Source organism: Notechis scutatus, chromosome 1 (assembly GCF_049901735.1).
Source record: "Notechis scutatus isolate UNSWTSFEM ecotype Mainland chromosome 1, rNotScu1.2, whole genome shotgun sequence".
Taxonomy (NCBI): Eukaryota; Metazoa; Chordata; class Lepidosauria; order Squamata; family Elapidae; genus Notechis; species Notechis scutatus.
This window is the reverse complement of record NC_142009.1, coordinates 198,190,643-198,262,731: the sequence shown is the minus strand read 5'-3', so window position 1 is coordinate 198,262,731 and position 72,089 is coordinate 198,190,643. Positions and strand designations below refer to the sequence as shown.

At 38.0% G+C, this 72,089-nt stretch overlaps 1 protein-coding gene across 6 annotated transcripts; it reads right to left on the bottom strand.

The window, feature by feature from the left end:
- Positions 1-21,062: 21,062 nt before the first annotated feature.
- ACVR1C (activin A receptor type 1C) lies at positions 21,063-71,337 on the bottom strand. 6 transcript variants are annotated; one of them, XM_087949947.1, is made up of 10 exons: positions 71,062-71,309; positions 57,284-57,514; positions 43,963-44,143; positions 43,121-43,366; positions 37,562-37,792; positions 32,945-33,112; positions 31,115-31,271; positions 30,096-30,220; positions 28,299-28,429; positions 21,063-25,233 (listed from the first exon to the last, which is right to left on the bottom strand). In XM_087949947.1, the coding sequence occupies exons 3-10, from the start codon at positions 44,003-44,005 to the stop codon at positions 25,111-25,113; spliced, it is 1,224 nt and encodes a 407-aa protein (XP_087806073.1). In that variant the 5' UTR covers positions 44,006-44,143; positions 57,284-57,514; positions 71,062-71,309; the 3' UTR covers positions 21,063-25,110. The 6 variants fall into 6 exon arrangements, with proteins under 6 accessions (XP_087806073.1, XP_087806076.1, XP_087806074.1 ...); XM_087949950.1 differs by having other exon boundaries at positions 57,284-57,383; XM_087949948.1 differs by lacking the exon at positions 71,062-71,309 and adding an exon at positions 70,358-70,455.
- Positions 71,338-72,089: the final 752 nt, after the last annotated feature.

Genomic DNA, 72,089 nt, shown 5'->3' with positions numbered 1-72,089 from the left:
AGCCCTTCCCGGGCAGACGGGCTCAAGAGATAAGAACCCCTTGGATTTCTGGGAAGGTCGTCACTTCTAGGAGGGCAACATACGAATCTTGAAAGCCTGCTCAACTCATTTCTGCAGAACTTGGTCACGTCTGATGTAAGAAAACATCTCTTTCAGGAGCTTTCTCCCCTCCTGTAGATTAAGGCAGGGGTGGGCTGCTGGGGGTTCACAGGGGCTCGGGAGAACCCCTAGATAAGATTCTGCATAGTTCAGAGAACCCCCAAATCCCACTCCTGGCTGGCTCCGCCCACCATGGCCATGCCCACCCAGCAACCAGGCAGAGACCCCCTTGCTAAAAATTTTGAAGCCCACCCCTGGATTAAGGTACCTCTCTTGCTATGTCCTTATTTCTTCTACTATGTTCCCAGGACTTGCTGGACATTCTGCAATCCATCATAGCAGGAAAGCATATCAAACATGGTCTCTAATCCCAAAAGTGTAAGCTGAGGCTCTTGACGTCCATGCACGTCCTTTCAATAGGATTATGGAAGGATTGCCTGCTGGCAGTTAGCAAGTCACGCAGCAAAGTCTTCTGTCATCCATTATCTTGGAAGGAAGTTGGTTGGCTTCAGGGACTTAACACAGAAGTAGAAGTGGGATGGTGATTAGCAATGGGGATCACAAGGCTGCTGCTGTTTTGTCTGGACTCAAGAATGAATGGAAAGAACATTTCAGTTCAGCTGTGGGCAGCTGTGGTTCACATTCTAACACTTTTAAAGGATGTTGTAATCCTTACAACAATGCTTCTTTTATTACATAATTTTCTTTAGGTATAATAATAATAGTGATAGTACATAAGTCAGTAATATCATAATGTTCTCTTGTCATCCCTTTGTCACTCAACATCTGTATTGAGCTATGTTGGCTGCCAGTTGATCCCAGGTGCAATTCAAGATACAGGTTTAATGTTGTTTTCTTTATTTCCCCGCCTGTTTTTCAAAGTATATGGGCAGCTGTTCAACGTATGACTCAGGTCTGTGCAAAATTAAAAGCAATAAACATCAATCAACAAAATATATTAAAACATGCTTTGTTGGAAATGATTTGGAACAATCAAACCATGTTCACATAATTCTGCCTTGAATAGTCCTGATAGTAGCCTTTTGGATAATCTTCACACTCAGGAATTTTTCTTAAATAAGGCACCTGATAACAAACCACAGACACAATTACAGTGTCATATTAGCAATATTGGATCAGTGCAAGTAGGGAAACCATTCTTTTGTGTGTGCATGGTTTTTATGGGCTAAATATATGCCTAAAAGTTCTTAAATAGCCTTTTCTGGAATGTGTGTGATTGCAGTACATGAAATATTTATCTTTTCATTTTGTAATTAGATAGATATTTTAAAACATATTAAACCACTGCTTTCATTAGAAGCCTTGATGAGTGCTATGAATCATAATCAAACAACCTTTTATTTGGTAAGGATGTCATTTTGCTACTTCCAAATACCTGATGTGGTTGCTGCCCACATTCAAACCTTTATGTTCCCACATTTAACAAGTTAGGGTAAATTTCAAAGGCTCCTTCCATCATGGATTAGGCTAGGAATAACAATTCTCAGTAATATAAAAATGTGTGATACCACCAGGGAAAGAAGTATTAGAAGTGTGACATCAACAAGATATCTTCTTTCTTTTTAAAAAAAGTTTTAAAAACAATTTTAATTACAAATTTAAAAACACACAATTCCAAAAATACAGAAACAATAATAACACATAGTTTTTTACATTTGTTGTTGAAGTTAGTGAGTCCTAAAAATCATTACTGGCTAGTACTAGTCACATATTCACACCTTATCACATCCTAAGCGCTAAATAATTCACAATATTTATTTTCATGTTGAATTATAACTACTCTTCTATTACTAATACATTCATGTTTTTAATTAATAAACACAAAAATATTATAAATAGCTAATACTGATAATAGTAGTAACAAAGAAAAGAAAGTTTAAAACCTTTAATTGTTTTTATGTACTTAATATATTATGAATCGCTGGATATAATTTGTAGCTTAGGTTCATTTACATGTTTCCCCTTTTATTGTCTACCCACTTATGCCATTTGTCCCATATCCGGTAATAATCTGTATTCTCCTTCCCGTTAATTTTAAGTGTAAGCCTCTCCAGTTGGGCACACAAATATGTTTTCTGAATAACAACCTGTATTGGTGGTGCATTTGGTTTTTCCAATATTATCTCAGGACAAGTCCACCATGAATGAAAGAATGTACCAAATTTCCCTTTACATTTCCAACAGCAAGGATTGGCTGTCGGAAATATTTTGGCCAATCTGGAGGGCACCAGATGCCATCTGTACATCATTTTGTATAAATTCTCCTTGTGCGCTACTGATTTGGTTAGTGTCAAATTTTTCTGCCAGATTTCTTCCCAGTCATCCAGATCAATACTATAACCAAAGTTTTTTTCCCAAGCCAACATGGGACCTTTCACAATTTTCTCGGCCATTTCATATTCGAATAAATAATTATATAATTTGGAAATTGAACTTTTCTCAGGATTTAGAAGTATTTTATCCAAATATGTATCTTTTACCTCAATTCCATATTCTTTTACGTCTTTGTTGTATCTCAATTTTATTTGAAAATATGACCAATTATCAATAGCTATCTCTTGTAATTCTAGTTCTTGTTTCATTTTAATTCTTCCCTCGCTATCTAATATCTGGTAGTATTTAAGTTTTTTACTGATGTCCATCGTGTTTAAATGAAACATTGCCTCCATTGTTGAGAACCACCTCGGGATTTTAGTATAATGATTCTTTCTTATTTCAATCCAAACTTTAATTAAAGACTTCCGGAACCATATCTGGTAAAATATAAATTGTTTTTACTATTTGGTATCCATAAAAATACATGCCAGTCTAGCTGTAAATCATGTCCCTCCAATTGTAAAATCCTGTTATTCCTTAAGTCAATCCAATCTTTTATCCACACTAATGCCGCTGCTCTATAGTATGCCTCCCAGACAGGTAGTCCGAATCCACCCCTGCTTTTATTATCTTGTAAATAATTTTTTTTAATCCTTGTTTTCTTCTTTGCCCAGATAAATTTCATTACAATTTTGTCTAAATCTTTAAAGAATTTTTTGTCCAGTAATATCGGAATTGTTTAAAATAAATATAATATTTTAGGTAGAACATTCATTTTGATTGTTGCTATTCTACCTAATAATGAAATTTGCATCTTATTCCAATTTTCTAAGTCCTTTTCAATCTGTTTCAGTAATTTAATATAATTATCCTCTCACAGATTTAATGTTCTAGCTCTTAACCAGATTCCTAAATATTTAATTTTATTTACAATTTGTAATCCCGTCTTTTCTTCCAATTTTTTTTTGTTAGCTATTTGTTATGTTTTTAACTAACATTTTGGTTTTTTCCTTATTAATTTTTAATCCTGCTAATTTACCGAATTTATCTATTTTATTTAGTAGAGCTGGTCCTGAGCCTATTAGATCTTCTATGACGAAGACCATATCATCTGCGAAGGCTTGTAATTTATACTCTTGTTTTTTAATTTTAATTCTGCTGTAATTCTTCTCCACTGAAGAATAATTCTTCTCCGCTGTAAAATATTCTCCGCGGTATATTCTGTGACTGGAAATACAAAACTTTCTTCATCAATAGTCATTCTTCTTTCCTTTCCTTTCCATTCCTTTTTTTAAAAACAATTTTCCACTTTATCCGGAGCTGTGGGTAAACAGCTCAGTCTTGCCACCACTTTCCACTTTCCCCCTTCCGCTCCGGCACTTCACAGACGTATCAGTTACCTTTCTGATTTATTTGTTAGTTATAATCCAACACCAATTCCTTTCAACTTCTTTCCCGGACTCTAAATTCGATCTCGTCTCTCCGCTTCCTTCTCAAAGTTGTTTCGTCGTTTCTTCGGGCCAGCCTAGCTGGCTCGCTTCTTTTGCCCTGTGCTTCGGGCTCCCTTCTTCACCTCCGGGATTGCACTTCCCATTCAGCTCCAGGAGTTCTTCCTCACTCGAGTGGATCACCAGGATCTAACTTCGCCTCGAATGGCTGCCCACGAGCAAAAACCCCGCTGTAGGAGAGCAGATCAAGGTTCTCCTACCTCGCTATGCCACAATGTCACCGGAAATCCAGGTACCTTCTTTCATTCTTGGTGGTCATGCCCTGAAGCAAAGAAATATTGGAAAGTGATTCATATGTGAGTTAATTGAAAATAAAATTGATTTCATCCCGGAACTATTCCTCTTAGGAATAATTAAAAGAAACTATAACAGGAAGATAAAATATCTTATATTACATGTAGTACAGTGGTGGGATTCAAAAATTTCTACTACTGGTTCTGTGGGCGTGGCTTGGTGGGCATGGCAGGGGAAGGATACTGCAAAATCCCCATTCCCCCCACCCCACTAACCTGCTTTCCAGCTCCGTTCTCCTGTGCAGGGCAACAAAAGAAGAGCCAGCCAATCAGCTGGGACTTGGGAGGCGGAGAATAGATGGGGGCGGGGCCAGTCAGAGGTGGAATTTGCCAGTTCTCTGAACTACTCAAAATTTGTGCTACCGGTTCTCCAGAACTGCTTAGAACCTGCTGAATACCACCTCTGATGTAGTAACAGCAGCTAGAATTTTCTACACATAGTACTGGAAGAAAAACACCATGCCTCCTGAAGGTTTAATAATCAAAAAAATCTTTGAGTGCATGGAAATGGACAAATTAACTATGGAACTAAAAGGGAAAGCTGACATGGAATACAATGCAATATGGGAAATATGGTATATCTGGATTGACAATAGACATAAGAATAGAAAATGTAAATAATGTGTATAATAGTTATGAGGGCATGGAAGTAGTATGTATTGAAAGATGGGATATGATGCATAAATGTATATATATTGTCACAGTATTGTTCAATTTGTAATGGTATTATGTATAAACGTCCAATAAAGTTTTGGGGGGGAAAAGAAGAAGTATTAGAAGTGCATTTTCCCCCTCTTGGGATCTACTTCATTAACTACTAAACTGGGCCTGCAGCAGTTCACCCATTATTAGAATTCACGTTTCAAACCACCTACCAAACAACCTTTGGTACAAAGGGGGACTGCACTGATACCCATAGTAGCTATTTCCATGGTTGCAGCAACACAGTGGACACAATGAATATGTTTGTGGGTTGCACTCTAAACAGAGTTACTTCCTCTCTCCTCCACACAACCATTTCTAGATGAGGAACATAGAAACCCTTAGCAACCCAATTTGTAATTTTAGAGAAAAATATTTTGTTTTGCCTTTAATTTGGAAAGGGCTTTTGTAAATGGGAATCTTGGTTTGGAACTCAAGACAGACGAAAGACTTATGCAGTGTTGAGCCTAATCAGACAAAATGACCTGGCCGATTAAAAGGCAGTGCTGTGTCCTCAGATACAAATGGACCTCAGAACTTTCTGAATGCCAAGAATTGAAACTCCATGGGTATGTGGGTTTTTTTTTCTCTCTTGATGAATTTACAAAAATGCAATCCAGGAATACCATTTTTTTAAAAAACAACTTTTATTCAGTTTTTCACATTAAAAAATAATAATCTCTTTTTAGTGGACAACATATTTCTGGGTCATCACCTTGACATACAAATATGACAGCAATTATACATTCATATATGCATACTTAATTCTATTATTACCTTTTCCATTCCAAATTTTCAGTAAGGAGAGAAACAAACACATTAATTCTGGCCTCTTTCATTAATCTCAATCGAAACATCTTTTTGTTTCATTTCAATTATTTCAAATATAATCCTTTAATATTTATTTTAAAAATAAAGATAAACAATATGTGTTTGCCTAATAATAATAATAATTAATAATAATGATAATAATAAAAAAGTTACCAATGTCTCTCCTTGCTTTTAATAGTCTATATTAACTTATTAATTTAGTTGGTTCTTTAGTCTGTCATATTCCCTTTCCATTACATTCTTTTTATAAATTCTAGATTAATACAAATTTTAACACTAAAAAAAAAAAAAAACAAGTATAGGTTTCCCTCCTTTTACTGTTGTGAGTGTGACACCTCAATGATTAAAATATACATTTATTCCCTCATCTTGATTCCCAATAAACCATTATTTTTAAGAAGTTACAATAATAATCATTACATCTTTTCATTTGGATTCTGCAGCATATTTCCCCCCCTTGATTTTTAATAAGAGTTATCAGTATCTATATTACCCTATTTTTAAAATATTTTTAATTCAAGAAATATTTTTATTACCCCTTGTCACCCTGCAGAATCCCCTTTTTAATTCATCAACCATTATCTCTGAAAAAACCATTTCTTTTCAACATTTTACTATTTCCGTATTTCTTTATTTCATGCACCTGTTTCTTACTGCTTCTCCTCCCCCTCTTTTCCCCATATCTTTTTTCATTCCAGTTTATATCCCTCTCTTTCTTTTCTTTTCTTTTTGAAAATTTTATTGGTTTTTAAAGACAAACATAAACAAACAAAACATAAAACATAAAAACATAAAACATCTTTTTTGAAAGCAGCATGATCCCGGGTTACATCTCTTCGTACAGACACAAATTCAAATCCATGCTCATTTTTATATTCCATTCCATATCTTATTACTATTTTACATTTTCTGTATAGCTTCTCCCCTCTCTTAACTTTCTTAATTTTATTTTATTTATTTCATCTCAATTCAAATCATTGTACTTATATTCTTTGTCTGTCCTGTTTCCACTGTCTACTATCTTTTCTCATTAAACAAAATTTCTCCTGTAATCACTGATTGGAGTATGACGCCTTTATATCTTTCCCTTAAAATTATAACACTTAATATAATACATAACTTCCGTTCGGATTCTGCTTGGTACATTCTAGAACTACACACTGTATTTTGAAAGAAGAAAAAATTATGAATATATAATATAATTAAAACAACAATCCATACGAATTCAATTCTATCATTAATATTAATATTCATTTAAATCTTAACATTACTTTTCAAATAAGTATCATACTTCTATGGGAACACTTATAAACTTTCCATAGTTAATTCCCCACCACTTCACTTATTTTTTATAAAACATTGAGTAATTAAAATGTTCCCGTTCCTTCCTAATTCAATTCTCTCATTTATTTTATTTCATTTATTTTGTTCACAAAAGTTTCACTAAATTACACTAAGTATTTTATCCCACTTTTTAATCATATGTTGTTTCCAATTTTCTAACATTATTTCTATTACAAATATAACAATACAATCTTATGTACCTTTACAGAATCCCTTTTTCAATTAAATTTTCACCCATTATCTCTGAATAAGTCCTGTTTCTTTACATCTTGCTCCAAACCTTTGCAACTTCTCTTCCCTTCCTTCTTAGCTTTCTTCTTCTCTCTCCCCTTTTTACCCCCCTGTCTCTCCACCTCCATTTCCCTCTTCTATATTCCCCTCTTCTGTTGCTTTCCAACATTATATCCACTTTTCACATTATTTTTCCCTTTTTTGGTTGTTTTTTTAAGTCTTAAATTCTCCATTCTCTTTCCCCCTCTTTCCCCTTTCTTCCCCAGATAGAGTTACTTGTTCATTAAAGATGGTTTCTTTTTTATCCCAATCCTCTTGTTGTGCAGTCTTTTCTTGTTGTTTCTTGTAGACGCAAATCGCCATTTCTAAGAATTGAAAAACGGAGCCAAAGGAGCCCTTCCCTTCTTGTGCCTCTTCTTTATATTTTTTAAATTCCATTTTCAGTTCATCAAAAAGTAATGCCATTGTAGAATTTTTAAAACAACCACCCGATTGTTTTTAGTCCTTGAAATATAATTTCCAAAAATCCCAAAGTCACCAAGCAATCCAAATACAAACTTTACACTTTCTTCTTTTTTCACTTTCTCTTCCTCGGGTTACTATTTAGTTACAAAGTCCTGGTTAAAATGTATCCTTTAGAAGTCTTATTGAGATTTAACTTTAAATTCTTTTAAATTCCAGGCAGTCTCCTCCTTCCAAATCCTGCCCTTATTCTTTTCCTCTCCCTTCCTGCTTATAACAAAAAAAGAATCTTTTAGTGTCCAGAAAGCTTTGTTGTTCCTTTGGTAAATTTTATTTTCAGCTTAATTACCTATTGGTGCCAAAGCAGATTTTCCAATTTCTTATTCAGCTCAGTTCGTTGTCAATGCGAGGAAGGAGAGTGAAGAAAAAAACTTTCCCTTTTCACTTTCTTTCGCTGCTTCCGACTCTTCTTTGGGAGCGATATTATCTTTTGTAAAATTTAAGTTCCAGGGTACCTTAGTTGTTGCTTTTTATCCTGGTCAGCCAAAACTTTCACTTCTTATCTTCCTCCTGCACTTTCTTTTCCGGTTGAGTGCTTCTTTAAGGTGGCCATTTCTGACCACCGCTCTTACCGCCTTCGGGAAAGGGAGTTTGGCCAGCTGAGGAGGAAAGATGCAGCTTTCCTTGACCCTGCTGGTGGTCTCCCCTCTCTTCACCACCTCTATGGGGTGGCTTAGCCCCGAAGCCAGCTGGCTCGGGGCGCTCCAGCGGCGAGCCCAGGCAGAAACCGCGCACAATCACGGATTCCTGCCTGCCGCCGAAGCCCTGCAAACTGGAACTCCTGCCTCTCTTTCTTAATATCTTCCTTTCCCCTTTTCTGCTGGGTTTTTCTGCCTTTCCTGACTTCACAGGTATTCCCCCTTTTGATTGCCTTCTTAAATCTCAACCTTTTAACCTTCCTTCTCTCCCCACTTCTTTGTAGTGTTCTTTGTGTTAATTGTCTATTTAAAATGTCTTCTCCTTGAATTGACTCCTCCTCCTCTGAAGCTCTTTCTTCTTGTTCTTCAATCGCCATTTCCATTTTTACTAACACAGAACAAAGTGATTCACCTCTTTCCTGTAGTAATTCTCTCATATTTTTAAGTTCCATTTTTAATTCCCAAAGAGATATCATCATTACACACTCTTATATTTTATAATCGTTAAAGTCCACAAGAAAACCACTTTTACTTTCCTTCTTTCTTCTTTCAATTTTCTAAAGTTCTCAGTTATTCCAGCCCAGGGTCTATACCAAAAACATCAATCAATCCCACAGTCAGACTTTCCTTGCTTTTTTCTTTATTCTGGTTCTGCTTTGACTTTCTAAGATTCTTACTTTTTTTCAATATTTCTTTTATATTATATCCACACAAGTTCATTCAGAAACAGGATGCTTTCCCTTTTGTTTGAGCTCAAGTTTTTGTCAAAAGGTGGCACTCTCCATTATACAAAGTCTTCACCTTTTCCCCCTATTTTTTTATTTAGGGTTTTTCGAACCTCAATATTCCAGCACAGTCCAGTCTCCAATTTGTAAACTTTATTATTATTATTATTTGACAATCTTAAGTCCAGCTTTATTTTATGCCTGTTTATTCCCAAAATATTTTAGTCCAATTTAGTTAAATCTTTAGTTCCAGCTTCTTCCTTTCCCGGTTCGAAGCCCCGCTTAGCTGTCAAAAAAAATTTTTTTTTCCTGTCCCTTTGTAATTTTGCCGCTCACTTTTCTTTTCTTAAAGATTCCATGTTACCCTTAATCCCGGGGTACTTTTGTTTAGTTGTATTGCCCAGTTGTCGCGGTTCAAATGTTATCCACCTCTTTCTTCCCTCCTGCACAAATCTTAATCCAGGTGAGTCCTAATCTTTGGGGTGGCCATTTTAAACCACCACTGCAGTCGTCTTCAGGGGGAAAAAGACCAAGCCCAGGGGGGGAGATGCGGCTCCCCTTAACCTGGCTTGCGGCTTCCCCTTACTCCTCCGCCCCTCCAAGGCAGCTTCAGCCCCTAATCGTAATGATCGGGGCTCTCCAACGAAAGAGCACAGACCATAGCTGCAGAGAGTCGTGATCTACAGTCCGTCAGCGAGGAGGCTCTGCCTTCTTCCAATCCAGGAATACCTTAATCCTGGCCCAGCTACTATGGAAACCTGAGAGTTATGTGTGGGTTTCTATAGAATGAAAATGTTTTATATATGATTATTTTTGGAGTAACTGTTGTCCAAATGCAAGAATATAAATATCACAAAATATAGCAAAAATATCAGTAGTATATTGTATTGTAGCTTTGATGCTGATATCATGCTTATCGTACAATATCAGCAACAAGCATGGCACAGAATAAGATACTTGTTCTGAAACTACCACTGTATTTGTGGTAATTTTATGACGCACAGCAGAGCCAGAGGGAGCAGTTGGATAGTAATCTTCAGTAGTACGACTGTTTTTAGGTGGGTCTCAAGCAGAGGTGGTATTCAGCAGGTTTTGACCAGTTCTGGAGAACCGGTAGCAGGAATTTTGAGTAGCTCAGAGAACCGGCAAATCCCACCTCTGACTGGAGATTTTACAGTATCCTTCCCCTGCCACACCCACCAAGCCACGCCCACGGAACCGGAAGTAAAAAAAATTGAATCCCACCCCTCTCAAGAGACATGCCTTCTCCTCTGTGGTGCCTGCTTTATGAAACAAGCTTCCTCCTGGAAGCAGATTAGCTCCGCCCCTTTTGACAATCTTGAAGGCACCCAAAAGCCTAGTTTATGTTATTGGGTTTTGGGTTCCCAGGGAACTGGAGACGTACTTAAATGGCTCCATTGCTAAGCCGGTTATTCTTATTCTTCCTCTTCGCCTAGGTTTTATATCTCTGTTTTTTAAAATAATATTTAATTTTGAAAATGACTTTGATGCATTTGACGTTGTTATTTTTACATGCGGTTTTAATCAGTTTGTTGTGACTTTTAGCCAGAGTCGCCTTCGTGAGATAGGTGGCTATATGAAATTGATAAATAAGTCACGTGTACCTCGTATTTCCTCTATTTCAATTTCCTGACTTTCAAAAGACTGCAGAGAAAGCCAGAACGGATAGAAATGGCATCTCTGGAGATTCCTGGAGATTTCTAGGAATACAAATCTGTAGATGTCAGTGTCTCCAGAGGTCATCAGCCTCAGTCACATTTTCTTATGGTCAAGTATTTCTGTTCAAGCATCAGGAATACCGGATGGCTCATGAGAGGAACTTTGAAGAACACATTGGCATTTCCCACATGAAATGATGCATCGACAGCCATCGTGGGGAAAGGCCCACAAAATATTGAAAAATTGGGCTTCACTCTTTTAGCTTAATATCTTCTTTCTTCTGAATAATTTTTTTAATCAGCAGTGGCATTTTCTAAAATTTCCTGTTCCCCAAAGTGCTTTGATTTCCTGTATCTCTACCTTTGTGCATGAAAAACGTGCTTCGTTAGCATTCTGGTTTCCTGTAATGCATACGCCTGGGCTGAATGCGGTTAGACAGCTTTCAAAACACCCTTCTGCCTTAACTGCACAAGCCATCTTTAGGCAAATTTCTTTTAGGCCCTACATGATATTCAATAGAGGCTTAGGATTTCCCACTAAGTTTCAACTATGCACAGATAAGAGTTGCTCAAAGTTCCACCTTTTCAGAAAGTTGTAGGTCGGAGGATAGAGCTGGTCTTGACTAAGATGCCCTCCACAACTTCCGACCCCAACTGAGCCCAAAATCTATGTTGCTAAGTGAGAAATTTTTTAAAAGTGAGTTTTGCCCCATTTTACGAATTTTCTTGCCGCATTTGTTACATGAACCACTGATGTTGTTAAGTTAGTAACATGGTTGTTAAATGAATCTGGCTACCACATTGACTTTGTTCATCAGAAAGTTGTAAAAAGGTGAAGACATGACCCTGGGATACTGCAATTGTCATAAATGCGAGTCAGTTGTTCGAGCAAGCATCCGAATGTAAATCACATGACTATGGGGATACTGCAATGGTCGTAAGTGTGAAAAATGGTAATGAGTCACTTTTTTTGGTGCTGTTGTAACTTCGAACATCACTAAATGAACAGTTGAAAGTCAAAGTTTACCCGCATTTCTATTTCTTTTCCATTATTCCATTTACTTTCTTGCCAAGGGCAAGATCCAAAAATTCTTGCCTTTGATTCACCAGGGGCTAGAAACAAACCAAAACAATTGAATATTCGGTCTGCAATCAAAAACGTCCCCTCTTTACTCAGGGGTGGGATTCAAATTTTTTAACAACCAGTTCTGTGGGCGTGGCTTAGTTAGTGGGCGTGGCTTGATGGTCATGTTATTGGCTGGGTGTGGCTAACTCAATATCACTCACATCGAGGCATGCATCTCCTCGCCTGGCCTCTCATGACTGTGGGGATGCTTCAACAGTCATAAGTGTGAAAAATGGTCATAAGTCACTTTTTTCAGTGCCATTGTAACTTTGAATGGTCACTCCACACCAGCAAAGTACCAGCAAAGGAGGGGGGAAAAACTCCGGAGAAGTTCCTGAGACAGGAAGTCTAGTCCTGCCAAGAATGTAATAAGGGTTAACGGAGAGGCAGTTTCTGTAAGCAACACCAGAATGTTTCCTTCCTGCCTTCCTTACAGGATTAGGCCAGTAATTTCTTCTAACAACTGGTTCTCCAAACTGCTTAGAATGTTAACAACCAGTTCTAGCGAATAGGTGCGAACTGGTAGAATCCCACCCCTGCCTTTACTGGTTTTATTTTATTTATTTATTTTATTCATTTATTTTGTCAAAAGCTTACAATATAATAGAAATACGAATAAACATAAGTTTAAATATAAGAAATAGTAACTAATAATTGGGGACAATAGGACAGGGATGGTAAGCACGATTGTGCACTTATGCACACCCCTTTCAGACCTCTTAGGAATGGGGTGAGGTCAATAGAGGTTAGTTTGAGGGGAAAGGAGTGGGAGTTTGAGCAGGTGACAACAGAATCAGGTAGTGAGTTCCAGACATTGACCACTCTGTTGCTGAAATCGTATTTCCTGCAATCAAGCTTTTTCCGTCCTTATAGATTGCTGCCTACTACCATGCTTGGAACATGGGATTAGTACTGCATAAGGCAGGAATAAAAAAGCTGAAATTGCTGAGATCAGAGAATTTCCCAGTCAGCATGACCAATATGAAGAATCTTGAGAGTTGTAGTCCAAAACATCTGGAGGCCATCAGATTTCCTAGCCCTGGGATATGAACTACGAAACCCTATCAAGCACCAACGACCATACACATGTTATTATTATTATTATTTAATTATTTATTCTGTAAGAAAGCTTTTGGAGAAGCATTTTAAAAAGATGGGATCATGTTTTTCTCATAAGGAAGATGGTTATGGCTTTCTAAATGTGGTGGGACCTTCCCCACTTATTAGACACAAGAAGCAAAGATCATTTGAGAAACTCAGGAACAAATTTCCCAACCTCCTGGGAGAATTTTCAAATTTTCAGTGCCTATAAAATATGGATTTTTAAAATTCATATTAAGCTGTTTGTCATCCTGGAGGACTCAGAGTACATTGATTCAGGCAGAACTTGGTTTTTCATCCCAATCCTCCTTCTCCCTCTTCTTCTCCCCCTTTTAAGTACCTCTTGGGCCCCTGTTTAATTGTCACCAGAAACACGGATTTTAAAATTACTTTTGATGTCAGTTTGGACCTTTGGGGATTGTAGCATGCCTTGAAAGTCTAGGCCTCTGCACATGGCCAACCACTGCAGCCTAGGCTGCTGCTGTGTCACTTAAATAGCAGAAAGAGGAAAGCGGTTTTCCTATTTTTAGCTTTGCTCCTATCATGGAACCAAAGAAGGAAGGAAAAACCAAATAGCAGTTGAAGGCGATATATGCAGTGATGGGATTTAGCCGGTTCACACTGGTTCACACGAACCGGTTTTTAAATTGCCCACCCCCCACTATCAAAGTGGGCGCTGCACTGCAATGGAGAAATAGGCAATGGAGTAGCTGGCATGAGGGAAGGAGAAGGCCGCTTTGCCTCTTTCTTTTCCCTACTCCTCTTCCTTCCCTTGTGCCGGCTGTTACGTTGCCCATTTCTCCATTGCAGTGCAATGCAGTGCCCAGGATCCACTTTGATAATGGTGTGTACATGTGTGGGGTGGTAATAATTTGCCTGGCCAAACTAATCCCACAGTTTCCCCTACATTGGGCCCAGCCTTGATCGTGCTACCAACTTAATTCCTTGCCCCTCTCATTTTTTCCTGCAGATTGACCAACACCCCCTGCACGCAACTCCATGGGTAGAGGGGGGAATCCCTCCCCCCCAATTCTTCACCTTCCTGTGTGAGCTCTTTGGAGCATCAACTCCTTGTCTCTATGGTAACCCCCCCCCCCTCATTTCTTGGAAACTTCACCTTTTAAAGGAGCCGCATCCAGAAGGCTGGAACACCCACAAAACCAAATGTTCAGACAAGCAGCCTCGGAAACAGCCTTTTGGCAAAGGGTGAAAATTTAACAACCAGTTCACCCAGGGTCAGGTTAGCTGTCGCAGGAGGCTCATCTTTCGTGTGCTCCTGGTTAGGTGGAGTAGGCTGAATAGCAAAGACAACCATAGAGGCTGTAGTGGTTTTTTTTTTTTACAAAGTTATGGTGTTCAGCTTTGTATTTACCAGTTGCCTTTGATATCCTGATGTTTCAATTGTTGGACTTATTTATGTTATGATGGTTTGTCATACAATGATCCAGCTGCTCAGACTGTATTTGGCATTTTTGTCAAGGGGTAGGCAGGTGTGGATGTTTGATGGTGTTACACATATCACAAGATATAAATAAGCTGTTATTAGTAAAGCTTTTGCAATTAGCTACTCAGTTCAATGAATTAGTGAATTCGATGAATGCCAATGGTGGTGAATTTGTCAGTGCCAATGATGTTCAAGTGATGCTCCAGTTATTTTGGAATTGCACCCAAGGTGCCTATTGCTATTGGCATTACCTTTGCTTTCTTTGTTGTTATTATTCAGCACCAGTGTCTACCCCAGCTTTGACCTAACAGAGCAGGCAAACCCTGTGCCCTGGGTGTATCTATTTCCCTTATCACCCCCATCATCTGCCTACTCTCCATCCATTTCTCTCTTCTGTTCCATTTTCTTCCCTTTCCTCCCCTTGTGCGATTCCATTCCCTTTTACTTTCCTTTCATCCTGTGATTTTATTTATAGCTCAGGCTAAAGACCTGTCTTGCATCCCGGCAGATCAATCCTTGTTATAGTCAGCCCCGCTGCCAGCCCTAACAAAGCAAAAATCAGGGGACGGAGAGAACAGGCAGAAAGCAAGCTATCCTTTGGCAACCAGTCTGCATTTGGAAGCAGATTCTGGGCAATGCAGACATTGTGGAGAAGCTTCACGGGGGGAAAGGCAGAGATAAGAGACAGAATAGCAGAGTTGGAAGGGACCCTGGAGGTCTTCTAGTCCAACCCCTTACTCAAGCAGGAGATCCTATACCATTTCAGAGAAATGGATGTCCAATCTCTTCTTAAAAACCCACAGCTTCTGGAGACAAGCCATTCCACTGATAAATATGGGTTGCACGAATCCAATCCAATCCAGTTTCACCATACAGGCATCTTTTGAGACAAAAGAAAATCCAGCTCAAAGCAAACCCTAATATTTTGAATAGGTTGGTCAGATGGTCTGTGAGCCAAAGATTCCCATCCAGTTCTTAAATTATGATTGCTTTTTGCTGTTTTGGGGGGGGAGGGCTAGAATTCAAAATGTGAGGAGAAAAACCACAGCTGGTTTTCTCGGTTAAAACTAAATCACCTTCCTCCTGGCTTCTTTTTTTTTTTTTCAAAATATAAACTGGATAGTTCCTCCAGGGAGAATATCATCACTTCTCTTGCTTGAGTGACTAATGTATTGACACCCACTGATTTAAATTTGCTTCCTCTTCTTCTTGGTCCTTCCTCCTCTTCTTTTTGCATTGTTTTGTTGTCTATTGCAGAAAGCAACCAGTGCCCATTTCTGCCCATTAAATGTCAAACTCAATTTCATTGAGGGCCACATCAGGGTTGTGTTTGACCTCGGGGGGCTGGGATGGGCTGGCCAGCTTGAGAGCACTCATGTCAGGGGCGCCTGTGGTGGCCTGAGCCCTCGGCCAGTGAAAACGGGCTCCTGAGCTCTGTTTTTGGCTGCCGTGGCCTCCTGCAACCCTCTGCCACTGAAAACGGAGCTCGGGAGGGCTGCCCTCCCGAGCTCCTTTTCATTGGCAGAGAGTTCTGGAGTTGCTTCTAATGCAGTGTGTGGTTCTCTGCTAACTTGTGATGCATAAACTAATTAAAATGAATTGTGTCACGAGGTAGACCAAATACTAGCAGATTTATGAGGTCCTTGGTGCTCTCCAAGTTTGATTGTTTTCTTGCAGATGTTACCCAATTAGGTAATATCATCAGTACCCTAGTTGGGTAATGAAACGTCTGCAAGAAAGCAATCTAGTTCAGAGAGGACCAAGGAATCCACAGTTCAACCTTGAGCTGCAAACTCTAAATATTGTTATTGTTATATTTATGTTCTAAATATTCTCTTTCATTGGTGCTAGAAGTGCTCGCTGGTTTCCAGTGCGTTTCCAGTGTGTTTCCAGGTGCTAGTAATCACCTTTAAAGTCCTTCATGTCTTAGGGCGGGATTATTTATGGGATTATCTCTCCCCAGATATTTCTACCCATCCTAAGCAATTCAATAGAAGGGGCATGCTACAAGTATCATTGGCTAAGAAAAAATGTTGGCTGGCATCATTTATTTGAGATGGGCAGTCATAATAAGTCAAACAAACAAATAAATAAAATTCCTTCCTGAATTCTAACTTTGAGGAACAATAATTCCGGAAGCCTTTCTTTGTTCATATCCCAAACTGATCCACAAGCCAACTTTGGAAATTCCAAAACAGATTTCAGTGAGTTGGCAATCAGCCAAGCTCGTGCTTATACAGAGGAAGGGTAAACTCCCCTGGCTGGCTGTTTTGTGGACCACTCTAATGCCTGCCTTTTTCTTGTAGGGACTGGTTCCTCCACACTAGTCCCAGTGACTTTCCAGTGCCTTCTGATATCTGCACACCTGGATGCCTTCACTCCCCTTCCCAACCCATCTCTTTTGACATAAATGCAGACCCTTCCTTCCTTCCTTCCTTCCTTCCTTCCTTCCTTCCTTCCTTCCTTCCTTCCTTCCTTCCTTCCTTCCTTCCTTCCTTCCTTCCTTCCTTCCTTCCTTCCTTCCTTCCTTCCCTCCCTCCTTCCCAAAGCAAGAAGGAACCGGTCTTTCAATCCTACTTTCATCTGTTATCTCTGTGGAAACTTTGAGGCTGGGACTAATTGATCTTGCAGCTTCACAGAAACAAAATAGTAAAGTCGTTACATTGCAACTTAAAGATGTCTTTTAAAAAAATAAAAGAAAGGAAGCGGAAGTTTGACGGTACTGTGGGAGAATTTTTTTGTTGCTCACAAACTAACCTGCAGGAACAAGGGATTACTGTGGTGGTCTCAGTCAAGATACCCACAGAGGCTAATGAATAAAATCCAGAATTCACAAGCCCCCCCCACCCCCGCACCAACCATTCCAAACAACTGAACAGCAAAATAGCTAGCATGCTTAGACATACACTGTGTTAACACCAGAGTTACTACTTTTCACCCCTTAAGTATAACATGTAATATCAATATATTACATTATTGTTTGGGGACAGGCTGTGGAATGTCTTCTTCCTTCTGAGAAACGAACAAATGCTTTAGAAAATGACTTCTAACCAAATGTCTCAATCAGGAGAAATCTTCCCTCTTGTCTAAAAACTTACCATGGAATCAATTTCTATTCAAAGCAACATCTTGCATCAGCTTGGTGCCATGGGGTTACTTCAACTTGGTCTTTGAAAAACAAAACTTGTGACTCAACGCCTGCAACCGTTTCTCAATACTTGGGCTCTTTTCTCGTGAAAGTCTGCAGATAAGCAACAGTAAGCTGACGTACATCTGGAACCATCCTGACTCAGCGCCAGAGTGACAAGGCAGTGCAAGTTCAATGCAGGATAAGGTCTTGGAGGGGGAGGGAGGAGGCCATGAAGAAAAAGAGCAGGAATGGATCAACAGTAGCGTGAGTGATTAGTGATGTGGGGGGGGGAGTATGATAAGCGCACCAACATGCCTACCGTCCCTGTCCTATTGTTTCTTTTATATATTTTTTATTTTTCTTATAGTATCCATGTATTCATAACTATGTTTTTACTTATACCTATTATCTTGTAAGCAATTGACAAATAAAAAAAATAATAATAATCCAAAGAACATTGGGGGGAAAAAGCTATTCCTTCAGCCAATTCATCTAGATTTGCTTATCCATGGAGGAATATCATATCTTGTTTAATAAAGCTTATGATCCATTAATCAGAACCTTCATGGACCATAAGTGTCTTCCATTAGCTTAGCTGTCAGTCATTCGAACAAGAATATGATGTGAAAATCTATCACATTTTCGTTTGAGGAAGGGGCTACAACTCTGCTTGTACATGCAGGAGGCAAGTCTGGTTGTGATCATATACCTGGCCTGGCCAATTAAAAAGGCAATCCCTGGACATAGAAGAAACCATTTCAGACTAAAGGCAGCATTGGTTCCACTCAATATGTGGCCTTGGAAGGCCAGTTTCTTCTTTAGCGTATTGTGATTTGATCAACCAATATTTAGCCAGAGTCTAAGGTAGTCTGAACATTTTCAAAGAAGAATACCGTGAAGTCTCCATTCTTTGAAAAGTCGACAGGGGCAGAGGGTTCTGCTCAAAGTGGAAGAACATCATCCAATTCTTCTGCCTTCTTTATCCCCAAAAGCAGCAGCCTTTGGATGGCTCTTCAGCAGAAGGGTTTCCATGTTGCTACCACAGAATTCAGATCAGAGTCAATGTACATTTTTTTCCAGAAAAATATCCATGTCAGTCTGTTCTAGCAAAACCAGAAACACTTCAGTCAACAAACCACAAAATATGATTTGTTAACATGTTATCTGGACTCTTTTTTTGTTGTTTAAAAGCTGAGCTTATGGTTTTGCATATCCCATAAATCCAGTCAGCAAACAGTAAACAAACTGTAATTTATTGAGCCATGTGAACCACATTAGAGTCTGGTGGCAGACACTTTAAAAAAATGATATATATATTCTACAAAGCTTTCTGGACCAATGCAAGGGTATTATCCTTTAAAAGCTTACTTTGAAGGGGAAGGGCTTTATATTGAAGGAGAAAGCTTCATAATCTACTGGGTAAAAGATGCAACTTATTCCAAGTATTGTGGTACTTAGCATGCACTTCCTAATATACACTTCCTATATATATTTTTGAATTATTTGTAATTAATGGAATGGAATTAATAGCTTATTGAGAGGGATGTTACTAATGCTTTACTTGAATAATATGCTATTGGGTTTTTCAGGATCATAATGGCTGTGCATACTTGCAAAATCTTTTGGAAATGGTGCTTGGGATTTCATGGGAAACGCAGCACTTCTGCTATTTCATTCAATCCCACCCCACGCCCAGCTTCCTGTTCTTATTCTCAAGGTTTCACAATTTTCACTCTTATTAACGATTGGCTCCCAAGAAGTGTTTGTCATTCTTTTTAAAAATGTTCCATTATATAAGGAGTTCAACCTGCTTATCTGCCAAGGCAAAGGTTTTTGATGATGGATGCTCTTTCTTCTGCAGTCTTGTTTTTATTTATATTTTAAAAATTTTTAACAGCTATTTTATTGTTTTAAGAGTTGGTCTACATCCCCATATTCCTTTAGCGAAACATAATATTCCATTCTTGGATTCAGGGGATGAGGAAAGGTTTTTTTTTCCCTCCCCACCACCATGTAATTCATTCATATAATTCATAGAAAGCAGCCATACAGTATGCAAGATCAAACAGGGAATCAGGCTTATCCCAACAGATGAACATCTGAAAGGACCGTGCAATTTTGTGTGTATCTTAGATTCATAGAAGGACATTATACACAGTGGTCTTTGGCTTGGTTTGAGAGTATTTTGTGGGAGTTTCTCTATATGGGTGCACACACATTTCTGTCCCCCCAAAAACTCTTCTCACCCCTATGGGTGGTGTATATCTTCTTCGCTCCGATCATTGTCCTCTTCTGGACAGAGAACTCTGATGTTGTTCTTGGCTTAGGAGCCTAGGAGTCACAGCCCAGAGTGCTCCTATCATCACTGGTTTTACTTTGAGACAAAACCCCAAGAACAGATAAACAAATAAATATTTTGCTTTCTCCCAGTTTTTAAGGTTGAGTTTTCCCATAAAGTCAGTTTCAAAAGTCAGACTCAAAAATGGTGATATGGAAAAACTGAGGGGAAGCAGGTATATTAACTTTGGACCAACTGTTAGATGATGGCATTCAATTTTCAACATATTCTGCATTAAGAGTTAGATATCATCTATAAGAGGGAACTCAGTGGTAATATTAACAGTTATAACATTTGTTAAGAGCACTGAACCAACAGCATTTTCAGTTTCTGAGACCCCTGAGGTGTTAAAACAACTGGTGAATCCTTTAAAATTAAAAATTAAAAACCTAGTCATAGTTTTTAGATATTTGTTATCAGTAAAACTATTTGATATGCAGATGTTAAGAAATGAGTGAAATAAAGAATTAGAGGTTCCTATATTGCCTAGACAATATCTTAACTTCTATAGCAAGCCTGTCAAAGTACTTCAAATTACGACTTAGACAACAAAAACTATTTCGAATTCACTGGATTTCTTTATTTGTATAGAAAAGGACTGTCAAAACCAGCATTTTGTTGGAAATGTAACAAGGACAATGCTTCTTTAAAAAGTTTCTACAATGTGCTATACTTAGCAATTTTTGGGAGAAAGTAATGGATTATATAAATATGATTGTGCAGCAAAAGCTAAGATATTCAGAGGATAATGTTCTTTCGAACTAGTATGTGGAATTTGACAACTTGACAACTTAAATAGATTCTTTGTGTCCTTACTATAATTAAAAGACAGATCTTGTAGCATTGGAAATATAAATGGATATGTCATTATTTTTGTGTTTGTGTTTATTAATTAAAAAGTGATAAAAATATGACTTTTGTTTTATTGGGGAAAAATGTCTGAATTCTTGGCTGGAATGACTCCTTATGTTTTAATTATTTGTATTTGGATGTGTCAGCAACAAACCAGATACATTTCTCAGACTTTCATTTTTTATTGTTTATAAGAAATTGTGCTTCACAAAAACAGCAAAGAAAAATTAAAATTGTAAAATTGACACTTTAAAAATATGCTTTGAGAGGCAAAAATAGTATACAAAAATACAACAGACATATTATTTACATCTAGAGGCAGTAGCAGCAATAGTAAAAGCTATTTGTTTGAAAAATAAATATTTCTTGTGATAGTATACACTAGGTTAAAGCAAATTATAGTATGAAAGCTTATTTCATTATTCAGTTCCATAATTTTACTTAAAGTTTTAAGAGCAATCTCTTCTTAACACATACTCTTTATAGGCATTTGCAATTAAAAATTTACATCTTCCCCTTCTAGAATGGAGTTCTACTCCATCATCAACCGTCATTGAACTTATTTCTTCCTATATAAATTTACACATATTTTCTTCAGATTTAATGTATTGCACTTTCATCACATTTCTGAGTACTATTTTATGCATTTAATACTTATTTTCTGCCTAAGCCATAAAATTGTGGTGCCTGTAAGGAATGGGAAGTGCTCCATTCTTTTGGATTACTTCATACAAGTAAGAAAAGCACAAGCTTATCCATAACAAAATATTTTAAAACACAAACTTCCTGTTTGTGGCAGCATTCTGTTAACTATAAAGCAACCATGGTAATTATATGTGAGAATTGCACACTTTATAGATTTCAGCCTTTATCAGCAGTCCCTAAAGAACAAAGAATTTGAGCAACGATTGTCACATGCAAGTCATTTCTCACTCTTGTTATTTTCACATAACAATATCAATTTCAGCAACAGAATGTTATTCTAGTTTTAAAATGTAAGCATAATGGCAAAATGACAAATAGAAGGGTGACACTACAGAAAATCTAGAAATACTACTTCTACATCTCAGAAAGTCGTCATTGGTGACTCAGGATCAGTTCACACTTTTGCTTGTTTATTACTTTTGAAATGTAGCATCAAATGATTCTTGTGTATATAAATGGACCATTTAGAGGTAATCAATCACAGGGTATTTAGATGACTATTCAAATTAAAACACAAGGAACATCATCAATCACTGTGCATGAATATGTGGCACACATTTCTTAGATATATTCAATCGTTTTAATATCAGCATAAATATCATTAATGGCTAACTTAATTAATTAAAGGTCCTTGAATAGAGTGGCGAGTGACTATATCCATACTGTTTTCTTAGGATTGTTACAGTATTAGTTTGTCACTGCTTTCCCTTGGGACGGATGTATTATGATTTTGTACACCCTGGGATTGGCTCCAGTTCAAATGTTAACCAGGGCTGCTCTTGCTTAGCTATGGAATTCAGCCCAAATTGGCTAGGATTATGCTAAAAGCTAGTTTAAGCTGAAAGAATGATTGTCATGCTGGTGAAGATAACAATAGACAACTTATAAATTTCCGTTGTATTGGCACAGGTTACATTTACATCACAAGAGTCAGCATCAATGAAAATCCTATTTTCATGGTTGACTATACTGTTGAAATTTTGGCTTAGGGATGGATAGATTTTAGGGGAAAAATTAAAGATAGAAGTCAACATACTTATTTGCATTTTAAGACTCCAAAATTAATATGAACATCCCTGAGATGGCTGGTTTGATTCCTGTTATAAAAGACAGAGAAATAATAAAATAAGTGACACCATTTTTCACCTCAGAGTAACGTTTTGTTCCCTGATAAACAAAACTCTTTCTAGCCCCACCTTAGAATCTGGGGCTTCTTCCATACAAAGTATATGCTATACCTTTTAAGCTACAGCTTTTTCCCCTAGAAATTTGGTGACTCAATATTTGGGCTGAATATATCATAGGTGTCTGACTGGGAACAGTTCACCCTCTCTCTCATGCACAGAGATAGTTACAACCAGAAATACCAGCAACAGTTTGGTCTTATTTGCTCTATTCAAATAGTTTATGAAGTGGAATAATTGAGGCCATTCACTTGCAAACCATAACCATCCAAGAGCTGCCTTAAATTTGGCAATCCTGTGCCACATTGGATTCATGTGAACCACGGGTACATATGAGAATTATGATTCCCATGTTATATTCCTACATGGTCGGCTTTGGTCACATGGGAAACATTGAAGCATGAGAAGATCTTAACACAATTAGCTTTTTTAAAAAGGCGTATCTATCCAGCTCTGGTTGTAGAATAAATATCAAAGCTGCATTTTCACAACTGAATGACATATTAAAATATATATGCATCCATTTTTTTTCAAAGTTACAGAAGTTTAATACTGATACATGCAATTATTTGACATTCTTTTAGACTTCAGGTTTTTTAGTGATTTCCCCCCCCCCAAAATTATGGATCAATACAGAGTTGTGTAAAATAGTATTTCTTTTTAGCCAAACACTCTCACACTTTGTGAAAAGTCAGGTAAGCCTTTCATGTATTTTAAATTAGGACCTTATGTTTTTGTTCTAAATTTTGGCACCACAAAACAGACATTCCAGATTTATTCTGTCGCTTTACACTGCTTTAGATTTAGAACATTTAGTTCATAGACCAAAATTTGAAGATAAAAGACATGTAACATATAGAATTTCCAACATTTAACTACAGTATAATCTGGTGGTTAAAGCTTTAAATAAATGATCATCTATAATGTGACTAATACTATAAGAACAACTTTCACAGTAAGCATGTTCTATTTAATTACTCTTATTTGATTAATAAGAATCAATGTGCATGTGTGCATATATATATACACAAATACACATTACACATATATACATATGTGTGCATGCATGCACGCACGCACATACATATTGCACCACTAATTCTACAAAGTTCTGTGAAAAATGCCTTGATAATTTGGTCTCATTTTCTCACTTGCTTACTTCCTTAGGAATGCAGAAAAGCCAAAACTTTGGCTCACTCAGCCCAATCACATCAGCTCTGACTGCCAGCATCTCCTTTTGATTCTTTACATTGGTAATGTCAAGGGTGCGTGCTTGCATTTTTCCCCCTTTAGTTATAAATTACTATGTTTTCTTTAAGGTATTAGAAAGGGGGATTTTTAATGCCCCCAGTGGGAAGGGGGATCATTTTTCTCTAGGGGCTTCCTGAACAAAAGATGGAAAAGGTTGCTACAAAGTAAGGCAGGCACTGTTGCTGGCTGAAAATAAAAAGTAAAAAACAACAACAACCAAGTGAACCCAATTCACATGAAGATACAGCCTGTGAAAATCTTCTGATGAAAGTCTACAGTCAACCATATCTTCTAGGCTCAACATCTAAAGAGTTCTTATGTCTCACTTCTCAATTCTTGAAGTGACCTGAAAAGCTCACTTGTAAAATGTTTTAAATAAGCCAGCAGCCAATATATTTTAATAAAGATTCAATGCATTTAATATCCTCAGAGTTTACTTTGAAGAGTAGATAATCTTGTGTTTATAAGCTGCACCCTTTCAGAGATAACTTTCCAGAATGCAGTGGGCTCCACCACAAATAGATCAAGAAATCTATTTTAAACCTTTCTCCTTTTTTAAAAACCAGGGGGATGAAGAGACAGTTTTTACCAAAAAGGAAGCAGTTTTTGTGTAAGAGTGAAGTTAGACAGAAGGTGTGATAAAATTAGCTCACAAGTTGCCCACTTTTGGTTTAGTTTATCAAATTCATGTATACCACCAACACAAACAAGAACAGGGCTCTGCCATGGGGATAAACCTTCACTGATGTTCACTTCTCATATATTCTCTGTGATTCAGGAGCTTCTTCTGCCATGGCAGAAAGTATCATGTCAACACTGTGATGAATTATTCACTTTATGAATTATTATGCCCATAAAATAAATAAATCATGTTTCCTTTATGAGCCAAAACAAGACACACATCACTCAGCAACCAAAAGTTAATTCTGAAGCTACATTCAGGTATTCTGGGATTTGGGCTTTGCGGTACTATTTTGAGTATCATGTGAGGTAGAGCTAAATCAAAAACAATACAAAACAACATAGACATAGATGCATTTTCCTGTTCCATTTTTACAAGGCGTGTAAATTTAAGCTTTGGAATTTTGTCCACAGTGTTGAGAAATTGTCTTCTTAATGCGAAGTGCTGTCAGTCGAGCTGCCCCATTGGTGAACCAGCACTCACGCATGATTCGGCCCATAAGTCTGAGCGCCTTAAGAAATCAAGAATAAAAAAAATTATTCCCACTGCAATGTTTTGGTATGGTATAAATATTGCCAGGACTCAAGAAAACAATTCAAAACTATTGATCAATGTATATTTATTATTCACATATTCTGGATTAGGCCCTAATTTTCATTCTGCTCATGGAATGAACATACTTGTCTCATCCTTCCCTTAACAACCTCCTGTGTAGCCAAAAAATTATTCTGGTGAGAACTGGGATATACTCTAGACCTAATGGTCGCCAACCAGTGGGCCAGGGATCACTGGTGGTCCACGAGAAAATTTTGGTGGTCCGCAGAGAAATATCACCCGCAAGCACCCCCAAAGCAAAAACTCTGGAAAAAAACTCCAGAGAAGTTCCTGAGACAGGAAGTCTAGTCCTGCCAGGAATGTAATAAGGGTTAACGGAGAGGCAGTTGTGTTCCAGGCTGAGCAGGAACACAAGGCTGCACTGCCCACATGGCCCATGGGAACACAAGGCTTGCGTTGCTTGCATTATGAACAACACAAGGTAGTGAGGGGAGGGGGGAAAGGGCGGAGGGGGGAACTTGCCCACTAGCCTCACGCACCTCACCTGGCCACCGGGCTGCTTCTTTCCTCTTCTTTCTTCTTCTGCTTTTGGATGCACACAAGGAAAGCACCAAAAGTCTTTCTTTCTCTTTCCCAAACTCCATCAGAAATGAGTTTTTGGGACCCTGCAAGGCAACCTGCTCCAACAGGCTGCACCGGCATGGCAAATCTCACAAAGACTCATTGCTGGCAGAGTTTGGGGGAGAGAAAGAAAGACTTCTGCTGTTTCTGCTGCTTTCCTTGCATGAAGCCAAAAGTTTCTCTCTCTCTCCCCCCATGAGAACGGAGCTGGAGATGGTATCCTGTGATCCCAAATAAAGAATGATCGAATTATCGCCACCTGGTGATAAGCAATAAGGGCTGGCCAATTTCATATTAGTAACCATGTTTGATTATCGGTCATTTTCAGGGCCACAAACAATAAAAATGTTAACAAAACACTAGCATCGGCCTTAGTAATTGCAACACGTAGGCCACTGGATATGCATCAGTTAATCCGTTTTCATAGTCATTGTAAGCATGCAAGAAAATTCACAATCCCTATCCAAACAGCACCAAATTGCAAAAAGCTTATGCTTTTAACTTAAAAACCACCAGTATTTATTTAAATATAACAATATTTGCATAGCAGTTACCATAAAATATCATAAAATCAATGGCCTATCCAAAAAATGTCATAAACCGTAAACTGTAAGGCGTGCAGGATTTTTTCACACAGCTGTATATCTTTTGATCAATGTCTAGATTCATACTATGACAAATAAAAAGCAGCTTTGTAAGTAGATAAGCTGGCGATTTAAACGATATAGTGATGGTCATCCACTTGGATGGCTTTAAAAGGACAAATTCATGGAAAACATCATCATTACCATGTATATGTTAATACAATTTATGTTCCTTTTCTACTCAAGCTTTTACTCAAGCATGTATTAACCTATGTGCAATTGGCTTTGTAATACCAGTTGCTGAAGGAGAGGAACAGAAAAGAGTTATTATCATCTCCTGCTTGTAGGCAATTGGTGGTACTCCAGTCTTTGCTAGAGAAGTCCCAACATCAGTAACAAGTGCTGAGAGTTGTTGTTTAGCCATATCTGGGTTTCCAGAGATTGCCCACCCCTATTTTCCATAACTGTGTGGGAACAAATGCTGAATTGAGACTTCTATCTGAGCCAGTGCTGCTTTCCTTATATTTGTACATACATTCCCTTACAGAACATCAACAGGGCTGCCTGAAGGTTTCCTTCAGCCCATATTCCCATAAATATGGGTAATGTAGAAACAGGCTTGCCAGTTGTCTGGCAAAAGGAGGATATCTCCTCCTCTTTGTCCTCATGTCTCTGTCCGATCCTTTGTATCCTTCTGTCCTCCATCTACCTTAAATTCAAATATTGTCCAGCTTTCTGAGTATCTAACAAGATGTCCAGGGGTGGGATTCAATTTTTTTAACAACCGGTTGTGTGGGCGTGGCTTAGTTGGTGGGCGTGGCTTGGTGGTCGTGTGACTGGTGGACATACCTTGGTGGTCATGTTATTGGCTGGGTGTGGCCAACTCAATGTCACTCACATTGAGACACGCATCTCCTCGCCTGGCCTCTCATGACTGTGGGGATGCTGCAACAGTCATAAGTGTAAAAAATGGTCATGAGTCATTTTTTTCAGTGCCATTCTAACTTTGAATGGTCACTCCACACAAGCAAAGTACCAGCAAAGGAGGGGAAAAAAACTCCAGAGAAGTTCCTGAGACAGGAAGTCTAGTCCTGCCAGGAATGTTAACGGAGAGGCAGTTTCTGTAAGCAACACCAGAATGTTTCCTTCCTCCCTTCCTTACAGGTTTAGGCCAGTAATTTCTTCTAACAACTGGTTCTCCGAACTGCTTAGAATGTTAACAACCGGTTCTAGTGAATAGGTGCGAACTGGTAGAATCCCACCCCTGAAGATGTCTCTTCTGGGTTACCATTTTTTTCTCCGCAATGCGCACTTCCCTAATAGGTTCTACCAGCAAGTTAACAAGTTCTGCTCTCTGACCTTAATTGATTGATTAATACTCTCCTGGGGCTTGCACAGCTGCCTGAAATTGGCAAGGCCTTAATCAGTTACATACTGCCTAACCACACCAGCATACTGTCTTCCTTGAAACACTAGCGTTTCTGATGTTGGAAAAAGAAATTTCATACACAGGCGTAAGTAAGTACTTTTTTGTTGTTGCAGTTTTTCACTTTTAGTTTGTTAAGGAAAGTTAAAAAGATAGGTTGTCCTCCTGTCTCCTCTATTTGTTCTTCTTTCCAACTGTCCGTGTCCTCATTTGTCTGTTCAGCTGCCTGGTGCCTCTAGATAGATTAGCACTTTCTTATCCTAGGATGAAATTTAGGAATGTGAAGATATAAGGCACCCAGATTTAAATCCTGCTTTACACTCGGTCTCTTTTATGCCATTAGAGAATATTGGAAATGTACTTTTTTATATATGAAGGTGATGATGTTACCTCACAGCTTTGCCACTGATTTGGAATATTTGGTCTCAGCTTTTGTTCACAGACTGCCTTTTTCATTTCTTCTATTGAAGGATCAGAAGACACAGCATCGTAATAAGGTAACTGGTACTCCTCCATAATTCCTAAGAAAGTAATGAGGTATCCAATAGATTTTTACATATTAGTATCATTTCGAATGTTGCAGGAAACAGGTTTTAGAACTTTTATAACTATAATAGTCACCAACTTCCTAACACAACTTTCTGTTGCAAACTTGTTCTAACTTGGTGTGTCCAAACATGGTGGGAGTAGAACTTCCTGATTTCTTCCGAGAATTCAGAAATACTTCTGAACGCATCTGGAGACCCTTGCTTAAGAAAGAATGGTTTTTCTATCAATATCTGTTTTTCTTTCAAAAAATTATTCAATACCAAAATATGAACGCTTTGTAGAGATAAATACAATTTAAGCTATAAAACAGAATATTTAGAGCCATTAGGCTCAAATTAAAAATAACTGGAAACTATCTTTGTTTAAATTTATAGCATTGAAAAGATTCTGAATTTGACAGATATTTTCTCTACCAATCCTTATGTTTAAAAAAACCTGATAATTAATCAAATTTTGATATCAGCTGACAGAAGAAGCACGAATGCATTTATATACAACAGTAATAACAGACTATACTTATACAGTAACATAATATGAGATCACAAATCTTTTACAGAAAGATTCTATATCTTACCCTACAATAATTTAGTGTTTGGGTAACAGAAAGAGATACTCACTTTGACTTTGATACAGATGGGAGAAATGTTTTAAGAACAACAACAAAAAAACAATTTTATATATGTACATTTCAGAATGGTGTTTCTAAATATAATCCAGTTCCATTTTGTTTCTTTTTGTCAGTAACGATTCTTGCAACTGCCTAGACTAACCCCTGAAATTTTCTTAGTAAGATTTTTGGAAGTGGTTTGTTATTACTTTTTTCTTAAGACTAAGAAAATGATTGGCCCAAGATAGCATAGCTATTTTTAGCCTGGCACCATATCCAGCATATCAAACTTGTATTCATTTGTATTCTTCAAAGATTATCTCCTAAAGGTGCTTTTCCAAAGGCAACTGGACTTTCTTGGTTTTTCCTTTGAAAATGTTTTGCTTCTTATCCAAGAAGCCTTTTCAGTTCTAAATTCAGTTTTAGAACTGAAGAAGCTTCTTGGATGTGAAGCAAAACGTTTTCGAAGAAAAAAACCCCAAGAAAGTCCTGTTGCCTTTGGAAAAGCACCTTTAGGACAACCATGGCCTGGATGATTGAGAATCTCCATAGACAAAAGATGATCTTTCAAAAAGTGTCCACCCCTATTGTCCAAATTCAGAGAAGTAACAGCAATATAAAAGATTATTTCCGCTTAGTGTTTAAATCAGTGTTGCCAGAATTTACTACTCTGTGATCTGAAATCACCTGGAACTGTTACGAATAAGAGTTGCCCTGCTTTCATTCCATGTGCTTCTGAAAATGGAAAACATTTATCTTTAAATAAGTTTTTGATTCTATTTCTATTTCAGTTAATTGAATGTTCATTTTGGTATTTATCCTGTTTATGCCTTTTGATTTGATTAATATGTAAAAGATATTTTTTTTAAAAAAAAATATACTTCTTTTTATTTTAAAATCTCTTTAAAGCAGGTTATATATTTTTGGATAATTAAATGTAATACACCATGTCCAAAATTAATCAAAAATTCTGTAAGAAGCAAAAGTTTTGGTTCAGTGTAAATAGCCTTAATAAGGGACATGGGTCATACCTCCATCTAAGCATCTTCTGGATATCTCCCAATACACCAGTCCAAGAGAGTAGATATCTGCACGCTTGAAAGACTCAAAGTTATTTATGTTCATTGTATCATCAAGTATTTCTGGTGCCATGTACCTTTCAAACCCAGAGAGAGTGAAATTCAGATATTTGTTGATGAAAGGGAAATTACAAGTAATCACAGCTAATGAGAATTTAATTAGTCTTTCCAATATATAGCAGCATGTTTAAAGGAAGGATAATTCAAATGGACAATACATGTGATATTTTTAAGCAAGTGAACATAATTGAGAGGAAAAATTCAGATTATTATTCATATCCCCCCCCCAATCCCACTTTAGCAGTTTCCTTTTGATCAATTTGAAAGGAACATATAGTTCCTAAATATAACATTGATCATCAATTTACCATAATGCAAAACAAAATATGTACTCCCACATTAGGTGCAGATCAACTTGAGATATATTCAATTTAGTTGCTTTTCTACATAAAAAGTTTTCAATAAGTTCAATTACTTTCAAATGGACATAGGAAGAATGATTCATTCACCTAATTGTCTATACCCAGCAATGTTCCTTCTATAATAAATTACCGCTCTGTTTTTGCTCTTGAGTTCTGGGGAAAAACAAACCCTACATAACTCCTCACTATCCATGACTTTTATTTAAGGAAATGCCTTATTTGATTTCAAAAGGTCATAGAGTTTACCAAGGAAAAACAATAGACTGAGCCATACAAAAATAGTTTCTGAAGAATCACAAGGAGAAGCTATCAGTATTTTGATTCTTTCTTGCCCAGATATATATGGCTATAGATCATGTGATAATTAAAAATGCTCAACAGCAAAGTTGAAAAGCAAAATTAGAGAATGATTTACAAGACTGCACAAATCTGGAGACCTATCACTAAAATGAAGAGGGTCAATTTGCAAGGGATCATTTGTCCAATACGGTTGCAATTTTATGCTCATATCATAATTTTATAAAAACTTTACTTTTTTTATTGTCTTACCTCTTGGTTCCTACTCTAGGATTCTGTGGTATGTCAATTGTGTTTAATACCGAGTCATGCTTCACAGCTAGCCCCAAATCAGCAATAGCACAGCTTTCGTTCCTTTTGACTAGGATATTTTTAGATTTCAAGTCTCTGTGTGAAATAGCTGGCTTTCCTTTGAAGCACAAAATGTATATGGTAACAAGGTCAAATATTAGATACAATTGGTTTACTTAACAGAAAATACATATTACACTGGTATTCAGGTCTTAGGATAAATACAATATGTCAACACTAATAAGAGGAATGAAATAAAATATTCTTTCTACTTGAGAAAGCAAGATTCCTGACTGAGTGGCTACTTCTATTTATGTTCAAGTGAAAACAGTCAGAAATCTTAGCAGTCTTTGCTGCTTAACCTGAAATTGTTAGTTGCAACAAAATTAGCATATGCAGCCCCAAAATGGATTCTTCAGGCAGAATAACAACATTTTGCACACAAATGCAACTAGGAGAGTTGAAAAGAGCAGGGAAACCTGGTTTTTCTTTTAAGTGCTGCTTAAAAGTGCTCCTTGTGGAGGAGTCACTATCCCAAGTCACACCAAGTCAAGGTCAAGAAGAACAAGGATGGATGCAGATTGAATCACACATCCTCTCTTAGGCAGCCTTAAGCAGCCAGGAGGGACATAGGTCTAACTATGGCCAAACTAACAGTTGCAAGAACCCTGTTCACTTCCTCAGGGGTTCAAGTTCCTCCATGATAACCATGAAAACTAACCCCCCCCCAAAAACTGTATTGGATCTGCATCAGAGTTGGAGTTCAATGCAGAACGAATCTGAGCAATTTTACCCACATATCTGGCAGTGACCCTAGACCCCAGAATCCCTCGTTCCTAAGAGGATCTTACCCAAAATAGGGTGGGTGGGCAGCTATCAGTGGATGCAACATATGCATTTTGATGCTGGAAGATATGGTACAACAAAGTGAACAGACCACCTCAAATCCAAGAATTACAATAGTAATTGTGGGGGGGAGGGGGGAGGCCAATTCTAACTCTGCTCTGGCTTCAGTCAAAATGGCACAAAGTCAGAAAAAAAGTTGGCTCAGATGTTACAATGTACCGTCTTCATGCAGTTGGGCCGATATGATACAGCAGATGGGGAGGCCTGTCCTCTCAGTTACATCGACCCCATGGGATTTTCTGGGGAGGGGGGGAAAGGCCCACATATATTGTCTGAGTCTAGATTTCACTGGAACCTCAGAAAGCTAAGTGTTGTAGGGTTGGGACTTGTCACTGTTTCGGTAAAAGATAACAGGAAATCCGAGGACTTTAGAGGAGGAAAGCAAAAGTCTTCTATCCTGGAAACAGGCAATCTCTCAATGGACATATCCAGGATGTCCCCAGGAACCAAGTTCAAAGTGAAAGAGACTTTACTCTCAGAGTTGTTTCTGCAATACTTATAAATACACCCAAGTGTTAATTCAAGTAGTGCAAAAGGAAAATGGGATGTGGAAAAAGCAAGACGAAGGACTTCTTCATGATTACATGGAGTTTTAATTATTAGTCAAATGCCAATCTCCCATGTAAATCAGAGTGAGGAGGAGAAAATGATACTCAATCTAATGGACAAAGGCAAGTTCTCGCCTTTCCTAAAGTTGCCAGGTATTATAGTGCTGCTGGAAGAGGAGGACAATGATTATTCCTGGTTAAACCAAGATGTGGATGCCAATTAAGTTGATTTAACCTTGGTTGCCCCATTAAACATATCCCTCTAGCTTCTCTTCAAGTTATTCTTAAGTCTTTGACTTTAACACAAAGAAAACTGCCCTGAAAAGGGTTGTTATACCTTGAGTTCCAACGATTTCCATGTGCAGATGTGCTAGACCACTGGCTATTGAAAATGTCAGCTTAATCATTTCATCAGCTGTCACAGTGTTGCTGTTTAAGTAGTCAAACAAAGAGCCCTGCTCATAATATTCAGTTACAAGCCACAGTTGAGTCCAGGTCCCATTGTCTACAGAGAGAGATTACCAAAAAAAGCATGTGGGTTTAATCATTCCAAGGTTCATGAGATTTACAAAACCTGTTGATTATTGGTAGCAATAGCAATAGCATTTAGACCAATATACCGCTTCATAGTGCTTTGCAGCCCTGTCTGAGTGGTTTGCAGATTAAGCCTATTTTCCCCAACAATTTGGGTCCTCATTTTACCCACCTCAGAAGGATGGAAGACTGAGTCAACCTTGAGCCTGGTGAGATTTGAACTGCCAAATTGCAGGCAGCCAGCAATCAGCAGAAGTAGCCTGCAGTATTGCATTCTAACCACTGCGCCACCAAGTGGGAAAGATTTGGCAATGTTAACATGGCTATATACAACATAACAACATACTAGAATGGAGTTTCACATATTAAAGCGTCAATCCTCAACACTGCGGACTAAGTCTCACTGAATGCAGAGGCTGGTTTCCAAATACACATGCATGGGATGAGCTATATTTATGAGCATAAAACTCATTAGTGAAAATCAGTGCATTAGAAGGAGGGCAGGCAGGGGTATGTTTTGACCCTTTGTCTGCTTGTACCGGTAGTTCATCTGCCTCTGTGTAGGACTTAAACTGTTATGCTAAAGTCCACCCACGCTAACTGTTTCCTTAGACAGTATCTTTACACATTCATTGACATGCTTCTTCTATGTATCATGGATCCTTCTCTTCAAAGACAAAGACATTTAGATGATATATGACTATCTCAAACTGTCAGATGAGTACCCATTCATGTGGTGTTCACATGAAACAAAAATGGGTTTATAGCATATGGAACTAGTATAGCAAAGCATGGAAATGATTTCTGGAGTTTTTTTAAAAACTAGAAACAGACAGTTATTTAAGAATGTTTTAGGAAATAAATAGAGCCAAGGGTACCATGGCCCTTCTCCAACCAAAAAAGCAACCAACCTTTTAAGGATCAGATATAATTCTTTAAAAAAAAAACTGTTCACACAGGAAAAGAAAGAGACCTGTAGTACCTCTACTGCTCTTAATTGCTTAGCTGATATAAAACTCGAGCCCTCTTTCGGAAATCTCCATCCAGAATTGTACAGTCTTGATTCCAGTACAACCAATAGATTTAAGCAAAACATAATTAACTGATTAAAATCTCTCTGAGCCCATACAGGAGGCAATTTATTTAAAGAAGCCTCTGGAATTCATTCTACCATAGGACTATATCTTAAGAGCACTTTATAGTGCTCTAATTATGGCATTTGTGTAAAAAAAAAAACCACAAAAAACAAATATAAGATAACAAGTAGTCTTTGAAATGCAGCCACGTCAAACTTTATTTAAATTTAACTGTACTTTGACCTTGATTAAATTCTTCGCCTCTTTCCTGAACCAATAAGCAATGTCCTTCATCATCCACCCACTGAACATTTGCCATAATACCTCTATTTTCTACATAAGTGATGGTTCCACTAACTTCTGCACATATCTACATTCTCTTCAGACTATTTCTTTGGCTAGGCAACACTATGAAGCATGCAGAAAAAAGACTAAGAAGCAGTAATCCAAAGACATTAAAGGCGAGCAATAAGAAAAAGAAACACAGCTCTGCTTACCATTTACTACACTATTTGTTATACTTCTCCCTATCTTTCTATTCTTGTTCCAGCAGGTCCATATACCCTTTCACACATTTTATTCTTAACTGACCCAGTAACAATAATTCTCCGAGCAGATTAAAAGTGAGCAGAATAATGTCAAGCACAGGAAGGAATTTAAATTTAAAAGTATGCAAAAGCTGCTATTGAGTGAGGACTTAAAATATTCCCTAAGCTAAATCGATAGCATCTCTGATCCCTGGGAAAGAAATGAATACCCTCTGCCTGTGATGAGTTTGGGGCCAAGTGGACCTTTTGAGTTGGGTTTTGCACAGATTGGGTTTCCCCCTTGCAGACGGCCAATTTCTCCTTGTCATTTTTATTTCATTTTGTTTATGTTTGCTGTTGAATGCAGAAACTTAGGTTCCTAGAAGCCAAAGCTATGCTAGGCTATATCCTCATATTTGTTTATATGTTCATTTATTAAAAATTGTATATTATTTTCTGTTATCACTGGCATCAAATACAATTTATATATATTTTTATTTTAATAAAATTTTAAAAAAACCAGAGTACAGATGGTACAAAGATAAATAAAAATTAATTCTGCTGTTAATTAACAATTAAAAGCATGTTGAAAGACAAACTATTCTAGTATATACATCATAAGAATTTCCTGGGTGGGGGGGGAATAGGCCAGGTTGTAATACATATCTTGCTGTTGGGTTATTTCCAGCTTTGGCAGATGAACACCCAAATATTAGTACCTTGAACCAAAGGGCAGTGAACTTGACAGCAAACTATGTACGTGTACCACATGACACCTTGCCCCAGACACGAGTCCAATTATCATTGCACTGAATATCAACTAGCATTTCTAGAATCTAGGTAGTCCTATGTAAAGTACATGGTAACAGTCATATCAGGCTGTAACAAAGACATGGATAACTGTCACCAAATCCAACCAGTTCAAGAAAAGCTGCTGCAACCTGCCAACGTACTTATTGTCGTAACTGCCACTTACAAATCTTCCAGCTGAGGAATAATTTCAATTTGTGGATCTAGCCTTTTAAAGAAAGTGTAACCCGTACAAAACAGTCTCAAACCTAGGATTCAGTTTTATAATTGCATCTTTGCCTTGCCTAAATTTAATTCCAGCTTCCCCCACTCTCCCTCCCCACCCTTGCTCCTCCAATCTATCACCAAGCTTATACAACATTCAAATATTTCTAGCAGCTTCCCTGAAGCTGGATGATCAGGAGCAACAGAGCTTGGTGTCATCAGCTTAATAACGACACCTTACTCTAAAACTCAGAATGATTTCCTCCATCAATTCCATTACGAAATTGAACAGCATGTACATCAAAATGAAAAACTGGTAGATATTGCAGATCTATGGCCTAGATGTCAAACAGTAGTTTCCTAGCACCAAGTTTTGGACAAAACCTGACAGGACTACAACTATTGTGAAACAGTGCCCCCTAAGGTCCAACTTTGGCAAAGAGTTCACTGAGGAGGACAGGAGAATTAAGAAGGCTGTAGTACCTACACCCACTCCTTGCATCCAGTTTCTAGTATACCATTCATCAATTGCCAGAAATGCAATTGAAATTGGTCCAGGTCATAAGTATCATGGCTTCTCAGTTTGCTTTCCAGAAATAGAATATTTGTGATTTGTTATAACTTCCTGGAGAGAGGGAGCTTCTTCAACAGAAGCCAAAGTTTCCACTTTTAGGCAGAGTGAAACCCATCCTGCTACCACAGAAGTACTGCACTTAATATTTATCTGTCCTTACCCTTTAATATCTACAAGCTAGAAGATTTCAAAGTAAAAGGATCTATTAAATGTCATTCTTATGGCCTTCCCCAACACTAAAGCCCATGTCATGATACGAATGATTTTATCTGTAAAGATTATCTGTGAGTTAAACTTCAAACAGGACTTAATTTTGGTTTAATCTATTTCAGAGGTTGTCCTACCTGTTTCATCAACTCCTTAGAAATCTACGGGGATGAAAAGGAATAGGATACTCAGAGGCTGTAATATTTACATCAAATATACACACACAGTGTATCAATGGTGGGATTCAAATTTTGTTACTACCGGTTCTGTGTGCGTGGCTTGATGGGCATGGCATGACTTGGTGGGTGTGGCTTGGTGGGCATGGAAGAGGAAGGAAAGTGTAAAATCTCAATTTCTACCCCACTCCTGGGGGAAGGTTACCACCAGTTCTCCGAACTACTCAAAATTTCAGCTACCAATTCTCCAGAACTGCTCAGAACCTGCTGAATACCACCTCTGCAGTGTATATATATTTCATATATGTGTGCATGTGCTTCCCAAAGGCCACTGATCATCTTTGTTGTCCGTGTGGAGTGGATATAGGAGTGGTGCTTACTCACAGCACAACTACAGAATATATTTTTCCTCTATTTTCCAGATCCAAAGCATGATAAACTAAGCCAGTGATATTGAATCTAAGACCCACATATCAAAGGTGACATGCCCCAGCACTTTGAGTGACATGCCAGTCAGTGTTCACCAGCACCCAACAACAACTATTCCCAATAACAAGCCTCATTCTTGTGTGATTTACAGAAGGCCTGGGGTGTGTGCTCTTGGGCAGCCTCCAAACATTGCACAAGAATGGGATGTTTTCACAGCTTTCAGAGGCTACAGAGACAACAGAAAAAAATTATGTAAAGTTTGCCATAGCTGAGCTAAGCTTTTCAAAACAGATATAAGAAGCATAGTTTTTTTCCCCTCTTTCCACAAACCTTTTTTTTTTAAGGAATAGAAAAATAATTATGTTGGTCTAATCCAACACAAGACAAACATTGCAAAATTGTTTGGAAGTACAATACCCTTGTTATCAGCAGCAATAAAACCCAAGACATTTTCATGTCTCAGCATGATTGTCTGGTAGATTTCTGCTTCACGAAACCAAGACCTTTCATCTCTTGAGGAAAAGATCTTCACAGCGACATCCTCTCCACACCATTTTCCACGCCAGACTTCGCCAAATCGACCTTTTCCAACTATTTCTTGAAGAACAATAGTCCTTGCAATTGTCCTTTGGACAAGGAGAGGTAAACCTAATGAGAAAAATATGCAATTACAGTTTTTATTTAAAAAAAAATACAATTCTTCTTTAAAAGGCTTAATATTATGCTAACACAATCCCATCTCATTCAAATCAGCAACAAGACAGTGTTTTTCTATCACGTGCTCTCGAACAAACTCAGAAACACGAGGCTTTTTCAGCATGGACAATTTCAAGGGGCAATTATGTACCCAGGATTTGACTGCGAGAAGGGGTGCTTTTTTCATACATTATAATCATGCCGTTATATGAACTCACCATCTCTACAACATAAGTCAATCTCAGTTTCCAAATAGGACTCCTCTGTATTCATAAAAGGCAACCCACTTTAAATATTTTCCAAACTTTTTTCTCATTTCATATCTAATAATGACATAGTCGGCTGCTGTTGCGTCTCACCCAGCAACAAATCTATTTTGGCTTTCTATAAGCAGCCATGGAAATCTGTGATCCTGTAGTTGTTGCTGAGTTACAATGCGCAGCAATTACAGCCCGCACGGGGATAAATAAACTGCTCATCAGACTGAAAAATGGAATAAGGAGATGGCTTTTTAAACCTTTGTTTTCCATCTGGGATAGAAACATACTGGAGAGTAGAGAATGTGCTTCTTAGCATATGCAGAGTAATTAAATGGGAAAGCGTTTCACTGAAAAAGTAAAATGCTCACTACGTTACCTTAGATGCAGAGTACAGGCTTATTTATTTATTACATTTATACGCCTCCCATCTTGCTATCCAGAGCATTTAGCCCAGCTATCAGTGAATGTTAACAGATACATGAGAATAGGAAGGTCTTATTTTTACCTAAACTGCATTTTTCAGAAATGGAAACATGGCAGAGGCAGACAGGCAGGTAATACAAAGGATTGTTTGACTAACAATAAGCCAAATGAGATCTAGATACAGGGACAGCATGAGAAGTATCTTATTCAACTCTGGCCATTTGTCCCAGTGATCAGAATAGGCTCCTAGGGGTCAAGAGCGATGCCATCACCTTGAAGGTATTGTAGCCAGTGACCGTCTGAAGCATGTTCCAGGTCTGCCAACTAGTTGATGATATCAACTAGGAGTGGCACAACCCTCATTAAGCTCTCTTCAATAGAGTAGCTCTATTTCAAGCCAGTGCTTGGATAATTCAGCTTAGAAGAAATGAGAGTTCAGTCACTGACGTCAGTTCACATAAGGCACAGTTTTAAGCAAGAGCTCCATCTGAATCTGCACTTGTTTCAGAACAAAAGTTACTGGCACAAAATATCCAGGAATTGTCATCATGAGTCTGACTTTTGAAGCCAAAACATGTCTGGAAGCATTGTAGAAATGTCCATTATTGTAGATTGATAATGAAGAACCCATTCCAGACTTGGCTTAGAGTCAAATGTTACTTGGAATGTCAAAAATGAGTTCCCCCTGGCATTTTTTTTCTTCTTTCTACAGATATATGCAGAATATTCAGAAGGCAACTAAAATGTTTAATCCAACTAGTGGCTTTGCCAGATGCTAGATGATAGGAGAGACAGGCATGATAGATCAGTAGTCCCCAACCTTTTGGGCACCATGGACTGGTTGCATGAACAAATTGTTTTCCATGGACTGGGAATGTGTGGCTTCGTGTGCTACCTAGATCCCATGCATGCACAGATGATGCTTTGCTCACTTGTATGGCCCAGTTCCTAACAGGTCAAGGGTGGGGGGTTGAGGACCCTGTGACAGATAATAGGATGACAAGCAGGATGATAGGACAGATAGAAATTGGGACACTGTCAGAAATTTTACCACGGAAGTTTCTATTGTTCCACAATAATAATGTGTGAAGATTAAAAACAAATAAAATGATCTGTTACTACAAATCCAATCCAGTAAGAAGAGGCTATCACAAAGAATGCACCAGTTTTGGAAAGTACAGCATCCAGAATCAAAGCTAACTGAACAGAAGCTAGCAGATCAGTGTCAATTGTAATACAAAAGAAAATATTCACAGAAGCAGAACTGGAAGAACTACAAAAGTCTACCCAGGGCAACAACAAAAAAATCAAAGTAACTCAGCTGGAGAAAGAGGGGTGGGGTGACAGTAGAGAAAGCCAGCATAGGCTGTTAAATAGTTTTCATTCTAAACCAGGCACCCTTTCCTCTGCCCTCTCCTCAGAAAGAATAAAGCCCTCTAATCGAAAACACAAATAGCTGAAATAAAACAAAAAATAGCTGAATATCTAGAACAGCACACAGAAACACACACAAAATAAGGTTGTCTGGATTGAAGTTTGTTCCAAAGAAACAGCTAGCACAAGTATTAAAAGACACCAATACTGTAATATCAAATATAAACGCCAGCTCACTACAAGAAAGAAAACTGATGTACAGCATAGCTGCAGTCATAACTGAAAATCTTGGAAGCAAAATCAGCAAACAAGGAAAAAAGCCAGTGCACTACCAAAACGGGAGAACAGGTTGGAAAAATAAAATTAGCATGCTAAGATTAGACCCAAGCAAGCCAGAACGAATAAAAGCTGAAGAACAAGAAGACCCAAAAATACCTGATCAAGAAATATTAACTTAGAAACAAGGGAGATCAAAGAAGCACCGGAAGTAATAAAGTAGCGAATAACAGCCATAGCCAAATAGCTCAGTGGGTTTGAAGCTAGAATTGCACTACAAGCAGGCTCTCCAATTTCAGCCAAATCAGAAACATACTTTACAAATTCCTCAACAGAAGCAGCCAACATCTGATCAAGAAAAACAGTGCAGTTCTGGGTGCAGCTATGGGACAACTCAAAGAAATACAAAAAGAATGCAGCTTGGATAAAGGAAGTAGGTAAGGGGGGAAAGAAGCTGAAAGGTCTTGTAATACCAGCACACATGGGGGAGAAAAGGGTAAGGAAGTTCAAGAATTGGTCAGCAGCAGGTGAATATGAATTGGCATAAGTTTTGGTTGAAACATCTGACTGGTCTACATCCACTCACTGCCAAGCAGTTTAACAGCACATTGCAAGGAGGTGAAATTGAAGACTGGCTAACATCTGGCAAAACCTATCTGAGGCAGCATCAGGCAATGTCAGGCCAATTTACCTGTTTACCAACAACTTTCAGATTGACATTATGTCTGATGCAGTCCAACAGCATCCAATTGAAAACAATCCTTTTCCACCTGAGCCAAAAGGAAACTGCCCAAACAGCAGAGCAATAAAAAAAAAATCAGCTCCTAAGTGATGAGATGATTTTGGAAAACTCAGTTGGTGGATAAAAATGCCAAGTCCAGTCTAAATATCTGGCTGACTGGGTAACCAACAACAACAATAATAAATAATTAATTAATCTTATATGCTGCCCATCTCCTATTACTCTGGGAAGATAATATTTTAAATGATAAGTTGGTTGCTGCTTAACATATATTTAGATTTACACCATCCAGAAAAGATGCTGTCAAATACTTCAAAGTATATCCCCAAATGCATGGAATACATGCAATTTAAAAATGTGGGAAGGGACAGGACAACAGCAGAACAGATTGAAACAAAAACAAATGGTGTTAAGGTTCAATTCGGTGATAGCAATTAGATGCAGTTTAAGTAAATACGTGTTTAACAACTTGCCCTTTGTGTCACATTAAAGACTACTCTTCAGCAGTATCTTTTGAGGTGCTCTTCAGACCTATATTCTCTATGTTGTGCATGCCTATTTTATATGCTACTCATACACTGCATTTCATATACCTCTTGAGAAATAGATGTGCCTCATCTCTCAACCAACAAGAGACTTGTGTCACTACAAAAGTGCTCTAGACATATGCAAGAGTCATGCAATATGCATGAGAATCTGTGCAGCTTACCCTCCGTAGGGCCAAAAGTTCATCCCAAGACAAGCATTTTCCCACTAATAAAAAAGTAAGATTTTATGTACCGCCTCAGTTCTGAGACTTGGCATTTACGGGTAGTTTTGAAAGATAAAAAAAGCACAGTTCTTCATAAAAGGCAACTTTGGCAACATCTTATAAGATGCATCAGAAATAAGGCCTTATTCTTAGTGACCACAGCAGTTGGTGCAATGAAACTTCTCTCACTCAACTCAGGTAAAGACCCTTAATGAGGTATCAGTGCTCTAGAGACATTCTCATTGGGCCATTGTACAGCAAGGTGCATACAACTGTCTGTAAGAAGGGACAGAAAACCTAATGATTTTAGAACCCTCTTGCTGTGTTTTTTTCTGGTGTTCAAAAATTAACTTAGGCATAATTTTGCACGAGGTAACTATTCACTTCAGGTTCAGTGTGAACTGTTCAGTGTGACGTTTGATCTTTCAATCCTTATGCATAATAGTCCATCAGAGAAGTGCTTTTTATACTGCCTGTTTTCCCCCTCCCCTGTTTGTTTTAGTATTTAATCTATTCAAAATTGCCCTTTCCTATAGAAGGAGATGGAGATTGAATTGGAAAAAAAAATCTATGAAATGGCTGAAGGATCTCTTTATTTAAAAGTATTGTAGTGTCAGTCCAGGAAGAAATAAAAGAAGCGGCTTCTCTATGAAAATCAGGCTCTTAAAGAAAATTAGAATAGAATCCCACAACTATCACCTAAATTTTAAAAAAGGAAATGAATCTCCCTGATAGATTTTGAGGGTGGTGGGGAGAAACAATGTTAGCCTAATTTTGTTTGTGGGTAATATTCATTCTCTTTCCAATTCCTTTGTAGTTGAATCTATAAATCCATGATGGAATTATTTTTCATGGACTGAATAGTGAAATACATATTTCCTACCCATGTTACTAAGTTACTTAGGCCTTACTCATTGTCTCTCTCCTCCTTCAGGAGCAGAGACAACACACACACACACACACACACACACACACACACAAAATGCCCAGAATGTGTACTAGCTTCTTTAAAGAGAGCTCTCTTATCTCATCATACCTGTACAACTCTTCTATTAAATTTTGCACACTGTCTTTACTGAATATTGTTTTAGGTTGCTCTGAAATTTAAGCCTTTAATTGTTTACATTATCTTTTAAATGTATTTATCTCCATTCACTTAATACTAAGTATAGGACAATGTGATGTGAATTTTTTAAAAAAATAAACTAATTTCGCCCTATTTCCCTGGGATGTGGAGCAATGTTGTGGAATGTGATTGTTTCAATAGTCCCTTGAGCCTGTGTTTGATCCTGGGGTACTTCTTTCTGACACCGAAAGAATCAAGTCTACGTCAACATAAGCTATAATATGATATAGTAACAGTCCTCATGCACAAATACATCACAGTGATGTCCACCTTAAAGCAGGGGGGGAAACTATACACCTGTAATTAACTCTGGGGCACATAAACATACCAGATCCAGAACCTGATGTTGTCATGTCAAAAATTAGATCTTTGAGAGATCTTCCTGGGTTCACCAGATTACACTCAGAGAGAGGTTCTTCAATATTTGGCCTTCTTTTCTTTCTGTGTCTGCAGAGGTGTCCTTGGCACGTGTATGCTGCCAGCAGGAAAACAATAGACAACACACACACCGGTATGGTTATAACTACAGTCAGCTCCACAGGTCCTAGATTTGATTTGTTTGAAGGTTCTTGACCTTGAAAACACACACGGAGAAAAAAAAAATCAGAATTGCAATTTTTAACCTTCTTAGAAAAGATTTAAATGCATTTTTTGGAAAGAATTGCATTATATTTTGCTGTTTAAAAAAACCCTGGTCTTGGCCCCACTTAATGGAGCTTAAAATAAATAAGACAAAAAATATATAAGAGAAAGGAAATAAAACTAAAATGAATATTTTATCCATTCACGGTTTCTCAGGCTGTTGGTCAAGGAGACCTCTAGTGTTAGATACAGGATATGTTTTTGCTTCCAAATAAGTGTATGTGAAAGGATGCTAGCTGGAGTGGAATGTATAAATGAAGCTTTATTTATTTGAGTTTGAAGTTTGCATTCAGCATTTTGCAAAACAATAATATACAGCCATGTCTGCAAGGGCAAGAAAAACATCAGGAGCAAGAACAGTTCAACCATTACCCACTGAGGAGGTGGACTCCCCTTCACGGGACATGTTCAAGAAAAGGGTGGACAGCCATTGGTAATGCATTGTTTGATTAGGATTTCTGTACTACACAGGGTTAGACACTGTGGGTTAAATGGCTTTTTCAGTTCTACGGTTCTATTGTTATCTACCTCTTCTCGGATTCTTTCCTTGATTGCTGGTATAACCTGACATATTCCAAAAGTGTAGAATCTATTTCCATATACTGAATTAACTCCAGGTTCAAAGGGGTAATTCTGGGTAGAGAAGACCCATAACAAAGCTCCTCCAATCCCCCCTCAAGAGCACAAGAAATCACGTGATGATAGGTTACTGTCACAAAAAAAAAGAAAAAAGAAAAAGGGTGAAGTAGATATAAATTTAAATGAAAAATCAGCCTTATAAGGAAGGAAAGAAAAGTTCAATGGGCTACTGATAAAATATTCAGATGAAAGTATGTAACTTGCTAATATCCAGATATATTAAAGATATTCATTTTATTTTTCTGCATAGTGAATAATCCCTCAGGTAAGAACACAATCTTATTTAGAAGATAAAATTACTAAATATCTCTAAATAAACTTTTCCTAAGGGAAATAAGAGCAGCACATGTAATTTTCTGGAAAAGATTAGAGAGTTTGTCTTACAATAAAATAAGAATAAATATAGACAAGACGAAGAGGCCATAGGCCAGCCTGTAGAATACACAATGATAAAATAACACTGCCCTAAATTTAACTAATCACCTGCAGCCAAGCACTTGGCTATAAATCCCAAGTTGGGAGGAATGTCATCACAGATAACCTTATCACCGAAACCAGGATTGTGGACCTGCTACTGATATACTTAAGCCTCTTCACACATTCCACTAAAGGAGGCCCTAAGTGCTGAGGGTGGCTGTGGAGGAAGTGAGCCCATGCAAACACACGCCACTGTCTGCCAATTCATTGAGCATGGCCTTCGGCAAAAGGGAAACAATATAAAGAGAGAACATAACCGCAGAAGCTCAGGTGTGGCACATGGAAAGTCACCAGGGAATGACCAAGGGAGGTAACTAGGGAATGACCAAGACATGTGATCAATTCGTGGAGCCCCATTTATGTCCACTGTTTCTATCTACATTAGACTTATTGGTTCATTTTCTCTTAGTGTTAGTATGTCAATTAAAGAACAGACTTAAGTGATATATTAAAGCACGAAGGTCACATGGGATATTTATATAAGACAGGATTTTTTTTTAACAGACCCTCTATGGGCATACATTGGGCAGCAAATAATGAAAGATGATGCAATTGTAGCATCATGCATTATTTGATCAGATGTCAGGGCTTAAGTACCATAGTACTTATTCTAGTATTTTTTTTTACATAATATGGTGGTTATCCTGTAGATGTGTTCGTTTTGGCATCATCATAGTTTCCTTTAGGTCTACCAAGAACATCTTTTATAACTACAAATGTCAAAAACCCATTCACAAGAGCTGACAGTTTCAAAATGTATCTTTGCATAAAGGTTGACAACTTTCAGTTGTTAACTCTTTATTATTGTTCATAATTTTCAAACCAAATTAACTAACCTGAAAGTACTGTCCTGGATTATTTAAAACTTGGCTTTTGGTCAGAGTACTTTGTAACTTTGTTGTGGTGTGCGACACTCTGGCAAAACAAAAATTCCCTGTTTTACTTTTCAAATCAGTTCAAGTTTAAAACATTTCCATAATATCCAAAACAATTTCCTTTGTGCCTGAAGGACCAGCTTTGCAATTGAAATGGGATGTTTCATTAGCCAGAGAGGTTCAACCTTCTATATGTACCCCCTAAACATTTGGCTCTTCTGCTTATCAGGATAACCTGCAGATTCAGGTCAAGCAGCATCAGGTTATGGCACTACTGTTATGTCAAAGTGGCCACCAATAATAAAGATGCTACCCATAATGTTATACTAGATCAAGGGGTCGAGCCCTAATAGAGAGATTTTGCAGGATGAATGCATAGTCTCATCTGCTCTAGAGGAGTTGGATCAGATTATGTAGGTTTGCCCTAGGAGATTAACAGATCTGGTTAGATTCTAAGTAGCTCTTTGGTCCTCTCCATCTTCCCCTCCCACTCCCCATTCTAAGAAATTACACAGGGTTCTTAAAAGAACCATAGTGTTTACCTCCCTGTGAATTCCCCAAAACACTTCCCTGAAATCAATCTAAAGTATTCCATAGTCTATCAGGTGCTTCTATTTAAACCACGTATTCTGATAATTATTTGCCTCTGTCTATATCTGAATGGCAGTTACTCCATATTAACTGTAAGTACATTGTAAGGTTAGGCATTATTTTTCATGTATAATGGAAAGTACTGCAGCTAATTCATTAACACACATTACTGCAGAAGTTAATGCATAACAGTCTAATGTAAATTAAATGAATAAAACATTCAGATGGCAGAAAATATCCATTAGCAAACAGCAGTCATTAGATGTGATGTTCACTATTGGTGTAAATATAAATGTGGTATATGTGTATTTAATTTTCATCCATGTGATATTGGAAGTACAATAAATATAGATAAGATCTTCAGAATGCCTCACAAACTATATGAGCCAATGATTATTTAGCATCCCAGAAATAAAAGTCTAATGCAGGGAGTATTTTTCATCCTTGGAGACTAGCCTTCTGGGACATGCATGATCTCAATGGATGGACTCACTATTATAATTACTATTATAATTACTTAATTTATATACCAACCTTCCAATGTAATGAAGATAATAATATTCTCCTATATAGCATACATTATGATACATACACATCTGGACACATGTGCATACAAACACACAACAAATTCTTATTTTCCTTTTATTCCCTCTCTTCGTTTTCCTTCATTCTGGGGTTGACAGTCAAAATGTTTTGTTTGATTGCTTATTTTGTTTTTATTAACTAAAACCAAAAAACCCAAAGAAAAATAAATAATATATGTGGCTATGAAAAAAAGAAAAAAACAAGAAAAACAAGAAAACTAAAAAACAGGAAATAGAAACATACTGCTCCATCACTGGGGGCTTTTAAGAGAGACTGGACAGCTATTTGTCTGAAATGATATAGGGTCTCCTGCTTGAGCAGGGGGCTAGACTAGAAGACCTCCAGGTCCCTTTGAATTCTGTAATTCTGTTATATATTCACAGATACATATTACATATGTATACGTTCTACATAAGTATTGCACTAGTGGAAAAGGTAGCCATATTTCATTGTAATCATCCAAAGCTAATCTATTGTCAGGGTTCCGATGGATGCCCTAATTAATTCATAAGCCTCGAGCCAAGTTTCAAAAGAAATCCAATTATTTATTAGCAGCAGCATGTCGGCACTTTTCCCAAGTGCAGTCGGCTCTGCCCTACATAATTTACTGCCCACTTATGACCTGTTTCCCCCCTCCTCCCAGGCTGTGTCATAAATCACATTCTCCAATGAAGCACTTTTGCAGGCTGTAGAAAATACGCTTCTCCGGCTGGCTCTGGTAACTTGGGACACAATCTGGAGAAAGATATACGTGGAATGTGCTTCTGGTCATAGCAACCGAACTGCTCCATCAGATCTCCTTCTTATGGCAACTCGAGAGCAAACCAGGAATGCTTTACGAGTTGACATCTATGTTGATAAATAATTATTTCATAACTTGCTAAACCATCAACCCTGCAGACTAGTGCCTAGCTGAGACCATATATTTATATTTCCAATGCTCATGAACCAGTTTTCTTAGTTATAAGTAGGGCATGGAAAATCCTCTTTTTTGTCCTGTTGTTAATTACCACGTGATCAAAAATATAATTCAGAAGAATATTTAAGCATATTAAATCTTGTCACAAAGTTAATATGTATAGCAGTGTCATTCCCAGAAAGAACAATTATAGGATGCAGTGCAAACATATGATTAAAAGAACCATTAATCTTACTGCATTTCCAACAACATGAAAATTTATTTAAACCTTTTCTCTATAAATGTTTTGACGTTCAGTAAGATGAATTATTTATTAATTAATTTATTTGTTTTGCTAAAGAAGATTTAATAACGTACAAATTGTTAGATTTTGCTGCTACAAGATAAAGTAATGAGCATTTGTATTATCTTTAAAGGAAATTAAACATATCAACAAAGAACAGATTTGTCAAAAGATATTAAGTCCTGTCAGCTATACGTTTAAACCTGGTTGCAACCTAACTAAATTTTGCTAAGGAATTATGAGGCAAAAATAATATTTTTATACCTATATAATAGCATTTCTAGACCAATGTAGGAACAAGTTACTAAACAAGATAGTCTTATTCTGACTTACAAGAACAATCCACAGATCACATTAATTATAGAACCACAACATAATAATCCAAAATTATTGTTCTGTGGTACATTGCAGAAATGATGTGACTGTTCTGAATGCCTGCCTGTTGTTGGTAATAAATTGGAATCATAGACTGAAACTGCATACAAGATTGAGATGCTTGCTGAGGTCTGTCTACCTTCCAGAGAGGTAAAAGGTCTTCCTGTTCTGAGAGAGGACACACCCTCCCAGAAGGAACAGATCCATAGTTCTGAAGTGCTTTGGGATCTGTATCTCTTTTTCACTATTCCAATGCCTTGAGTATATTTTACACATCAATTGATAATCCAGGTGTCTCTATTCCTGGAAAAAGGAGAACTAAACCTGGAATGCATACATAGTAATACAAGTCCTCGATTTACAACCCCACTTGAGCCCAAGTTATGTTGGTGAGACAGTTGTTAAATGGGTTTTGCAACATTTTATGACCTTGTTTGCCACAGTTGTTAAGGGAATCACTGCAGTTGTTAGGTTAGTAGCACAGTTGTTAAATGAATCTGGTTTCCCCATTGACTTTGCTAGTCAGAAGGTCGCAAAAGGGGCTCAGTTGACCCCAGGAAACTGTCATAAATACATGTCAGTTGCCCAGCGTCCAATTTTTTTGATCATGTGACCACAGGGATGCTGCAATGGTTGTGTGAAAAAAATGAGTCATAAGTCACATTTTTCAGTGCTGTTGTAACTGCGCAGTCACTGAACAAATAATTGTAAGTCGAAGACTAGCTATACTCTTAACTAAAGGTAAAGGTTCCCCTCACACATACATGCTAGTCATTTTCGGCTCTAGGGGGCGGTGCTCATCTCTGTTACAAAACCGAAGAGCCAGCACTGTCCGAAGATGTCTCTGTGGTCATGTGGCCAGCATGATTAAATGCCGAAGGTGCACGGAACGCTGTTACGTTTCCACCAAAGTGGTCCCTATTGTTCTACTTGCATTTTTACATGCTTTTGAACTGCTAGGTTGGCAGAAGCTGGGACAAGTAATGGGAGCTCACTCCGTTACTCGGTGCTAGGGATTCAAACTGCCAAACTGCCAACCTTTCTGATCGACAAGCTCAGCGTCCTGGCCACCAAGCCACCGCGTCCCTCTATTAACTAAACTAATACAATTTGTGTAGGGCTGCAATTTGTGTCTGTTCTAGAAACTTCAGTTGGTATAGAACTGAGCACTGCTTGCTGAATTGAGAGGCCTAATCTCCTATTCAATTAAAAAAATAGTTCCCAAAACTCATATTTTGAACACGATTTTAACTGTCAGTAATCACTACTTTAATTAATGTCTCTGATTATACTTCTCATTTAACACAAATCAGTGAGTTCAGTCATCAGAGTCATGATAAATTTAATATAACAAGCAGAATAACTGTTTTATCCTAGGTTGGACTGGTGGCTGCTCCATGCTTCACTTTTTGCTTTTTTCTCTCACTCAACACACTTGCTTCAGCCACTAATTTTAACTGAACTTACTTCCAAGAAAGCACGCTTGAGATTTCAGTCTTTAAATCTCCTGAGAGTTTGATCAAGAGATGAATATCTGTTCTGGAGACAAAAACAATAACCACAAGGAACTCCTGGAAAACAGCACATTCTATCCATTAAATGCCAAATCTATTTTTACCTCTACACCATGACAGCCAGAGACAGGCCATCAAGGCTCGAGCAGAAGAAAAGAACAAGCTCACAACAAGCCAACAATATAATCTAGATCTTAATTTCCCACTCATTACTGAACCCACTGCTGGATACCAGTGGAGGTGGGGCAGGATATCAAATTTTGCCTTTTTGAATCCTACCTATTAATTCATGATTCAAACCCAGAAGTTGTTTATAATTAATTTTAATACATAGTCTGACAACAGCTTGCTGGTTTTAGAATACTTCTTTAAATAGTGGCCGTGGTTGGTTAATGAAAGTCACATTTAGGCAACAGGAGGAGTATTTCTTTACTAAGCAGTTAAAAATAGACTCAATAAAATCAATGCACAGCAACAGTAAGCCAATTTTAATTAGCAGCAGAAAAAAACACACCTTAGAACATATTATTTTTAAACAAGCATATGTTAAAACAGACCTGAGATTTATAACATTGAACCAACAATGTAAATTTATGTATTCTGTTCGGCTTGCTCCGTGTTATTTCATTTTGCAGCCTTTATAGTACATTTTGATAATCCTTCATTTCACCAAGCTAAAATAAAAAATTTGGGACATCATACACTTTTCCAATCAATTTTTCAAATTTTCCAATCAATTTCAACCATAACAACACAAGAGCACACAATAGATACAAACTCAAAGTTAACCGCACCAAACTTGATTGCAGAAAATACGACTTCAGCAATAGAGTGGTCAATGTCTGGAATACTCTACCCGACTCTGTAGTTTCTTCCCAAACCCCAAAAACTTTAACCTTAGACTGTCTACTATTGACCTCACCCCTTTCCTAAGAGGTCTGTAGGGGCGTGCATAAGCGCACCAACGTGCCTACCGTCCCTGTCCTATTGTTTCTCTTATTCTTCTTTTATTTTTCTTATATGTACCCATTTCATGTATTCACAACTATGTATACACTTATACTTATTATCTTGTAAACAATTGGCAAATCAAATAAATAAATAAAATAAAATAAATAAAATTCCACATTCTGCTTCAAGTCAAGCAAGAAGATATTAATTTCATCAGTGATCAGCATGGGGCTTACTTTGGCATACATCTCAAGAAATCTGCACTAGCTATTTGATATCCATCTGTTAGCATCTAAACAAATCTTACATTTTTCTCCTGAGGAACTGTACAAGTCAAAGAGTACAATGTGTGAATGAAACTGTTAATAGGTCAAATTTATGAATAATGATCTGAGTTCAGTGTTGGGATTCAAATTTTTTACTACCGGTTCTGTGGCGTGGCTTGGTGGGCGTGGCAGGGGAAAGATACTGTAAAATCTCCATTCCCACCCCACTCCACAGGAACGATACTGCAAAATCCCCATTCTCTCCCCACTAACCTGTTTCCAGTTCCATTCTCCTGTGCAGGACAACAAAAGAAGACCCAGCCAATCAGCTGGGACTCAGGAGACAGAGAATAGATGGGGACGGGGCCAGTCAAAGGTGGTATTTGCCAGTTCTCCAAACTACTCAAAATTTCCATTACCAATTCTCCAGAACTGGTCAGAACTTGCTAAACACTACTTCTGTCTGAGTTGTTTAGTCAGAAGATCAATATATAAATACAATTAATAGTAAAATAATAGTGATTGGTTATTAGACATGATACCTAAGAATCAGTGGAACAACTTGCATCCAGAAGTTGTGATTGCTCCAACACTGGAAGTTTTTAAAAAGATGTTGGATAACCATTTATCTGAAGTGGTGTAGGATTTCCTGCCTAGGCAGTGGGTTGGACTAGAAGACCTCCAAGTTCCCTTCCAACTCTGTTATATATATATAAGGATGACTGACATGGGGTAGAACCAATCATGCTCTTTTCTATTTCTTACTTTCTTTGAATGTTGTAAGAAAATAGCTAGCCTCTCTTTTCCATTCCCACATACTTCCACTTATCGCATCCCACATGAGCAGTTCCTATTTGCCCTGTTACATAAAACAAAGCAAAACGCACAAGTGTGCATGCAAGTTTTTCTTTAATGAGAAGACAAATAGTTCTTCTTTGTTTGGTATAGCATAAGGAGCTTCTTTGTCATCCTTGGTCTATCTTGTGTTGGACAGTTACATAACAACTATACATTGGGGGGGGGGAACCCACAATTTTTGTTTTGTTTTTACGATTCAGGAAATTATGCAGTAAATCTTGTGTGTAAATATAATTAGCTCTGAATTGAAAGCAGCTATCAGAAAAGACCCATGGGACAAAGATCAGTGATAATGTTAACCTGAAGTTAATCAAAATATAATTTAAGCCAAGGAACAAAGGCAGAAGAAAACAGATTCAAGAAAATATTGTCTCACCAAAACAATCCTTTTAGTATTCTTCCTCCTCTGAAGAAACTGATGGTCTAAGGGTAGTTTGAGGCATTCTCCTGGCCAATTGCTATGTGAGAAAGTATTTATGTAATACTAGCCTCGTTAACAACCTTCAGATTTATTTCCCTTTAAAAACATATTAAAACTTGATGGTAAATATTTTTGTCAGGGTGCCAATAAATGTGAAGGAAAGGCTTTATTTTCCCTTCCCTTTTTACACTGTTGACAATAAAGCCTTAGTACCTTGAAAACAGTTATTAAAAAACCACTCTCAGCTGACACTAAAAAAATATGCAGTGTAGGGGTCATAATTTAGGTGACTACAGGTGGAGAGAGATGGCTTAAAAAGTTCCCAGCAAATTATAATTTCATGAAAATATATTCTTCCCATTCCCAGTTCATCCCTACAGTATTTACTTCTAGGAACTTTGGTCGATGACTGCAAGCAATATGTTTCAAACAACTTACGTTACGATCTCTGAAAGTCAGTCTGAGAATCACATCAGAAGATGTTGCCAGTCCGGCTAAAGAGCACTGGGCAAGGTGGACCAATGGTCCGGTTTAATTTGAATACAAACTGTCTACCGATGATAAGTATGCAGCCCTGCTTCTTCATGTTTGTCATGAGATTATTATTCCCCAAAATGCTAACAATGCTTGAACAAAGGCCATGGCCTATGTCCCAGAATTTATCAGAAGGGGATTCTCGACCTAACTTTAGATAAAGATTGTCTCTGGTTTCATTTATACATTATCCCTCCAGTGCTGCAAAACAATTCACTCAGTAAGCTATAATACTTTTATGGAATAATGGATGGTCTGTTCCTTAGTAGATATTCATGGTTTACTATTGTTCAGATGTGGCAGGATTTTAAAAACAATGATAGTCTTCTTCAGAAAATGGATGTATTCACGGGTAAAACAAAAATATTTTTCAATGTTATAGTCTGTTATACAGTTCACATATTATAATGTGGCATAATGAAAGCTGTTCGATAATAGCCCAAGGCATCCCAATGACAGGGAAAATATACATGCTCTCATCTGGAAAAAGCTAAGGGGGACTTAAAAGTGTTGTGGTGATCATTAAGCTGTTAAGGGAATCACACAATTGTTAAGTGAATCATGCGGTCATTGAGTTAAATTACATGGAAACCAGCAAAACCTATTGCAAATCATGTTCATGTGACATGGGATGCTGTAACTAGTTGCAAAGTTGAGTCAATTGCCAAGCACCCAAAATGCAGTCATGTGACCTGCAGGGTGTGTGTGTGTGTGTGTGTGTGTGTGTGTACATTTTAGGATGGCCAGAAGTGTTTTAGAGTCCATACTATTAAAACACCAAACAGTTATAAAATGACCAGTCATAATTTGAGACTACCTGTACCATTTTAGTCCATGTGCTATTAGTAGAGAAGTTCCAATCTGATTATTTTTATTTAAAAAGCAATGTAGGAAATTTCATAACCTACATATCCATTTACATTTTATATCACATAGGAAATGTATATACAGCTTCTCTAATTTATGTAATTGTTAATGTAAATTGCCAAAAAGAAACCCCTTCTTTCAAATACGGATATGTCCTGTTTTTATTATTTGACATAAACATTTCTCTGATATAAGCTTTTAAATATATATAGATAGTCCTTGAGCTATCACTGTAATTGAGCCTGCCTATTACGACTGTATGTCATCACGGCGAATCAGCAAAATGGCCTGACTGAATGACTCCGCCCCCTGCTCTCCCTGAGGCAGCTGTTAAACTCTGCCTGATTGGCCCATGCTATATTCCTCCTGATCTCCCTATGGTGAACACATGCTTGCAGGAACACAGCAGTGTGGAATCAGTGGTTGGATGAGCACTGCAGCATCCCTGTGGATGGACTTATGGGCGAATGACTGCAGGGGTACTGCATCCATCATAACTTTGAAATTGGGCTGTAAGTAGTTTTTGGGGAGTCTGTCATAACCTCGAACAGTCACTAACAGTATATGTTCTGAATCAAAATTAAAGTAATTACAATCAATGACCATAGCATTTACCACATATCTACTTATTACATTACTTTTTGTTATCCCATGCCAAGGCTGTTTATCATCTTTGAAACCCAATGTTCAGCATGCAAGAGATAGAGGTTAACTAACTGGGGAGATCATTAATTCAATTTAATTACAGCAGTTGTCATGTCCCTAAAATAATGCTTACAGTTTTGGACTCAAAACAGTAAGCTGTATTAAAATCATAAAATAGTCCAGCAAAGAATGTTCAGGTGAGTGCCTTCCTTTACAAGTCTTTCTTTATAAGACTGGATCTCAATTGTCACTGAGCAAGGAGAAAAGAATGTTTCTGTATTTAAGTTAGGTAAAAATTTCACATAGTGGTTATGTATACATCTTTTCACTGGCAAAATATAAAGATTGGCAGGAAATGTTTATTTCAATATTCCTATTTTTCCTATGCAAATATGAATGTAGTCACATACATACAGTATTTAGGCAATTTATGGAAGTGTGGCACAACATTAATGCTCCCTGATTAAATGGTATTAGGTAATAGCTGTATAGCAGGAAAAAATTCAATTCATTAACTTCCTTTAAGAAACAGCTTCTTCCTATAACCTAAATAATTATTAAACCCTTATATATCATGCTTCATTCTGGTGATTAAAAGATTAATGTCAGTCTGAATTTTAGAAATATATTCTTGAGCTACCGAAACATTTTAAAAACTATTGTCGTCAAGCAATATTCAATACTGAAACAAGAAGTCAAAAATTATTAAACATTAACCACAAAATAAATACAGTATGAAAATAAAACTTCAGGAGATGCTTAAGCAATACAAAATGGATAAGGAAATGTTTTATCAGTCCTATTGTACAACAGTATCTCAAAGCTGCCCTTACAAAGGTTTTGGAAACTTGAACAAAAATCCTTCTAACAGGACAATGTAGGTGCTTACTTGTTTGATAAGGTTTTGGCTGCACTTCAATGAACATACTCATTAGAATAAGTTCCACTTAGTATAAGAGAATTTAGTCCTAGGTAAAAATACACAGATGACTCTTGTGCATATATTTTTGTCCTTACTATGTAGTAGTTATGTGGAGAAAGATAACAAAAAAGTATAATATTCTCACATCATATAAACACATAGCTTACAATTCTAACAATTCACCTTGACAATATTGGAACATGGTTATATAATTTTTCAGAGGGCAAATATTTGTTCTGGACCAGAATCAAAGTAATTACAGGCAGCCGATAGTCAGCAGAAGTAGTCTATAGTATTGCATTCTAACAACTGCACCGCCGCTGCTAGAATGCAATACTATAGACTACTTCTGCTGACTATCGGCTGCCTGTAATTTGGCAGTTCGAATCTCACCAGGCTCAAAGTTGATTCAGGCTTCCATCCTTCCAAGGTTGGTAAAATGAGAACCCAGATTGTTGGGGGCAATATGCTGACTCTGTAAACCATGTAGAGAAGGCTATGAAACACTGTGAAGCAGTATATAAGTCTAAGTGCTATTACTATTGCTACAGACACTGTGTCAGACCTGAAGCCATACTGGAGCATCTTCAGGGCTGCCACAGAGAGGCTGGTTGGAACTGTAGAAAAGGGAGTGGGGCATAGAGATAGCTGGGGACTTGTAGTCAAAATGAACCAAGGACGTTCCCATCAGGTGCTGGAGGGGCGTGGACTGAGGCCAAGTAGAGTTGGGATAGTGACCTGATTGGACCATGTGACAGATGTGGGGACGGGGGTGGTTTGGGGGAGTTGATTTGGGGAGAAAACCTCAGGTCTTTCAGAGTCAGATGTTCACCAGCTGTGCCAATATGACGTGCCTAATAAATTTGTGCTTTGAGGAAACCCCAGGCCTCAGAGTTTTGATTGAATTGGGTCTGTTACTTGGACTCTGACACACTGACCATAGCATTTACTATTTATACTTCGAAACTAGGAATTGGATGGAATACATGCCTATGGTTTCCTGGTCTTTCTTAAGACCATGTCTATACTGAGCTCACATGTGATCAAAGCAAGTCTTACAACTGATTCCTCAAACTCAGAACAAAGTTTATAGGGCAGGAGTAAGTGGGACAGACTATGACTGGGAGGCTGCAGACTTGATTGCAGATTCAAGTCATAAGGCTTCTGATCCTCCTCTTATTTAAATCTTCTCATTGAACTGAAATTTGAACTATACAGAAATTCATTAAATGAAAACTTGAAGGGAACTAAATTACAGTACTCCTCAACTCACAACCACAATTGTTTCTAAAATTTCAGTTGCTAAGTAAAACAATTGTTAAGTGAATTTTGCCCCATTTTATGACTTTTCTTGCCATACTTGTTAAGTGAATCATTCCAGTTTTTAAGTTAATAACACAGTTTCTGGCTTCTCCATTGACTTTGCTTATTAGAAGGTTGCAAAAAGTGATCACATGACCCTGGGACACTGCAATTGACATAAACACAAAGTATCCAAATTTTGATCACCTGACGATGAGAGTTCTGCAATGGTCGTAAGTGTGAAAAATGATCATAAGTCACTTTTTTCAGTGCTGTTGGAACTTCGAACAATCACTAAACAAATGGTTGTAAGTCAAGGTTGTAAGTTTATTATTACACCTCTATAATAAAAAAAAACTTTATGCCAAACATGGGGAATGGGAATGGTCTGCTGTTCATATTGTAAGATTGATTTACAAGATTTATCTTGACAAGTGTGATATCAAATACTACATCTGTGTAACTTATGAACATATATTTATTGACTGATGTATCATCACTATAAGTGTGCCATCTCAATTCAAAACTCAAGCCAGCTAAGTCTATACAAGAGTGAACAAAAAATCAGAATTTTGTTTCAAATATTTTAAAGAAATATCTGTAGTAAAAGCATAGCATTTCTCAGTTTAAATATATATATAATTTTAATGAAATGATAATATCATTTCATTAATAAACAAAAAAAAACTTACTTTAGCTTTAACATGCAACCCAACTCTTTATTCAGAAATAAATGCATACTGCATTATTTTGGGTTTAGGTCCAAATAGATGTGACAAGATTGTCTTCACTGTAGATTTTCTTGTACTAACAAGAAGGACTTACCTGTGGGCAGGTAAATGGTGACATTGTTGCAAAAATCTGTGAAGCAGCATTCTGTCCTGGTTACATTCTTAGAACTGTGGCAGAAGATCTGTGCCTTCAGCTGCGGTAGGGAAACACATGCCTTTATTACTTCTTGCCGACCATTCGTTAGCATGACAGAAGTCCAACATGCTCCCTCTGTTTCACAAGTGAAGTTTGTTTTTTCACACAATTGGCACACACATGTTAAGCCTGAAATGATAATTAAGTCTTTGGTACACAACAATGCCAAAACAATACACAGAATATTCCCAACCTAGTCCATATTACTTGAGGCTACATGGCACTTGGAGAGATTTGTCTGAAAAAGGAGGAGCAGGGTGAAATCATTCAGATTTTTAAACAGATCTAATAAACAGGTAGTCCTCAACTTACAACAATTCATTTAGTGACCGTTCAAAGTTATAGGCACTGAAAAAACTGACTTATAACTGTTTTTCATACCGTTTTATGACCTTTGCAACATCCCTATGATCATGTGATCAAAATTCAAATACTGATTCATATTTATGATTGTTGCTATGTCCCAAGGTTATGGGATCACCTTTTGTGACCTTCTCAATGACCAAACTCAATGGGAAGCCAGATTCACTTAAAAACCAGGTTATTTATCAACTGCAGTGATTCACTTAACAATTGAGGCGAGAAAGGTCGTAAAATGGTTCAAAACTCACTTAACAAAATGTCTTAGTTAACAACAGAAATTGTGGTCATAAGTCAAGAACTACGTATATTTTAAATAACATGTTTTTATACAGTGCCTTTGAGGGAGATTTATCCTACCACCCAAAATCCTAAATTAAAGCCATGAATCCAAAGCAAGATTTCATCTAGGCCATAGGTATCCTACTTTTAGCTTGCCTGGTCCACTTTGAGCAAAGGGGAATTGTCTTGGGTCTCACATAAAATATATAGTACAGTTAACATATATGAATCACATAATAATGTTAAAAGTTTACAATCTTTTTTTTGTCCTTCAAAAGTTTTTTTTTTTAATTTCTCATCAACACCCACTCTTTCATCAAACCAAACAGCAAGCAGCAAAATACAATTTCAAATCGTGTATTTGATTTTCTTCTCTTTCCGTTCATCTTGTAACATCTTACAGTTAACTTGTGGTTTCTTCCCCTAGCACACAAATTTACGTATATCTTTCAGCCATTGTTTAAATGGTATATGAGTTATCAAAACAGGTATTGAAATAAAAACAACATTCTAGGCAAAGCATTCATTTTTATCACAGATATTTTTCCCAGCAATGACAGTAGTAGTTTCTCCCATTTTAGTATGCCTTCTTTAAACTTCAAAAGTTTACAATCTTTTGAGGCTGTCCAAAGTCACATGCTGCCCACGGGCTGGACATGCCTGATTTAAACCAAAAGATGGAAATGATGAGGAAAGCTACATTGATTTTAAAAGACAATATACAATTAAGCAATCATCAGTCTCTCAAAGTGTTTGAAAGCTCCATCTGCATCAGATCTGCTTCCAATGCCCTAGTTTGTTCTCATACAAAGGACTTTGGAGAGCTGATGGAATCCAAACCATGTATTATTATAAAATTTTATTAGGCAATTATGGCAATAAGCCTCCATACACATATTCAAATCAGCACTGAAGATCCTATCCATAGTCTTAGCATGGGGAATGGAAGGAATTTTAATCCCTTACCTCAAAGGTGCTTTTCAAAAAACAACTGGACTTTCTTGGATTTTTCCTTGAAAATGTTTCTTTAGTTCTGAAGAAGTTTCTTGGATGAGAATTGAAGCAAACATTTTCTGGGGGGGAATCAAGAAAACCCAATTGCCTTTGAACAGCATCTTTGGGATAACTATGACCTGGGAATCTCCATAGACCTTTAATCCTGTTGAAATTTCGCAGTCTTGATCTCAATAATCATTGTTGAGAAAATGATCTATGTCTATACATTGCAGACAGATCAGTCTGGTGTGCCTACACTTATTCTACAGTAACACAAGTAGGATGGTCTGTGTTTTTTATGTTTTTTGTTTTGTGAGCCACCTAGAATCAAAAGGTTTAGAAATAACCTTAGAAATAACTCACCCAACTTGTCTTATTTGTTCATTGAACATTTATATACTATCTAATTCCATATTTGTGGCTGGTTAACCTTACAAAAACTCCCATTATTGAATGATATATGTTGAGAAACTTCCTAATATTTGCACTGGTGTATTATACAGAATTTTTTACAAATGCAGAAATAAAAAAGGAAAAAAAGAAAAGGAAGAAAAAAAGCACAAGAAAGAAAAAAAGAAGCAAGGAGCAGAACTGATGTGTGAACATTTCTCTGTATTTCTGCCAAATTGCTAGAATTACATTTTGCATTATGTATTATTTGTATTATGACACAGAATACATCTCTTAAAGTTTACCAAACACAATCATTCCTGCATAGGCACATATCTGAAGATACTACTTCTGCCTGCTCAAAATGTTATTTATTTTTTGTCAGCAAACAGATTCAAAAGTGCTTTTAACTGAACTATTTCAAGCTCAGTCATTTTCAATATATTGCCAATTGTTGTAGGTGCTCTTTTATATTTAAATCACTTTAAAGCATAGACCAATTTTTCCTAAGAGCATATAATTTTCCACAGTTATTTAGTACCACAAAGTTGAGGTATTTCTTGTGTCAAAAGCTTTCTGAAACTATTACTTATGCAGTGCTACAGAAATAACTCTTTTTTCAGTTAGTCATAATTAATTAATAAAATTACTTACAGTTTTTTAACAGCAAGATAAAGCTTTAGAACATGAAGGCATTGCATTTATCAAAAATAGGATTGACCACAAATTGCACCAATGCCCAGTGCTTCTTTCCAGAATTCCCATTAAATATCATGTCCTTTGCTGATACTTTGAAAATATGTTGGGAAATGACTTTCATAAACATCTTAATGTACAATCTTTGGATTGTAGTCATGGAAGTCATAATTTTGCTCCAAGCATTAATGAGGAAGTAGCTTGGGGCATAACACAATTCAGATCCTACAAGTTATTTGTTGCTACAAAGCCAAGGTCTATCTGACTTAAAATACCATAAGTTTCTATGTTTTTCTGATGATTAAATTTCTTAATTATTTTCATTCTGGTTTTATTAGGAAGCAACAGACTTGATGGAAATATCTAATTCAATACCTAAGTACAATGCTATCTGATGCAAATTTTAGAACTCTTTTTGTTTTCTAGCCCAGAGCTGCTGCTTCTTCTTCTTCTTCTTCTTCTTCTTCTTCTTCTTCTTCTTCTTCTTCTTCTTCTTCTTCTTCTTCTTCTTCTTCTTCTTCTTCTTCTTCTTCTTCTCCTTCTCCTTCTCCTTCTCCTTCTCCTCCTTCTCCTCCTCCTCCTCCTCCTCCTCCTCCTCCTCCTCCTCCTCCTCCTCCTCCTGCAGAAATTCCCCAAGTTGTAGAAAAGCCTAATTCTTGGTAGCCTGACAAAACAATGATTCCCTGAAAAATACAGCATTAAATGACTATTGCTCTTTTCCAGGCATTGTTAACTTATTTTCTGTCTTCTTTCACTGACTTGTGATTACTCCTTTTGTGCTGTGCGGTTTCCCTCTCCATGCCATTTAAAACCTCCTCCCACTCTTCAGTAGCCATCTCCTATCTCCTTCTAAAGTAGATTACAGCTAAAAGCAACTTCTGCTTTTCTCTCCTGCCTGTTACACACTTCCTCATTGTCTTCTGAGGTTCTAATCTGTTAGCATCTTTCAGGAACGAGAGGACTGCAAAACAGTTTGGGTGCTTTGTAGCTCAGAAATTGTGCATGAATTGTCTAAGAGCCACTGGTGATCCTCAAGCTGCAGTTTGGTCACCCTACTTCATATAAATAAAATCACAATACTTTAGTAGGACTAGAGAATATTAAAATAGTTGTGTACTTTGCACTGAAAAGAAAACTAGACTTACCAACTGTGCTAAGCCACGTGGTATAAAGAATATGAGTTATCCATTATATGTTTGGGATAGTAAAACATTATATGAAATCACTTCTGCCAATAGGTTTAATGGGATGCACAAACTCTGACCCTTCCTTTGACCAGGTCACAGAACTGCAATGCAGGAACAGCTAAGAGAGAAAGCAAGCCAACAATTGGTCACCTCAAGGACTTTTCTCATCTGCAGGACTGAATTGGTGCCCTGGTTCACATGCCACATGAAGGCACAGTTGTTTTGTGTTTGATATTAAACTAAGAATAGGGGCAGTGGTGTATTAACCATTAAGCTGACTAAGTACGTGCTTAAGGCACCAGGCCCAAAGGGGGCACCACAAAGTTGAGAATATGGCTTTGTTTGTACAATATGTACAATGGAGGGGGGCATCAAGATTTGCCAGTGCTTAAGGCACCAGTGAGCCTTAATCCATCACTGAGTAGGGGCTTGGTTTGACCATAGGCTAATGTAAAGATATTCCCAAATGTGTTTTAGCATGTATGAAGCTAGGATTTCTTGCTTCTTGAAACAAGTCACAGTTCAGCAATGAAATTTGTGCTAGCATTTACAGAGGAACAGAGCTATGTCCCATTCCAAAAATAACAGATTATAGTTGTATCATAAAAGACAGACTTGTAGCAATTCTTAAAGTGAAAAGTGATCTTAAAAACAAAAAAACAAAATCTTCCTGTTTTTGCCCAGAAAGCTTGCTGATAAGCTTAATGGACTTTGAAACAACATTTCAACATAACTCAACTATGAGCATGTACTTGTTTACTGAATATTTCTATAGTATATTTTACTGCTTGGAAAACATTTATAGTCACTTAACTTTTTCCATGAAGAAGTGACTCATGCTTTTTCCTATCATTTGCCATTCAATATCCCTTCAGCATAATTTTTATCCTATGCCTAAAAGGTCAATTAAATTACAAAACGTGATTTCACAAATTACTTCAAATCCTACATTCCTTGAAAATATTGTGATGCTCTTTATCATAAATTGAATGGAATACCGTGTACTTCTATTTAGAAATTTCTATGGTTTCTACAATTGGTTTGCAAGTAGCGTGACATTTTGCTAGGTTGTGAAGCTCACAAATCTTACAATTTACTGTTAAAATTACTTTCTTATGTATGTTCCTTTTTTTGTATCCAAGTAATCATGAAGTAGTGGCACCTAGCCAACCTTAGCTGATCTCAAAAACTTAAGAATAGTCATAGTTGGTTGGTATTTGGTTGGGATATGACTAGGAAATCCCAAGGCTGTAGACTGGTTGACAAAAACATCTCAAAAGAAGTCTAAGGTAATGTTGATTGAAAATTGCATGGCATATTCATGTAGGAGTTAATTCAACTCAATTCCAGCAATTCAAATATGTAAAAAAAATGGTGATGATTAAACATTGATAAATGATGTTAAAACTTTGTTTAATTTTAAAGCCTATATTTCTAACGTGTTATTTTTTGAGCAAAGAGGAATTAGCATAGGACTACCATTTTGTCTGTCTTTTTCTGATTTCTTTTCTTCTATTTTCTTTCCCAGCTGGACTTTACAAAACTATGCTTGGATGGAAATTTATCAGTGAGACAAGAGGGCCTTCAGATTATCCTACTGTACTACTGTCATCAATCTATTTATTTGTTTGTCTATCTATCTCAACCTGAATCAATTCACTGAAAGATGAAGGCTTCTTATTTTAAGACTATAATCTACTATGCTAGTCTAGAAAGTATTTTTCAACTATAAGTCTAGGGCTAAAAGTAAAGAACTGGCTAAAAGTCACCCAGCTAGCAGCTTTCAAGTTTCATACAGGTTAAGAACCTGAATTTTATTTCTTTTTATTAAATGCTTAGTAATATTTATTAGAAAAGAAACAAATTGTTACAGAACCTCAGACAAAAGCCCTGATTTGAAACATATACAAAATATTTAGCATAACAACATTTAATATCATTCATCCCCTTGGTGTATTTTTGAAATCACAGACTTTCATTCTCCCTGAAACCCACTCTGAAACAAGACATACGTGTTACTAACTGATATTCATTTTAGCATACGGTAGTAGCTAAAGATGAGTTTTCTCTTTTGACCTAGAAATGTGTTTTCCTTTTAGCAATAAAAACAGCAATTTTGCCATATGACAAGGTTATATGACAATTGTGGAAAAGTTCAGCATGTTCCTACTCTATTTGGTTAACGTTTTTCATATACAATATGAGAGGTTCAGAATATGAATTGCTAGTTGGCTTATTATGCAGCAGTGGGAGAGAGGTGGCGATGTTCCTCATGACCTACTTGGGAGTTTCCCCATTCACCCCTGGTCACAAAATGGAAGTGGAACAAACTGTTTGACAAAGTAGAGCAGGGGTGTCAAACTGGATTTCTTGGAGGGCCAGATCAGCATTGTTGTCCTCCATGGGCTGGCCAGGGGAGAGATGGGGAGAAGACGGGACAAACAGCTTCCTACAGAACCCTGCTGGCCAAAATGGGGTGCAGGGGGCCCAGGCGGCCCCCGCATGCCCTGTTTTCATCCTGGATGGCTTCCTGCAGCACCCTGCCAGCCAAAATACCCATACACACCTGTGCCACATTTAGCAGAGGCACCGCAGGCCGGTCCTTTGCTATTTCCAGGCTGGCCCCATGGGCTGGTCTAAGCACCCCGGGGGCTGAATCTGGCCCACAGGCCTTGAGTTTGTCACCCCTGCAATAGACTACTTTTAGCATCCCATATTCCTATCATGCTAAATAAAACCTAGATTAAAGACTGAATTCAACATTAAGAATATGTAAGACGATAAATCATCAGAAGTGTCCATCTTTATTATAGAACAGGGGCCCCCAACCTTGGCAACTTTAAGACGTGTGGACTTCAGCTCCCAGAATTCTCCATCCAGCTTTGCTGGATGGAGTCCACACGTCTTAAAGTTGCCAAGTTTGGAGGCCTCTGTTATAGAACATAATTGAAACTAGGGCAAAATTAAAGCCTTAACAGAAGTATCTCAGACTTTAGGAGCAAACCAGGGGGAGGCAGCAGTAGAGGAAGCCAGCATAAGGTATTGCATTATTTTCATTCCAGGAACCCTCTCTTCTGCCTTCTTCTCAGAAAGAATAAATCTCTCTAATCAAACAATAACAACAACAACCCAAAAACTAAAAAAAAGGAATCAAAACTGAGAATGGCATCTAGAACAGAACAAAAGCAACTGCATAAGGTTGCCTGAATTGAAGCTTGTTCTGAAGAAATAGCTGGAACAAATATTAAAAGATTACTGTACTGTAATATCAAATGTAAGCACCAGCTCATTGCAAGAAACAAACCAACTGATGTGCAGCACCACTTGTTGATGCAAAATCAACAAACAAGGAAAAAAGCCAAACAGTGCACCACTAAAATGGAAGATTGGAAGATCAAAGATGGAAGGTTGGAAAATAAGATCAGCATGCTAAGATCAGATGCAAACAAGCTAGAACAAATAAAGCTGAAGAGCAAGAAGCTGAAAGCATATATGATCATGAAATACTACCCAGAGACAAGGAAGATCCAGGAAGAACTAGAAATAATAAAGCAGCAAATAACAGCCATAGCCAAGGAAATCAGTAGATACAAAGCTCTGACTGCACATAGAATCTCCATTTCTGTCAAATCACTGGTATTTCAACCAATCCATCAACAGAGAGAGCACGATGAATTAGTCAATACCTGACAAAAAAGAAACAGTAGAATTCTGGGCATAGCTATGGCACAACCCAAAGAAACACAAGAATGACTTTGGATAAAGAAAGTAGAGAAGAGGAAAAAATAGAAGCTGAAATGAAAGTACTTGTAATAGCAAGTGGATAATGGTGGAGAAAAGTGTAATGAAGATCAAGAATTGATCAGTATCAAGTGAAGATGAATTTCATGTTTTTTTTTTGTTGTTGAAACATCTGACCAGTCTACACTCATTCACTGTCAAGCAATTTCACAGCATACCGCAAGGAGATGAAATTGAAGATTGATTAACATCTGGCAAAACCTACCTAATAATGAAAGGGGCAGCACCAGGAACTACAGGTCAATGATTTGCTTATCAACAACTTTCAAATTGCTAATGGACGTTGTAGCTGACGTAGTCCAACAGCATCTAGTTGAAAGCATGCTCTCTGCATCTGAGTAAAAAGGAAACCACCAAAACAGCAAAAGAACAAAAGATCAGCTCCTAATTGACAACATGGTTTTGGAAAACTGTGAGAAAAACTCAGCCTGAAATAGCTAGAATTAATTACAAGAAGGCATTCAACTTGCTGCCACATGACTAGAAAATCAAGTGTTTAGAAATAATAGGAATCAGAAGCTGTGTGCAAGGATCAATGGCACAATAGAAAGCATAGTTGCTGGTCAATGGTGAAAAATTAATATCAAGAGATGAATCATTCAAATAGATTTACTATCACCTCTACTATTTTTCATTGCACTGATTCCTCTGTCAACAATACCAAAGAAGTCAGGCCATGGCTATCAAACATCAAAAATATCTTGTCAGGCTACCCACCTCCTTTAGATGGACAATTTGAAGCTGTATGGAAAAACACCAGCTAAAATGGAACCACTGCTCAATATTGTCCATATAGCCAAGATATTGCAATGGAGTTTAGACTGGGCAGATGTGCCACCCTGACCATCCGCAAGAGAAAAATAGTGAAAACTACAGGAATCTATGTTCTCTATAGAAATAATATCAAGAATCTAGATGAAGAAAATCACTGCAAATACCTGAGCAACAAGCTGACAACATCAAGCACTCTGAAGTCAAGAAAAGGGTTATAGGTGAATTCAAGAGAATGAAGAAATCTTAAAGTCCAAAACTCAGTGGAGGAAATATCATCAAGGCAATAAACACCTGGGCAATTCCAGTCATTAGGTACACAGCTGAAATAGTGGACTGGACTCAAGCTGAAGCAGAAGCCCTGGATAGGAAGGCTAGAAAAGTAATGACAAGGAATCATGCCCTTCATCCATGCAGCAATGTTGACAGACGCTATTATCAAAAAGCATAAGTGGGCATCATATGTTACAAGTACACCAGGCATTTGAACAGAAAAAACAGCATCGGAAGAATATCTGAAAGACAATGAAAAGGATGCACTGAAAGTAGTATATCATGAAGGCTTAGTGAAACCCCCAAAAGACCAAATTGACTTATAAGGAAACTAAAGAAAAACTAAAGAAAGAATAGGAAAGAAATATGGCAAGGCAAAGTATTACATGACCAGTACATGAAAAAAAATCTTGCAGGCAAAAAAGATAACAAAAAGACTTGGCAATGGCTAAGAGCAGGAAAGTTGAAGAACAGATTCTAGGGAGTAAATTAAAGAGTAAATGCTTGGATGATTGCCAAAAGATGTGTTCCTGGAAATACTCTTGTGTACCAAGATACTAAAAATTGCATTAACAATATTTATCAGCTATTAATTAACCTTTAACTGACTTTTTATTAACAAAAGACATTTCTAACCATGCACGCTTCATGGTAATAAACATGCTTAATTTCTGGATTTTTTAAAAAAAAAATCTTATTTGATTCAGTCAAACAGATACATGTTTTGTATAAATTACATCACTTTTATATAGCAGCTCATTTATTAAACATATCAGAAGTTGAAATATTACCAGTATTTGTTATAAAATCTAGTTGACTTAGTTCTCTCTCCCACTCACCCCCTCTCTGTATATATATACATAATAACCAAATAACTAAAGCTTCATGTATATGTACATACCATATATATTACCCATCTAATATTAGCTGTTGCTTGTGGTTGGTATAACTTCATAGCTGTTGCTCACAGTTGTTGAGAAGCATTAGTATATTTGGTTAATATATTAACCAATTAAACTAAAGCATCTCAACTGTGAGCAACAGCAATGAAGTTATACCAACCATAAGCAACAATTATGAGTAATAGACTGACAAAAACAAAATGGAAAACAGGAAAAAAACATAATAGATTGACAAAAACAAGACGGGAAAAATGCGAATTGTATCTTCCACAATAGCTATATACAAGCATTTAGAAGGAGAACTGTCTCATTACCAATTATTGAACCCCTGCTCTTATATTTCTGGAACATAGACTTGTGAGTCACACCTATTTAGAAGCAAGCTTATTTTCTATCCTTTATATAACTACTGTCATTAAAAAAAATTAGAAACTTAACATTAAGAAAAGAGACCAAGTAATATCCCCTAAGGATAGCTTACTACCAGGGCAGGGACTTTACACACCTCAGTCTATTTTGAGCTTTCCACCCCTCACCCAAACACGTATCAAATTAAATATCAGCAAACATACTCCTCCCAAAGAAGTCAGGAATTGTCTGTCTCAGATTCCTCACTGTGGATGATGTGTACATTAATATTATAAGGAATTTATACTAATTCACTGTGTATAGTATGTGACAGGATTTCACAACTTTGATTACAGAAACATTAGTTACATCCCTTACTTATTATCATGATAAAACCTGAAATCATGGGATCTGAAAATTATGAAAGGCTATAGTCCTATACACTGGAAAGAATTTGCAAGCAGAACCAGGTTCTCTGCCTGGTTGCTGGGTGGGCATGGCTATAGTGGGCGTGGCCTACCAGGAACTTCCGGGAGGGCCATTTTTTGCCTTTCCCAGAGTCCGAAGGCTTCCCTGGGGCCTCTGGGAGGGAGAAAATGGCCTCCTCCGGGCTCCAGAGGGCCTCCAGAAGCTGGAAACAGGCCTATTTCCAGACTTCTGGAACTTCCCGTTTGGCCCATTTTTCTCCTTCCCAGAGCTTCCGCGTGGTTCCTGCACTTACCTACATCCAGAACAGGCCACGTGGAGACTCCTGGGAGGGTAGGAGTGGACGGGGCCACCAGTTCAACTACCAGTTCAGCGAACCAAATTTAAATGTAACACCCGGTTCACTCTAACTAGGCCGAATTGGCTGAATCCCACCCCTGAGGAGAACCTTATTATGTTAATCAGGTTTCAGGATGTGCAAAACACGGAACATTTCAGAGATCTCTGATCCGTGTCATTGTTTGTCTCTTTTCAAATGAAATCTGATCAAAGATGTTCACCATCTCCTCCAATCCTAAAAAATATTTCAGTACTATATTTACCTTGCTGTTTGTATAGACCAGGAATGTCAAACTCAAGGCCCACAGGCCAGATCTGGCCCTCGGAGTGTTTAGATCTGGCCCGCGTGACCGCCTGGAAACAGTGAAGGACCAGCCCACAGGGCCTCTGTCAGCTAAAAAGGAGCTCGGGAGACGATGTACAGCCCTCCCAGGTTCCATTTTCAGCCGTGATGGCTTTCTGCAGCCCTCTGCAGTGAAAAAGGAACTTGGGGGGGGCCTACACGTGGCCTCCCGAGCTCCGTTTTCACTGCAGAGGGCTGCAGGAGGCCATCACGGCCGAAAACTGAGCTGGGAGCCCATTTTCACTGGTAGAGTGCTCAGGCCACCACAGGCACCCCCAACACAAGTGACATCAAGCAGGCCACGCCCACCCTGGCCACACCCACCCCAGCCCCTCATGGTTAAAACATAATCCTGATCCGGCCCTCAATGAAATCAAGTTTGACACCCCTGGTATAGACTGTAGGAACCCATTTCCTCGAGCTCATAATGTCTGTTATTTTGCCATAAGCTTTTAATTATAATTATATTTTGGGGGAAATATGCAGCCTTGATTTATAATGTTATTATCACCATTACCATTATTAAATATGGTCATTTAAATTTATATCCATAGATCATGCACAGTGGGCTGATCCAATTCAAAAGCTCATTAAAAATTGATGGCTAGAGCTACAGAATTTACAATGGTTCAGAAGAACCGGGAAATCTTATAAAAACCAAAGCTAATAATAATCCCAAATTTACTGGAGGACATGACATTAGACAAAGTAGCTGATATATCCAGCAACCAACCCATTCTTCTTGCAGACTTTCTGAAAATAATACTTGAATACATTTATTCCATGAATTAGGACTGGGTTTTCTTTCTGCTATCTATCTGTAAAGAAAAAAACATTTTATGAGGGCATAGTTAGCCCTCCGAACAAGATGCAAGATAGTGGCCAAAATAATTTGCTTAGGTTGGCAAAATAGCTTAAAGGCCAAATGTGATTATAATTGCAGCAAAGCAATTAGGAACTGTTTTTTGGTTAAGTCAATAGTAGCCAAGGGACAACCTGAGCAAACCTAGAACTGTGAGGAACAGAAGTTTAACTCTTTCCTTCCTTATCACAGACTTTTTAAAGACTTATTTGCATTTTCTAGGGGAAATATGTTGGCTGATCCTAATGCAGGATAGCAATCCTGACATACATATTCCAAAGAATTCACGTTGTTTGCATATATCTCAAACTCAAATTGTCTCAGTCTGCTTTTTTTTTCCTTTCCAACTTCAGTTCACACCTATTCCAACATCTTCTCTTTACACTATAGAATTTTTCCCCAGAACAGTATAAAATACACAGCTTTAGTTTCAAAATCACCTCCATCTCCTCCAATCCAAAAAAACCCCCAAAAAACTGCTGGTCATTTCAACATTACATCTAACATTTCATATCCCCACATCAATACACATGCTACTTAAATTCCATTCCGAATTTACTTCTTTCCAATCTGGGGAGGAAAAAACCCAGCAACTCCCAAAAATCACTTTGTTTCTGAGTAGACATGTCTAGGACTGCACTCTTGGGTTAAATAACCCAACATGAAAAGGGGGCTTGCATATTTGTGCTCAGAAGCAGGTCCAGAGATTTATTTTGGATTTGCTCTCACAGGTAAGCAAATTTGGGACTGCCATTCCATGTGTGGCTTTTTGTAAAGCCCAATCCCTTTCCAGTAAAACATCTCACCCCATTCTCTTTCCTCTGTCCAAATTTGAATAAAATTAAGAGGACCCACAGCTGTCATTTAAGCCAGTAGCCCATACTGTTAACATTGCTTTTAATTTAAGATTAAGCCCTGGAGTAGTCGAGATGTAACCAAGATGATCCGTATCTCTAAGAAGGCGCAGCATCTCTATACGGGTGTTGTTTGACATACCTGCAAATCATGTCAGAGAGCCAAAAAGAGAGTCTTGAATCGGGTAAATAAATGTCGCTTCTGCCAAGGGAGCCGCGTTTTGAAACGAAGGACTTGCCCTTTAAAGATACGGTAGGCGTTTAGCTGTCCTTTGCCCTCGCAGCCACACCGTCCAGCTGAGATTATATTATAACAAATTCGCCAGGATTAAACCGTGCGCGGCTCTTCTGTTCTCTCCTACCAGCACTTTTCTAAATTATTATTATTATTATTTTTAAAAAGAGACGCTTTAACGCTCCCTCTCTGGTATTTATCTATCTGTCCCAAAGCGGGATTGCTGTACGGTTGCCTGAAGCTTAATTTACCAGGTTATTTATAAGCAACGGAGTTCCTCGAACTTGGAAAGCACGTGTTGTTGTTTTTTCCTTAGCCCACTTTACGAGGTTTTGTTTACCTCGGCAAACTGGGCAGGAAATCTGTCGGCCCGAGTGGACCAGAAAACGCTATTTGGATAAGCTTGAGGGGTTTTGAGAGGGAAAGCAAACGATTTTCAATCAGGCCGAAGATTATTGCAAGCCGAGAGAAAACTCCGCTGTCCCGTTCGCCGTTCCCAAGACCCGCTCGGCCCCCGAGGGAGGGGAAGTGTGTGGTGGTGGGGAAGCGAGCACCGCCAAGCCTAACCTCCGACCCGCCGGCCCAAGCAGGCTCCCGGCGCTCCCTTTTACCTGTGCAGAGAGAGGCGCAGGCTGTCAGGACAAGCGCCGTAGCAGCGCCCAGTCCGGAGCGGAGCGCTCGCCTCATGACGGCACATGGGAGAAGTTCTGGCAGGTGGGAAGGAGAGAGACGGAGGGGGGCGCGCCTGTGGGGCTTACAGGGCCGGCCGGAGAGGCGAGCCTCCCCACCCCACGCCCACCCCTCCAGCCGTGCGACGCGGAGCTCTTCGCCACCAGCGACTCTCGGCGCCGCTGGAAGAAAGAGGCGGGCATGGAGTTTCTCCCCCCTCCGCCCGCCACGACTCCGCCTTGCCCGGTCACACCCCCTTGCCCTGCGGAGGGCTTGCCCGGGTGAAGAAGCCGCCTGGAGGGTCAATGCTGGCGGACAGGCGGACAGGCGGGCGCAAAGGGAGGGACGGTCCAAGTAGCTCGCCTTGACACAAGGGGCTGTCCAGCCACCTCGAAGGAAAACGGCGGGTCGAAGGGTTGGTTGTTGCACCTCAGAGCAGAGGGGCCGCCGGTGGCTGCAAGGGCTGTTTCGTTTCTGGCGGGTAGTTCCAGGCGAGGCGGCGGGAGCGCGCCAAAATCACCGCCCTGTCAACCCCTCGGCTGCCTTCCCTCTTCAGCGCACTTCTTACAGGTAGTGCTCAACTTACAACAGTGCATGTAGTTCGCGGTTACAACGGACACTGAAAAAAGTGACTTATGACCGTTTTTCACACTTATGACGGTTGCAGCATCCCGGTGGTTCACGTGTGGGTTGCTTGGCAACTGACTCACAATCATGACGGCTGCAGAGTTCATGCGATCCGCTTTTGCGACCTTCTGTCAAACAAAGTCAATGGGGAAGCCAGATTCACTTAAAAACCACCCTATTAATTTAACAAGTGCAGTGATTCACTGAAGAAAATGTGGCAGGAAAAGTCATCAAATGGGGCAAAACCAGCTTAACAAATGTCTCACTTAGCGACATAAATTTTGGGCTCAAGTATGGTCGTAAGTCGAGGACTACCTGTATTGTGAAGGCTGGGTTTTGTTTT

Coding starts and splice junctions, on each gene's coding strand:
- ACVR1C (XM_026674463.2), bottom strand. CDS start 71,137: ATGAGGCGAGCGCTCCGCTCCGGACTGGGCGCTGCTACGGCGCTTGTC. Junction 31,272..32,944: donor GGAAATCGTTGGAACTCAAG/GTATAACAACCC, acceptor TGTGCTTCAAAG/GAAAGCCAGCTATTTCACAC. Junction 25,234..28,298: donor ATCAGTGGCAAAGCTGTGAG/GTAACATCATCA, acceptor TGATTTCTTAAG/GCGCTCAGACTTATGGGCCG.